At 37.0% G+C, this 71782-nt stretch overlaps 5 protein-coding genes and 1 pseudogene across 6 annotated transcripts; 2 read left to right on the forward strand and 4 right to left on the reverse strand.

The window, feature by feature from the left end:
* Positions 1-3658: 3658 nt before the first annotated feature.
* LOC132155439 (claudin-18-like) lies at positions 3659-16978 on the reverse strand. Its single transcript, XM_059564280.1, has 6 exons — positions 16759-16978; positions 13739-13903; positions 13445-13595; positions 13247-13345; positions 3869-4033; positions 3659-3773 (listed from the first exon to the last, which is right to left on the reverse strand). The coding sequence occupies exons 1-6, from the start codon at positions 16976-16978 to the stop codon at positions 3659-3661; spliced, it is 915 nt and encodes a 304-aa protein (XP_059420263.1).
* Positions 16979-20879: 3901 nt separating this feature from the next.
* Positions 20880-26410, reverse strand: LOC132155440 (transcription factor Sox-14-like; annotated as a pseudogene).
* LOC132155030 (septin-2B-like) lies at positions 25634-34261 on the forward strand. Of its 2 annotated transcripts, none has more exons than XM_059563794.1 (13): positions 25634-25777; positions 26520-26561; positions 26731-26845; positions 28262-28348; positions 28528-28651; positions 30864-30998; positions 31126-31243; positions 31328-31429; positions 31899-32044; positions 32284-32406; positions 33255-33315; positions 33394-33488; positions 33842-34261. In XM_059563794.1, the coding sequence occupies exons 2-12, from the start codon at positions 26538-26540 to the stop codon at positions 33460-33462; spliced, it is 1104 nt and encodes a 367-aa protein (XP_059419777.1). In that variant the 5' UTR covers positions 25634-25777; positions 26520-26537; the 3' UTR covers positions 33463-33488; positions 33842-34261. The 2 variants fall into 2 exon arrangements, with proteins under 2 accessions (XP_059419777.1, XP_059419778.1); XM_059563795.1 differs by lacking the exon at positions 25634-25777 and adding an exon at positions 26291-26395.
* Positions 34262-36699: 2438 nt separating this feature from the next.
* Positions 36700-45417, reverse strand: LOC132155031 (serine/threonine-protein kinase 25-like). The gene is made up of 11 exons (XM_059563796.1): positions 44964-45417; positions 44263-44493; positions 43254-43310; positions 43022-43130; positions 42741-42898; positions 42290-42475; positions 40310-40455; positions 40057-40165; positions 39857-39928; positions 37107-37243; positions 36700-36976 (listed from the first exon to the last, which is right to left on the reverse strand). The coding sequence occupies exons 1-11, from the start codon at positions 44991-44993 to the stop codon at positions 36937-36939; spliced, it is 1275 nt and encodes a 424-aa protein (XP_059419779.1). The 5' UTR covers positions 44994-45417; the 3' UTR covers positions 36700-36936.
* A 3339-nt stretch (positions 45418-48756) lies between these two features.
* Positions 48757-56502, forward strand: LOC132155032 (bcl-2-related ovarian killer protein homolog B-like). The gene is made up of 4 exons (XM_059563797.1): positions 48757-49169; positions 49565-49693; positions 55091-55254; positions 56085-56502. Exons 1-4 carry the CDS (start codon positions 48935-48937, stop codon positions 56202-56204), a joined length of 648 nt encoding a protein of 215 aa, XP_059419780.1. The 5' UTR covers positions 48757-48934; the 3' UTR covers positions 56205-56502.
* A 743-nt stretch (positions 56503-57245) lies between these two features.
* On the reverse strand, positions 57246-59963 carry thap4 (THAP domain containing 4). The gene is made up of 5 exons (XM_059562808.1): positions 59810-59963; positions 59422-59575; positions 59210-59319; positions 57934-58037; positions 57246-57753 (listed from the first exon to the last, which is right to left on the reverse strand). Exons 1-5 carry the CDS (start codon positions 59832-59834, stop codon positions 57637-57639), a joined length of 510 nt encoding a protein of 169 aa, XP_059418791.1. The 5' UTR covers positions 59835-59963; the 3' UTR covers positions 57246-57636.
* Between the last annotated feature and the right edge of the window lie 11819 nt (positions 59964-71782).

Raw genomic sequence — 71782 nt, forward strand, 5'->3', positions numbered from 1 at the left:
TGGGGAAACTAGTTCCTTAAAGGTGTTTCCCCCCAACAATACGTCAGCATCCAGCTATCAGTATCATACTAAAAATGTAAATGCGTTGTATTTATGAACTTAAATATATTATTGCTTTCTGTTCTTTAAACCGTCGAAATATAATATGTAGAGATAGATCAGTAGATATGATTTATTTTCTGTGATTAAATGAGTGTTTGATGTCTTCATAATAATCCTAGCGCCTTCAAAAGAGCACCAGTTACAAATAGTACTCCTCACAAATAATGTTTTGTTAGATAAAACTTACGTATATGTGCTATTTTTAGACTTTTAATAGTCATTTTACTATTTTTTACCACAAAGAGATTGTACCAGACATCCACCACCACGCACTCAGCTAATCATTTTATTTCAGAGAATCAATAGCCAGTGGCTAAAAGCTAAACTCGAGGGTTCACAGTACAGTAAATGACTTACTTCAGTATGGTGTAGTGCCTAATAACATCTTAATGTTCTTTATCACTGTTGTACATTTAGGATGTCAGTGGCAATCAGGAGATGTAGACTCAGAAGGAGGTGTTTCGTCAGTGGATAGATAACCTGTTTTATGACGAGACAATCATTCATAAAGTGTGAGTATGCCTTTACACGACACCTGAGCCGGGACACGCCAGACATCAAAGAATGAATATGAACATGTGGAAAAACAGGTTATTTTTATTACAGATTTTTATATGACTCTGTGTAGTAAACTATTATGTCAAAGACAGGGCCCCTGGATACTTGATGCTCCACCCTCATTACCACAAATACCTGCCACACAAGACCTCCAGGGAGAGGCAGCTCACCTTTTCTTACAAACTGAGTCCTGTTTTGATTTAGGCTAAAATTAAGGTTTTAGGTTTGAGTAATTGCAACATGTTTTAAGTTAGGTTGACAAAGCTTTTAAGATGGAGGTGTGTGTGGGTGTATATACAGTGGAGATTACAATTAGAGCACAACCTTTAATTTCAAGGTCACTGCTTAGTCCTATTTGAAGTTATCCTAACAGGAGTAGAAGGACAGTTTTTTAAGTATATTTCATACTGTAAATTAATTGTATCTTGAATCATAGTATAAATATTTAATGATATTTAGCCTATGAAAAATAACTCTGATCAAAATTAGAGAACACTTTCAGATACCTCCAAGTTATTGGTGTTAATCTGGCGCTTGGGGCTAATTTCCTTAATTATATGTCAAGCCATATTTAACTGGCGGCATTACTTAAATTTTCAATGATATTGCAAGATGACGAGCCACTCTAAGATGAATGAAACCCTGCAACATGAGGCAGCCCAGATGAATGCCAAAGGGATGACCTTTTCAGCCACTGCAAGAGAAGCTGGTAATTCAAAATATGTGAGTTCTCGAATCCTGCAGGTTTACAATGACACTAAAGGCCACCATATAATTCAAGCGAAATCGAAGAATGAACTGATGTGACATAATTTCGAACAAAATCCGGCCAAAATTAAGTTTGTTTTGTGTACAATACAATTGGTCCATTATGATTACATCACAGGAGGTGTGCGCTGAGGCTACGAATTCTTTTACGCAGAACTCTTCTATGGGTTAGTTTCGTCTGTAAAGTCCTTGGAGGTGAGATGTACAGGGGTAAAAACTGAACATAGTGGAGAGCTGCTTTAGCAAATTAAGTTTTGCTTTTGATTAAATGAGACACTGACACTTTTTTCATGCTGCTTGCTTTTAAGCTATATATTGAATAAAGTGCTAAATACACATGAAAATAAACTGTAAATCATATGTAAATTATGCTACTTTTTCACAACCGAATGGGCACAAATGCAAATTTAAAGCTCAATAGCATTTGAGGAAAATGACTTCATATAGTGTTCATTTAGGTGTCAACTACAATGCACACCTCATACATAAAAATACATTATACCTTAAAATAAATTGTAAATAATTTTTTAAAGGTAAAAACGAAGACCATGCATTACTTTGAGGCACAAATAGAAATAATTTCACCACCATCATTGCATCTAATATTCTCTCTATGATTTTCCATGTTGCCTCACGAAAATTAGCCATGGTTTTAACACGAATAGCACCAAAAATCATTGTTCTTGTAGCCATGGTAACTGTAAATTAACCACGGTTTTGTTACTTCAAATAATATTCTGAGTATGGGTCACTATACTTGGTACTTATACAATAACAATGTAATCAATATTCTGTCTTTCATCAAGTTAGTGTTTTTAAGCATTGTATGCTTAACATAGAATGTTAAAAGTATTCAGTGTAAAATATTTTTAAATAGTTTTTATTTGTAATTGATTTTTTTTTTTTTTTTTTTTTGTAAAGCAAGACAAAACAGTAAAAAACACATTTTGGCTATTTAATTTATACAATGCTGAAAAAGAATTAGCAAAATACAAGTGGCAATACAATACTTCTGGCAAGAATTTTCATTTCAGTGCATCCCTATTCCTTATATTATGTATATCTGGTTCGTGATCTTTCATCTGCTCGCCACCAGAGGTCGTCTTCTGATTACATAGACATTCACACAGAATGTTACATGTCATCCCGGACTACATTTCCCATGATTCATTTCACTGATTGGCACTCTCACCTGAGGCCACACCATAAATAGGAGGCTCCAACCACTATTCAGTGGCAAGTATTGTCTGCATTTATTACTCTCCTAGTAGCAACTTTATGGAGCCATTCCATGTTTCCAGAGATTAGTTCCAAGCAGTCCTTTTTTGTTTCCTTTTAACCTGTGTCTTGATTCTATCCTCGTTTACCTTGTCCTGTCTGATCTCTGCCTATCAAGGAATTATCGCCTGTCTTTTGGATTACCCGTTTGCCTTGCCCCCTGGATCACGTTCGCTGCCAATCGACCCCCTTCTTTTCACTGGACTACTCTTGTGTCTTGTCCATACCATACCCGTTTACTGGTGTTCAACTCTGTCTGTATTTTGACTATGTTTGTCAATAAAAGCTTGCATTTGGATCCTCACGTCTCGTTCGCCCCGTTACTATAAATATATTTTCAAAGGATTCAAAGCGTTTATTGTCATATACCCAGTGAGAAAAACAAGTTTCCCTGAGAAATGAAATTCTTACTTTGCTTTCCACAATGAATGCCAAGACAGTGCAAAACTATACGTACACACACATACATGAACTATACACACATACATACATACAGTATAAGAAACTTAATAAAAATGCTGCGAGCATAGGAATATAGACTATGAAAAAAGAAATATGGACTATTTATAGCTATATATGCCAGGATAGAGTAGGAATATAGAATGTGAAAAATAGAAATATAGACTATGTATATGATATTTATATGTGAATGTACAGTATTAACTTATGTGCAAAAAACAAAAGTGCAGTAACTTGCAAATTGAGTGCAACTACATGATAACAATAACAGCAGTAACAGTAACAGATGTGCAAATTGAGATGAGGCTACATGAGCAATATTAACAAATATACAATGGTAGTGATAACAGCAATAACATTTCAAATTTTCAATGAGATGAAACAATTTGAACCGATTGTTCTCTGATATAGATAAGTCCACTAGCTAGCTACCTGTTTAATAGTCTAATAGCTGAAGGGAAGAAGGAGTTCTTTAATCTGGAAGTCCTGCAATTTACACTCCTATACCTCCGTTCTGACGGTACGAGTGTGAACAGTCCGTGTTGGGGGTGGGTGGGGTCTTTAATGATGGATGCACCTCTTCTGTGGACTCTGCGATGGTAAATGGCCTGCAGAGAGGGCAGTGGAGTACTGATGATCTTTCTCAGCAGTCTCCACAACTCTCTGCAGACGTTTGCTGTCCCTTACAGTAGTGCTGCCATACCATGCAGCGATGGAGCTGGTCAAGACGCTCTCAACTACACAGCTATAGAAGTTGTTGAGGATCTTAGGTGACATGCCAAACTCCCTCAGCCTCCTCAGGAAGTACAGCCGCTGTTGTGCCTTCTTAACCAGCTCTTTGGTGTTGATTGTCCAGGTGAGGTCCTCACTGATGTGGATCCCCAGGTATTTAAAGCTGCTCACCCTCTCCACTTCAAGCTCTCGGATAAACAGTGGCTGGTGAGTTCTCCTCTTTTTCCCTCAAGTCCACTATCATCTCTTTTGTCTTGTCCTTGTTGAAGGTAAGATTGATGTCCTCACACCATGTCACAAGACTGGCCACCGCCCTCCTGTAGGCCGCTTCATCCCCACCAGTGATCCGTCCTATCACTGCGGTGTCATCAGTGAACTTCAGTATGATATTGTCCTTGTGTAGAGGATGGGACTGAGAAAACACTCTTGTGGGGTTCCAGTGTTTGTAATGACAGTGTCTGAGGTCCTATTACCAATCCTAACAGACTGAGGTCTGCCCGTCAGGAAGTCTAGGAGCCAGTCACAAAGTGTGGGGTGTAGTCCAAGTACATTCAGTTTTTGGGTGAGTTTGTGAGGGATGACCGTATTGAAGGCGGAATTATTATCAATAAAGAGCATCCTGATATAAGTGTCCTTATCTTCCAGGTGAAAAGGGAAATATGGAGGGCAGCAGCAATGATGTCTGAGGTGGACCTGTTGGGCCGATATGCGTACTGCAGTGGGTCCAATATGTCCAGCATACTGCTCTGAATGTGAGTCAGCACCACTCTCTCAAAACACTCCATGATGATCAGAGTGAGTGGTATATATATAAATTCCTTCCCCCATGGATTAAAATCTCAAGTTGACAGTTTAATAGATGAGATCAAAATGTACTAATAAGAAAACTTCACTTTAGAACTAGAATTAGGACAAGTAACAAAGGAGCATTGAGTTGCTTCATTAAAAGCTTATTATTGTATTACTTTATTAAAAGCTTAATCTCATATTCAGAATAAAACATTAGTTTGAATGTTCGCTGAAGAAAGCAATATCTTTGTCATAATAACCTTTAAAACATTAAGGATGATTTTTGATGACACCGCTGCTCAGTGCCTTCTGCTAATTCTTGCCTGCACGCTAGGTGGCCTTGACTAACAATGCACAATGTTATATATTTCATTTATGGAGTTAATATTTATGGACTTAAATGATTTTAGCAAATAGCTGCAGTATAACAAAGATATATATATATATATATATACACATACATACATATATACTCACCTAAAGGATTATTAGGAACACCTGTTCAATTTCTCATTAATGCAATTATCTAATCAACCAATCACATGGCAGTTGCTTCAATGCATTTCGGGGTGTGGTCCTGGTCAAGACACCCTCCTGAACTCCAAACTGAATGTCAGAATGGGAAAGAAAGGTGATTTAAACAATTTTGAGCATGGCATGGTTGTTGCTGCCAGACGGGCCGGTCTGAGTATTTCACAATCTGCTCAGTTACTGGGATTTTCACGCACAACCATTTCTAGGGTTTACAAAGAATGGTGTTAAAAGGGAAAAACATTCAGTATGCGGCAGTCCTGTGGGCGAATGCTAGAGGTCAGAGGAGAATGGGCCAACTGATTCAAGCCTTATAGAAGAGCAAATTTGACTGAAATAACCACTCGTTACAACCGAGGTATGCAGCAAAGCATTTGTAAAGCCACAACACGCACAACCTTGAGGCGGATGGGCTACAACAGCAGAAGACCCCACTGGGTACCACTCATCTCCACTACAAATAGGAAAAAGAGGCTACGATTTGCATGAGCTCACAAAAATTGGACAGTTGAAGACTGGAAAAATGTTGCCCTCTGATGAGTCTCGATTTCTGTTGAGACATTCAGATGGTAGAGTCAGAATTTGGCGTAAACAGAATGAGAACATGGATCCATCATGCCTTGTTACCACTGTGCAGGCTGGTGGTGGTGGTGTAATGGTGTGGGGGATGTTTTCTTGGCACACTTTAGGCCCCTAAGTGCCAATTGGGCATCATTTAAATGCCACGGCCTACCTGAACATGTTTCTGACCATGTCCATCCCTTTATGACCACCATGTACCCATCCTCTGATGGCTACTTCCAGCAGGATAATGCACCATGTCACAAAGCTCGAATCATTTCAAATTGGCTTCTTGAACATGACAATGAGTTCACTGTACCAAAATGGCCCCCACAGTCACCAGATCTCAACCCAATAGAGCATCTTTGGGATGTGGTGGAACGGGAGCTTCGTGCCCTGGATGTGCATCCCACAAATCTCCATCAACTGCAAGATGCTATCCTATCAATATGGGCCAACATTTCTAAAGAATGCTTTGAATCAATGCCACGTAGAATTAAGGCAGTTCTGAAGGCGAAAGGGGGTCAAACACAGAATTAGTATGGTGTTCCTAATAATCCTTTAGGTGAGTGTGTATATATATATATATATATATATATACACAAACATTTCTATAAATATATATATTTCCTAAAAAAAATGTGCAACCCAAAATCATGATGTTTATGTATATTTGTTGCAATTGGTTTATATTGCATGAATTTCTAAGAAGGGTGTTATGTTTTATTTAATTTGACATTTGTTAAGGTTACTCTCAGACATCAAAGAAATTTTTGCCTCCAAACCTATTCACAATCCCATCACAAGTGTCCAAGGGCAGACCGTGAAATTACATGAGCTGGAGGAATCTGTTTTGTGGAGCCATGAACCCTCTAGAGAAAGAGATTAGGCTGTCGACAGGGCAGGTTTTGTGGAAACAAGGCCTTTAGCTTCTGCCAGTGCTCTTCTCATAAAAGATACTCTTTACTGATCTTGATTGAGTTAACATAATTTGCTGATGTAACAAGCATTTCTTTATGCTTCAACTGGATGTTGGCAGGAGAACTATAAGTGAGTAAACAGACTGCATTCTTTTGTAAACCTAGGTTGTTCAGAGCTCTTACAAGTAGGATCCCTTGGAATGATGAATACGGTATCACAAATCAGATGATTGTCAGGTCAGGTTGCTATGACATCCACTGGTCGAAGACTGCACATGCTGCTACTAGTAGTCCCTTTATTGACTTGGGCCAAACAGAATAAACATGTGATGTTCCTTCAAAAGCAAACCATAATCTCCATTTTGGTCTCAAACCTGCAGAGTTTGAAGGTAATATAATACTGGTGCACTATTAGTTAACTGGAATATCATGACATAGAGTTAGTCCAAGTTGCCACAAATGTAACCAGCTATTGATAGTTTTCACTATCAGTGACGTCACACCCTTATAGGAACACCCACCTGGAGGGCAAAACAAAGCTTTGCTCCACTAGCCGCCAGTTATTTTTGAGCAGTTTGCATAGTAATATAGTAAAATGCAGATATTAAAAGGCGAAATTCAGGAAACATCTTATTGATTATGTATGTTTTGTACAGACAAGCAGATGAAGCCAGAATATAAAAGCAATGTGCAAAGTTTCATGTTAAATGGTTTCCCATAGAAAACCATTAGAAGGAAAACACTGAACCGTTTAACGAATTGTGTTCATATCAGCCTCATCTGCTTGCCTATGTAAACTATGCATCATTAATATAGAGAATAAAAAAGTTTTAAATATATTAAGGCACTTTAAGTGTTTTTACAACGTTTTGTCACACTGTTTAATGATTGAAATATTGCCATGGGTGATTCATATGGATTGCAAATTGCCAAAACTTGCATTTTGTTCACATACCTTTGTTTTATTCTTTTAAGAGATGATCTAAATATTTGCGGCTGTGAAACAGGAAAATTGACAGGCTTGTCCTGCAGTTCGATGGATGTTTTGCCCTCCAGGTCTTAGAGCAGGTCACGTGACTGAAAGCTATGAATTCTACCTGTTAAAAAGTAAAATCTCTGTACTGTTTAATGCCAGGAACACACTACATAATTTTAGCCCAAATTATTTACTCAAATGACCAAAATCGAGGGTAAATTAGTGCTTGTTCATTTGAGTGACTATTGTGTAATGTGCATTGTGTAGTGTTTGTTATCAAACACTCAACCTTAGAGAAGCGCTGTTTCATTGCTGATGCCTATTAGATACTAAAAATGGAAAAGTTTTGCTCAACAATGTATTTGTCCATTCTTGCGCTTGAACAGACAAATACATGTAAAACTATGTCAAAATACCCATCTTGGCAAATAGCCTCAAATACAGTCGTAACAGCTGAGAAAGAATGTATATCGTTATATTTGATCCATGCAGTGTCTCTTAAAGCGACCACACCTAATTTGCCAACTTCTGTCAATGTTCTTGAAGGGTTAGTTCCCCCAAAAATGAAAATTAGGTCATTAATGACTCACCCTCATGTCGTTCCAAACCCATAAGACCTCCGTTCATCTTCGGAACACAGTTTAAGATATTTTTGATTTAGTCCGAGAGCTTTCTGTCCCTCCATTGAAAATGTATGTACGGTATACTGTCCATGTCCAGAAAGGTAATAAAAACATCATCAAAGTAGTCCATGTGACATCAGAGGATCAGTTAGAATTTTTTAAGCATCGAAAATACATTTTGGTCCAAAAATGACAAAAATTATGACTTTATCCAGCATTGTCTTCTCTTCCGGTTCTGTTGTGTGCACGTTCACAACACTGCAGTGTAGTGATGTCCGGTTCGCGAACGAATCATTCAATTTAACCGGTTATTCTTAGTGAACCAGTTGAACCAGTTCACCAAATCGAACTGAATTGTTTGAAACGGTTCACGTCTCCAATAAGCATTAATCCACAAATTACTTAAGCTGTTAACTTTTTTAACCTGTTAGCCAGCACCCCCCATTATGGGACTCACAGCTGAAAGTGCTCTACCTAATTTATAATTGTAATAGTTTCCTACTTCAGTGTGTTACAAACATAATTTTGGTGTCTTTGGAAAGAAGACCCATTGGGCTTTACTTTTTATCAACCAGATTTGATAATGCTCAAAAATATTAAAAGTTATAGACACTGAAGTGCCTTGAATTTTTTTACCACACTTAAATATTTTTTTTATTTGATATAAAAATACATGAAATGAGTCCTGGAGGAATCTAGAAAAGTAATGAGCCACATGTCTCATGAGTTTCTATTTCAAATCTGAAAAAGATATCATGAAAAATGAGACTCCTGCAAATATTTTTATGAGACTATGTCTACACCCCCCACCCCCCAAATATACAAAAATATATTTCCCAATAGTATTGAAGGCTTCTACAAACTATTTAGTCAGTAAACATACCACTGCATAGTTTTTTTAGATTATAAAACACTAGACAGAAACTTAGACATCATATAAGTGATTTATTTGAGCACTAGAAAAATACAATAAGAATAATTGGAGTTAGGAAAATAAGAATAATAAGAAAAATAAAAAAATTTATTTAACTTTTTTTAACTTATTTATTTAACTTTGTTTGCCAATTACAGAAATTTCATGAGATTGCTAGAAATGCAGCATTAACAATGAATTATGATGCAAATAAGTGCTGATGTGCTGATGGCCACTTATACAGATGGTAATAACACAAATGTGTCAAAATAAATACTCCACAGTGATGATTGTGTACCCAGAGAGACACAGGGAGAGCGAGAGATCCAATAGCAGATGTCTTTATTCAGGGATAATCCAAATCGTGGTCAAAAAACAAGCAAAGGTCAAAACCAAAAAGACAGTCCAAAATAAACAAACAAGGGAAAGGGACAGGAAAGGAAACTCGGAAAACAAGAGGACTCGGAGGACGAGCAGACTGGGAAGAATCTCGGGGAACGAGAATGCTGGATACATGAAGGGTAAGGACTCCATACAAACAACAGGAAAAGACTGGTATTTATAGGGAGGCTAATGACAATAAAGTGACTGCATCTGGTGCAATTAACAGGAGTGCAATTACTGAGGTTCAATTCTTGTAAAGAAGGCTTCAGGGCGTCCAAGAAAGTCCAGCAAGCACCAGGATCATCTCCTAAAGAGGATTCAGCTGCGGGATCGGAGTGCCACCAGTGCAGAGCTTGCTCAGGAATGGCAGCAGGCAGGTGTGAGCGCATCTGCACACACAGTGAGGCGAAGACTTTTGGAAGATGGCCTGGTGTCAAGAAGGGAAGCAAAGAAGCCACTTCTCTCCAAAAAAAAACATCAGGGACAGATTGATCTTCTGCAGAAAGTATAGTGAATGGACTGCTGTGGACTGGGGCAAAGTCATATTCTCCGATGAAGCCCCTTTCCGATTGTTTGGGGCATCTGGAAAAAGGCTTGTCCGGAAAAGAAAAGGTGAGCGCTACCATCAGTCCTGTGTCATGCCAACAGTAAAGCATCCTGACACCATTCATGTGTGGGGTTGCTTCTCATCCAAGGGAGTGGGCTAACTCACAAATGTGCCCAAAAACACAGCCATGAATAAAGAATGGTACCAAAACACCCTCCAACAGCAACTTCTTCCAACAATCCAACAACAGTTTGGTGAAGAACAATGCATTTTCCAGCACGATGGAGCACCGTGCCATAAGGCAAAAGTGATAACTAAGTGGCTCGGGGACCAGAATGTTGAAATTTTGGGTCCATGGCCTGGAAACTCCCCAGATCTTAATCCCATTGAGAACTTGTGGTCAATCCTCAAGAGGCGGGTGAACAAACAAAAACCCATTAATTCTGACAAACTCCAAGAAGTGATTATGAAAGAATGGGTTGCTATCAGTCAGGATTTGGCCCAGAAGTTGATTGAGAGCATGCCCAGTCGAATTGCAGAGGTCCTGAAAAAGAAGGGCCAACACTGCAAATACTGGCTCTTTGCATAAATGTCATGTAATTGTCGATAAAAGCCTTTGAAATGTATGAAGTGCTTGTAATTATATTTCAGTACATCACAGAAACAACTGAAACAAAGATCTAAAAGCAGTTTAGCAGCAAACTTTTTGAAAACTAATATTTATGTAATTCTCAACACTTTTGGCCACGACTGTACACTGACTACTCCAGCTACGTCAAACAGAGGTCAGACTCCTTGACAACATGATCACAATATGACTAGATATGATAGAAATACAATGCATTTGAACTAGACTTGAAACATCCATCACACGTGATTAAATCACAAGTGGGGGATGAGACGCATTAACGATTATGCGTGTTTGTTATATCCATCTCAAAGATATCTTTTGTGACCACTTGTGATCAAATTTCAGGGTTCTCCCTCAAGATAAATATTAATAACAGATGAAAATGCTCTGATAAATCTGCTGAAACTGAATAAAATATTAAATGCTTTTGGCTCAAACATTACAGCTTAATTTTTTGGATACTATGGAAAATTATTTAACTTAACACAGTCATTTTTTTCATGGATCCAGTGTCTCCGAATGTAGTTAAGAGTCAGTGCCATAAAGTTTGCAGAATCAAGGATCTCTGCGGAAACAACTGCTGTGAGTATGAGACTCTAGATTATAGTACACTTGGCTGTCATTATCTGTGCTGCTTGAGTCATCTAGTTTCTCTTTTAGGCAAAGTCTGAGTGATGAAAAAGTCTGTAAGTCTGTCAAATTTCACCTTATACCTCAGCAATCTAAAAATGAGGAATGAGCGACTCTGTGAGACTCATGTGAAATGTTTGGGAGTATAACAAGCAGATAATGTGATCCATTATAGTCAAGTAATAATCCATTTGAATGGCTAGGATTTATTTTTGTAAGATATGCCAGCTATGTTGTGTATGTGTTGTAGTATCGATCCTGTTTCTTTTCTTTTCATTTTACTTTTACATTTTTTGTAATTTTGTAGTGTATTTTTGTCTTTTTTAATGTCTATGGGGTTCTTATAATACAATATAAATATAATATAAATGTAAGTGTATCTAAATATAAGCACGAGCTCAGTGTGCAACAAAAAAAAAGGGGCCAAGTGTTCAGGCGCACTCACATTGAAAACAATTGAAACAAATTGTATAACAAAGTGTAAAAAAAAAAACACTTTGGTGTTCAGACGGCCTTAAAACTCAGACGTATCAATGGTCAAACTATCTATAGGTTACAATGATGAGCTGGGAGACTTTTATACTAAAATTGGAGACCCAGCATTAGAACATCCTCAACCTTTGGCTTTACCTCTATGTTTTTAGAGCATCTGGTGTTTGTCACACGCGGTTCATATTAACAATAATACTTATAATAAACCAGTTTTCCTCACAAGTCATAAAACTGAAATAATCTGTTACACATAATCTTTTCAGTGGTTTTGATTCACAGTCAGCTCAAGCCACACAACGATGGCCAGATGAACAGAATCAGTGCTAATAAAGCCAGTGTTTACACTGCCCATGCAAACCCAGAGCACAGTGCTAACTGTGATCACATCTGCTCTGGTTCTCTAGATGTGACCTTTGACCTGGGTGTAAATGATTGGGGTGATTTTAATCCTAGTGAGGTATGCTGTGATTATGAACTATGCAACCCTATGACAGACCATGGACAACCTTTAAATGTTTGTTTGTTAGGCTCATTTTATATTCTTCTTTTTGGAATTTATTATATCTTTGGATGTTCAATTTTGGTCAAATCATTGAATTGTTTTGTGCATTAGGAGGTTTAGCTCCAGCCTCTCAATGTACAGCCCAAACTATACCAGTCCTCTCTTGCCACAAAGGTAAACCCCTCTTAGAAGGGGAACCTAGAAAATCAGCAATTAGTTTCTCCTCTCCATCCTCTGTAAATTGAAGTTGTTTTTGTGCTCGACCAAGCAAATCAGCTGCATCCTGTCAAGTATAACTGGTAGTTTATTAGAATTTTAAACAGCAAATTATTTACAGTGATTAGCTATTGAATCTTAAGTTCCTGTGAGACTCCCTGTGTTACAAACGTTATCTGCCCAATTTACCCATATACAAGACAAAATATCTAGACATAACAAATCATTTAACACTTTTTAACTGCAATTGTCAAAATATCTTCAGAATCTAAAAAGATTACTCCAGTTTGTCAGTGCAAGGCGTTCTTTCAGAAAATGTTTTTCTTTCATTCAATTTGTTGTTGTTCTCCTCTCATGCAAGTGACACTCTGCATCTGCTCCACTGTGCTGGACTGCGTGGTTGTAAATACATCCCTGTCTTGTTTCAGTGTTGTCCTAAAATAGAACATGCTAGTTAGCTTATAACCCATTAACCTAATATGTGTCATAGAATATCTATGTAGATAGATAGATAGATAGATAGATAGATAGATAGATAGATAGATAGATAGATAGATAGATAGATAGATAGATAGATAGATAGATAGATAGATAGATAGATAGATCTGTAAGTCTGTGTTGTAAAGAAACTTACGTTTCCATAGTTTTGAATGCGATGCATTTCAAAATTCCTCCCAAAATTAACAAAGCTCCACCTACCCAGGCTACATAGAGAGCTGGACCAAATGTGTAGCTGACCATTCAAAACAAAGATAGAGATAACAGGAGGTTATGCATTTAGCCCTTTACAGACACCGGTGAATCATATGTGAGTGAAAAATTTTCATCTTACCTGGAAGCAAATGAATTAATTCCTCCCACGCCCATGCCATTCCCACATTGTATTACTCCCTTCTCTCCTTGCTTTTGATTGTACTGGGTCATCATGAAACTGGGCACCATTTGATCAGCATACACTGATGATCCAGAAATATCAAAAATGCCTGAAAAGTACAAAGATTATGTGAACCATGTGTATTATAATGGAAATTATTGTGACAATAACAGTTTGTGTACATAATAGAAACAAATTGAAAGATAAGTGGGGTTTAGTTTAGATACTGAGTAATAATAAGCTTTTGATTACCGGCAATGATAAACAAAATCCCTGTACTTAGCATCAGTTTTGCCTTGGTTAGTAGATCCATACATCTCATATTGAGGCACTTTAGACAGAAGAATCCAATGAACACTGCAATCACACCTACTAAGATTGCTACTATCATCAGAGCTCTTATAGTCTGAAGGATTCCTGAAAAAAAAAAACGGGGAAAAGGCAGAATATTAGAAAGTTTGAGTTGATGCTTTTTGTTTAATTTCTTCCTAAACTTATTGTTATAGTGATCATCCAAAAATTTAATTCTGCCATTTACTCACTCTCATGTCATTACAAACCTGTATTATTTTCTTTCTTTTGTGGAACACAAAAAAGATATTATGAAGTGTTGGATCCCATTGATTATGTGGTAAAAACAATATAATGGAAGTAAATGGGAATTGAAATAGTTTAGTTCCATACAATGATGATGAGTAAATAATGACAGAATTTTCATTTTTGTATGAAATTTAAGTATGGACTTAAGCAGATGACAACACCTCCTCAGAGACTTGGGGGAAAAAAATATATTAAAAGTCATTGCTAATTGTCCTTCATTGTTATACTAGCAGTTCCTCAACAGTGCACAAACTGACAACAAGAACTGTTTAGTGAAAAAATTACTTTCAGCCAGGGGTGGATTTAGTGATTTGGGGGCCCAAGACCAAATATAAGAACGGGCCCTTTATATTTGCACACATTTAGAGCAGCCTTGAGGTTTCTTTTTTGTTGCGATGCTTGCTGCTGCACAATAGTGCCTCGCAGTTGTCCAGTGTTTCTACATTTTTCATATACATGTTATAATGTTTTTTTTCATGCTGTAGACCACGAAATAGCATTTAATTAATTTACAGTTTTCACAACAACAAAAAAAAAAAATATATATATAAAATTATAAACCTCACAATTTAAGCCTTTAAGCAATTGTTTAAGAAAAGAGATGAGTCAGAAGTATAAATTATGATATTAATTTAAAACAGTGTTATGTGGGAGGATTTTCGCATTGGTCTGAACAAAAGCTGCAGACTGGTTTATTGAAAATGCACATTCATTCTCTGCCAGCAGGAGGCACTTTTGGAACATCAGAAATACAGCGGTTTCCCTGGTAATGGCTGTAAACAAAGCAGTGCTGCTCATAAGCTACTTTATCAGATAAAATGAAAATGTAACCAAAACTTTTCTGAAGACAAGTCAGTACACTTGAGGCTGGGGTCTCCAACACGTCGCTCGCGAGCTACCAGTAGACAAGACATATTGACATATCAGCCATAAGGTTATTTGAATGATCCCGTTATGTATTTTAATTATCATTAAAACCATTTTGATTATCACTATTTGAAAAACTCATAATACAGTTCAGCTTTAATCAAAGTTATTAAGAGTCTCATGCAGGCGCAACATAGTTTCGTTTGGAGTGAAAAAATGACTGAAGGCAGACTACTGATGGAAATTATGTGAAAGAATATATGATTTCATTATTTGTGTGAATGCATTAGAGGAAACCGAATGTCTTCAGAAAAGTTTTGATTACATTTGTTTTCCAAACTTCCAAACTTTGTGTAAAGCTAATAAAGTTTACAGAGGTTACCGTGGAAACAGCTCTGTTCTGCAGTTCATAAGTGCCCTTTGCTATCAAATATAAATATAAATATAAATTACATTTAAATTCAATTAAAAAATGTAAATTCAATTTAAAAATTTAAATTTAAAATAAATGTAAAAATTTAAATTTATGCATTTAGCAGACGCTTTTATCCAAAGCGACTTACAGTGCATTCAGACTATCAATTTATACCTATCATGTGTTCCCTGGGAATCAAACCCCCAACTTTGCGCAATACTCTACCACTCGAGCTACAGGAACACATTTTTGTTCAATATTAGACCAGATTTTTGTTGTAAATCTTAACTAGTTAATGGAAAATAGCCTACCTTGTTATCAAAAGTGTTGAGATTTTTAGAATGCACATTAGCTTATGTAGAACTGTTTATGGAGCAGATTTAATTTAATTTATCATTCTGACTCATCCTTTTATAAAAAAATAAATAAATAAAGATTTAAAGGCTGATGCATTATAATTTTATTTAAAAAAAATGGTACATGTTATGTAATATTATATATTAAATATAAACATGTTATCAATATTTTTTGTTAGTTTAAATCTGGCCATGATTTTTTAAATGATTATTTCACTGTTTAGGCAAATAAAAAGTGCTGCTAATTTTATTTTTTAGCTTTTGACATAACACTTGGAAAAAATATTTTATTGTGTGTATCAGTACTTTTTTAATATTTCCAGCACATTTTAACAATGCCATGTGTAACATTGGTAGCTCTTACCCGCTTTCATTTTTTAAAAGTAGCTTCCGAATGAAATAAGGTTTGAGACCCTCACTTCAGAGATTCATTCATATACAAACTTGAATTAGTGAGAATGAGAAAAATATAGCCTATATTGAGGAGGAAAGTCCACTGATGAGTTACTAGCGTATGTGTGCCAAAGGCTGTCTTATTCAAAACTTTAAAATACGTTTATTTTAGTTATTTTAACTACAAATTGAAATGAAAAGGAAAAAAAAGAATGAAATGGAAACATTTTCAACTAAGAATTACATCAACCAAACAAGTAACTGCATATGCGTCCTCTTCTTGGGTTCTTGTCATAAATAAGTGGCATTTAAAACAATAAACATATAATATGCACTGTTGCACAATATTTAATTACAGCTTGAGATACATTATATTTTTATTTGCTACAAGCAAGATACACTCAGACAGTTGTCGTGGTGATAAACACTGTAAAAAGCAGCCATTCTCATGTCAGCGCTTAATGCGCATCTTGTGTATGAAAAGCATTTTAGGGGGCCTTGGGTTTTTGGGGCCCAAGGCGGTCACCTACCTTTGCCTAATTGGTAAGTCATCCTCTGCTTCTGGCTCACTTTTAGGTTCAGAAATAGACTTGGATGTAATTTTTGGGGTTTGCATTGAAAATCTTATTATGTCAACCTACTTGAGAAGCTCAGTTGGCTGTAGAGAGGTTGGCACTCAGTGAGTCCAGACTGGGACACCTCACAGTCCTCCCACAGGCCCTTATAATGCTGGATGGAAGTTGCCTTGTGCTCCTGCTGGTCTTCAGTGCACCAGACATCCATAACTGTAGCTGCAAGAACTCCAACTGTACCGATGGCACCTGATACAAAACCTGTGGTCTGCAGCGCTGTGGCACTCATTCTGCTTCTATCTTCGTTTCTTGTCTATGATCTTGTGAAGTAGGTGGTGATAAGTGTTGAGGTTTACTGTGGTTTAACAGGGTGAGACTGCTTTTTAAAGTGTTAAGGCTCACATGCACACTCATAAAGCACTGCTGTCATAGTTCCACCTACTTTCAACAGAAAAATAAAAAAAAGAGTCATCATATTAGCACCATCTGTCAGCACTAACACAAATTATTCCTGAGGTCTCTTGATGTGTAATATCTAAGAACAGTTCAGACAGGCCTTAAAATGCACACCTAATTATTAGATCAATTTAACTTAGTAAACAGTTGGTTCAAGATGAAGTCATTTCTTTACCTTTTTCTTCACCTCTGATTGTTCCTCTGCTTCATAATTCACCATTACTGATGCACGGAGAATCAGCAGATGATGAGAGAGTCTGATGAGTAATTAATGACATTGGTGAGAACAGCCAAGAAAACCTGAGACATTGTGGAATGAGCATGGATAAAAAATAACGTTTTAGAACATTTAATTGCATGTGGTGTGGAAAGGTGCATGTGATGTAAAGTACTGTACATCATCCAATAAATTATGGAAAAAAATGAACACCTTTATGATTGTGCATGATATCATGTAGTTGTACCTTGTTAGTTAATCATTTGAATATGTTCCAGGATATTAGGATATGTTATATAGTTCTATAGAGAGAAATTACATCTTATTTGAACTATATATACAAACCCGATTCAAAAAAAGTTGGGACGCTGTACAAATCGTGAATAAAAACAGTATGCAATGATGTGGTAGTTTCAAATTTCAATATTTTATTCAGAATACAACATAGATGACATATCAAATGTTTAAACTGAGAAAATTTATCATGTTAAATGTCATGCCATTAACACATCTCAAAAAAGTTGGGACAAGGCCATGTTTACCACGGTGTGGCATCCCCTCTTCTTTTTATATCCGTCTGCAAACGTCTGGAGACTGAGGAGACAAGTTGCTCAAATTTAGGAACAGGAATGTTGTCCCATTCTTGTCTAATACAGGCTTCTAGTTGCTCAACTGTCTTAGGTCTTCTCTGTCGCATCTTCCTCTTTATGATGAGCCAAATGTTTTCTATGGGTGAAAGATCTGGATTGAAGGCTGGCCATTTCAGTACCCAGATCCTTCTTCTACACAGCCATGATTTTGTAATTGATGCAGTATGTGGTCTGGTATTGTCATGTTGGAAAATGCAAGGTCTTCCCTGAAAGAGACGGTGGATGGGATGGGTCTGGATGGGAGCATATGTTGTTCTAGATCTTGGATATACCTTTCAGCATTGATGGTGCCTTTCCAGATGTGTAAGGTGCCCATGCCACACGCTTTCATGCAGCCCCATACCATCAGAGATGCAGGCTTCTGAACTGAGCGCTGATAACAACTTGGGTTGTCCTTGTCCTCTTTAGTCTGGATGACATGGCGTTTTCGTAAAAGATCTTCAAATTTTGATTTGTCTGACCAGAGAACAGTTTTCCACTTTGCCACAGTCCATTTGAAATGAGCCTTGGCCCTTCTGGATCATGTTTAGATATGGCCAGATTTTAGATTTTTGTCCTCTATAGGTCAAAAATCTTTTTTGACCGATAGAGTTTTAGCCGGCAACGGTGAATGGCACGGTGGATTGTGTTCACCGACAATGTTTTCTGGAAGTATTCCTGAGCCCATGCTGTGATCTCCATTACAGTAGCATTCCTGTATGTGATGCAGTGCCGTCTAAGGGCCCGAAGATCACGGGCATCCAGTATGGTTTTCCGGCCTTGACCCTTACGCAAAGAGATTGTTCCAGATTCTCTGAATCTTTGGATGATATTATGCACTGTAGATGATGATAACTTCAAACTCTTTGCAATTTTTCTCTGAGAAACTCCACTATTTTTCACCACAGTATTGGGGGAATTGGTGATCCTCTGCCCATCTTGACTTCTGAGAGACACTGCCACTCTGAGAGGCTCTTTTTATACCCAATCATGTTGCCAGTTGACCTAATAAGTTGCAAATTGGTCCTCCGGCTGTTCCTTATATGTATATTTAACTTTTTCGGCCTCTTATTGCTACCTGTCCCAACTTTTTTGGAATGTGTAGCTCTCATGAAATCCAAAATAAGCCAATATTTGGCATAACATTTCAAAATGTCTCACTTTCAACATTTGATGTTATCTATATTCTATTGTGAATAAAATATAAGTTTATGAGATTTGTAAATTATTCCATTCCTTTTTTACTCACAAATTGTACAGTGTCCCAACTTTTTTAGAATCGAGTTTGTATATATGGTGCCACTTGAAAGTTTTTGAACCCTTTGCAGAATCTGTGAAAATGTAATTTTAACAAAATAAGAGAGATCAAACAAAATGTATGTTCTTTTTTATTTAGTACTGTCCTGAGTAAGATATTTTACATAAAATATGTTTACACTTAGTCCATAAAAAAAAAAAAAAATTGCTGAAAATATTAAAATAACATCATTCAAAAGTTTGTGAACCCTTGGTTCTTAATACTGTGTGTGGTCACCTGGATGATCCACGATTGTCTTTTGTTATGTAATTATAAATAATTCCTTCTGGAGCATCAGTGAACGTTTGAACCTTTTTTAATTGTTGTGTTTGAGTCTCTCAATTGTCCTCAGTGTGAAAAGATGGATCTCAAAATCATACAGACAATGCTGGAAAGGGTTCAAATATGCAAAAGATGCTGGAAAACTGACGAATCTGCAGGAGCTGGAGGATTTTTCTGAAGAACAGAGCTCAGCTTAACTGTTCAGAACAAACAAGGGACTCATGAACAACCATCACAAAAAAAAAAAAAAAAAAAAAAAAAAAACACCACACAGTATTAAGAACCATGGGGTTATTTTAATAATTTCATATTTTTTTGTTTGTCTTGTGGACTAAATGTAAACATCTTTTATGTAGAATATCTTACTTAGGACATTACTTAAAAAAATAACATCCATTTTACATGATCTCTTTTATTTTGTTAAAACTACTCACATTTTGACAGATTCTGCAAAGGGTTCACAAACTTTCAAGTGGAACTGTATACACGTATGCTAGATGAATTATATAGAAATGGTTCAAATTTGTCAGATGTACTGCCTCAAATGATTTCCACCTATCCCATATTTTGTCCTTATTTTAAGTATCATATTACAATGACACATATTCACAAATTATCAGTACAGACACTTAAATTGAATTGGAAAAAAATTATTCTGGAAAAACTATAATAGGTTATTTCCAAAAAAAAAACAAAAAAAAAAAAAAAACCATTGAGCTTTCATTTAGGCCAAATTTGCAACCCTGGCACTCCCTATATTTGTTGTTTATTACATTAAACGGGCAGTGGACAGATGAATGACAAAGATATGAAATAATATGGAAAAGATTTCAGTGGCAAAAGCTCAATGGCATTGCAAACAAACTCCACTTGATGAAACCAGGGAATGCCAAAATCTGCCTTTATTATACAAAACAGAACAGACAAACATTCATTCGACAATTGACAATTTGTTCACATTTAACAAGTTAATGATACAATGTTTTTCCCCCTTAAGGATTTCAGCCACAGCTTTTAAATGCTGTCACAGGGTGTTTCATATATGAATCATAAGACTAATGTCAATCAAAGATTAAATACTCTGAACAGTAAGTAATTAATTATAGGCAATTTATTATTATTATTATTATTACAATAATACCAAATGGGCTTTTTGAAAACAAATGTGAGATCCCATACATAGAAACAAATAAATCAATTACATTATTAGGCTAATAAAAATAGTTAAATGTATTTTAATCAACATGTATAAAAGCTGCACTTGAAGTTAAACTGAGAAAAGACCAGTCGATTTCTCTTTTAGAAAAAAACAAGACTAATGACATTTTAATGACTGAGTCAGAGCGCTGTAGAGGTGATTGCAGTCTTGCTCATACCTGGAAACACTATATAGGCCACTGGAGGTGTGAGACTGGATAAAGGCCAGGGTGAACAGTTACAGGGCAGCAGGTATCCGGGGTTTACAGGTGACAAGTGAGTGTGCGCGTACTGACCCGAGCATCCCAGACTCCCGGAGGACCTGTGTCCACTCTGATAGCTAAAAGCTGGAGAAAAAGCAAATGAGTCCGGGGTTAAAGCAATTTTTTCAGGTTGAAAAGCAACTGACAGGCTCGGCTCCATAATAGGATGCTGCATGGTCACAGCTGAATGAAGTGGTCGTGGTTTGTCCAAATTTGAGAGAAACTCTCGCTCGCCGTGATGCGGTAAAGGCAACAGCGTGTGCTTCCTCAGCAGTCCTTAAGGTTTACGTCTCGGTCTGTATTTGTAGTCTGGATGCTCTCTCATGTGTTGGGCGCGTAGTCTTTTAGCCTCGTCGATGTAAGGTCTTTTTTTTCCGACTCTGAGAGCCGCTTCCACTCGGCGCCGAGTCTCTTGCTGATCTCTGAGTTGTGCATCTTTGGGTTCTCCAGTGCCATCTGTCTTCTCTGTCCTCGCGACCAGACCACGAACGCGTTCATTGGTCTCTGATGTGCTCCGTGGGCTGCTTCACCATGTTCCTCCGAATAATAATTTTAAAAAGTTGCTATAACACCTGAAAGTATATTGAAATCATCTGTGGAAAGAGAGGGTTCTTTCTCTGATGAGGTGAGGTGAGATATACAGCGGTGTTTAAAAGGCAGGATTATTATTTTTTGCCCACTGAAACTGAAGTGTGTTCGAACGACTGCTTCGTTTTGTGAGATGTTTGTTTCAAATCTCTGAGGGTTTCAAAGAAAGCACTGTGCAGTCTGCACTGAGGACACACAACCTCTTGCGCCCAATCAGCGCTTGAGCGACAGAATACAGTCACAATGTTGCCAGAAAACAGTGATTTCTGCAAAAAGGGGACTCAATAAAATCAAAATGAGTTTAAAGCTTTAAAAAAACTTTCAAACACACACACACACACACACACACACACAGCCTTGATCTTACAGTGCGAGGACTCAAGGACACTATTAAGTAGACTCTGTCCTTGGTGCTGACGGATTATTTACAGAAAAAGCTGTCATAAGCATAACATTTTCATTAATTTTATTTGTGATCAACAATTAAGCTTAAAAGTTACATGATTGCATGAGGGGAAATGTGTATTGTAGGAGCCATGGCCATTTCCTTTACAACCATTTCAAGTATTTAATGTCAAAATACTAATTTACATCCAGAAGGATACTGAATTTACAACATTTCTAATGTTTAAAATATTTTATTTTCCAAATAAAAGGTTTTCTTTCAAACTTTCTATTCATCAAAGAAGCCTGGAAAAAGCATCACAGTTTCCACAAAAACATTAAACAGTTTGCACCTACTAAAATGGATGCTTCTGTTTTTAATATTGATAATAACAAGCAATGTTTCTTGAGCAGCAAATCAGCATGGAGTGATTTGTGAAGGATCACGTGACACTGAAGATGCTGGTGCAGAAAATGAAGCTAAAATTTCAGCTTTGCCATCACAGGAATAGAATACATTAGAATACAATAAAACATACTTTAAATTGTGATAATATTTTGTGATAATACTTTTCAAAAACATTTAAAAGGAATAAAAGGATTATTTCCTGTTTGCTTTCACAGTTAATTATGTTGATACATTTGTCACACAATGCTTAGCTTTTAAGGTTATTTCCTTTTATCTGCACAGATGTTACAAATGCAAAAATGGCATCAGAATTTAGAAATAAATAAGTTTATTTATTTATTTATTTATTTTATCATAAACTGATGTATGAATGATGCACTGGATTATTTACAATGCAGAAAAGAAACAAATAACACCAAGATATTTTCTGAATTCACCCTTTGAAACTATTGTGATTTGATGTGAAGTGCATGAGAATGACTGATGTCTAAAGAAATTATGTAGCATTATATCCAAAAAGGAACATCTGCAGATGTCTGGATATTCTGGCCATGGATAAGCATGTTAGCCATGAATAATCCTTCCATGTCAAAGCTAAGATTCCTTCCTATATGTCTCGTGCCCACTGTTTGTGTGGATTGTTCAGATAAATGAGAGGAGCGTGAACTGGCCACAGGGCGGCTGGGGATTTGCTATGTCCATCATGAGATTTTATTTCCTGCACTTAGGGATTTTTGACACTGGGCGGCACTGTGAAGCTGATTGCTTTTCATTTGCCTTTTACAGGAAGATAAAATAGCTGTCGAAACAGCTAACCAATCTTTTATGGCCAGAGGATGAAAAGTAGGATGGAAAGAAGTAACCATACACCTCTAAATATAAGGCACTTATCTTTACAATGACAAATTAAATGTTTATTGCTGGCCATGCAGGTACATTTTAAAGCGCATATTTATCATCATATAGTTTGTATAGCTGTGTTCTGCATATATTTGGATGCATTCTACACTCTCAGAAAGAGACATTAAATGACAATATATTCCCATTGGGGGGTGATTAGCAATACTATAGTTGCCAACAGCACAAACTGACCAGCATAATCAAAAGTGATACTGTACCCCAGGACCCGAAATATAATTTATTGTATATATCATGTCAGAAGTATCAAATTTCAAAATTTCTAAGGAATAGATGGAACATGCAGTACTTGAGTAAAAGACACTGACAGGTACAAAAGGTTAGTGTCCAGGAGATGGAAAGGAAGAGATAGTTATTCAGTAAAATAGAATGCTCTTCTAGGAAATTGTTTACTGCATATAAGAATACAGTTTTCACAAGTTTTATTATACAGACAAATATAAACAGACCACAGAAAAAAAGCAACAACATTGCACTGTTTTCTCTGGATTTATCTAAATTATATCTACATTAGTACATTATCTATAATAATAATAATAATAATAATACATTAATAATAATGAAAATAATAATCAATAAAAGGTATATAATATTTTTAAAAAAAGGGGCAAGTAACAAAATACACTGTATTAAACTGTACTCAAATGTGAGAAAAACTATGTAGGTAAGTATGTAAAGCATGCATTTATGTGAATATAAACATTTACAGGAAAAAAATGCACACACATGTACACGTACATAAATACATATATGCACACACATACTATATACATATACACTGTTTGATATGCACCTAAAATCCTTTGACCACTCAAAATTCTTTCAAGCTATTTCTACACTATGTTTTCTCTGGATGTTGCATGAATCTGTAAATACAGACATTTAAGCATGAAATAAAACTCTGATTACTCTTGGAGCTTCTTCAGTGCAGTAAAGAGCTAGTGATACGTTTATGCGCTGCATTTTGAAAATCTGTCCAGAGCAATCCACCAGATTTCCTCTGCTCTGGGGGATAAACCTTGTGCTTATTTTAATCATATTTGAGAGAAGTCAAGCTTTGCTTTAATAGCCTTTCATGGAAATACTGGTGGTAAAAAATGTGCTGGAGGAATGAAGGAGACAGCACAAATCTTGAGTGCAACAATTTATCCCTAGCCACTCTGTCACCCCTGTGAAATTAATACTAGAGATAAAGCCCCAGATCACAGCAGCCAGTTAGAGACATTTGCAATAAGGCATTTCAACGAAAAGCACTAAATGCAAGTTAAAGACTTCAGATGTACCACAGAAAATTAAATGGAGCTTTTACATGAGAGATGCCCTGTAAGCATTGCAATATTTACTCAGTGTAAGTTGATGAGGGATGTACAGAATGCAGAGATGCAGTTTTTGGTGTCACATATCAGTGTCATTTGTCATTACAGTTCATATTTAATCCACAAGGTCTCTTTATTTTCAATACCTCTAAAAGAATCTTTGTTGCTGATATATTATGTTACTTGCTTTGAAACGTATGACCTTGTTTTATTTAGATATATATATATATATATATAGACTAAATTTAGAGAATGTTTTTGGATGCAATTTTTTATTGTCTTACAAGGTATTTTTGTTTGTGCGTGAGACAGAAAGAGAGTAATGTCTGATAATCTTCATCATTTATCATATTCTACTCATAACAAGAAAAGGTATTCGTCATGTATTATTAGTAGGGGTTGATAATATTTAATTTATATGTTTAAAAAAATCCAAGCATTTTCAGTAACTTCCTGTGACGTTTAACACCTTTGTTTTTCTGTAAAATTCGTAATGATCAACTGTCCACCGTTTATCACCACAAGAGGTCACTGCCAATCATACATTTTATAGGTGTGAAATTATGAACAGAAACGCATATAATCTGAGGTGTTTTAAATCATTGACGATACATTTCTTATTTGCTGTTGTTGAGTCCAGTCATGGTGATTTGTCCTCTTGAAATCCAATATTGCATCCAGGGGATCTACTGAATCAAATGTAGTGTGGCTGAACCAGTTGTTTTAAAACTTGTTATACAATTAGAACAAAATTTAGAGCTGAAATCTTAAAATATAACACAAAATACTACACATATTATTTTTCTATTTTTATCTCCATGTAATGAAATCTGAAAAGAAAGGAATCAAGTAGATACATAGAAAAAAAATAATACGCCGATTTTAATTTTATGTTTTGATAAGTGAAGTGTTGAGCATAATTTGAAGTCCGTAAGCAACATTTATAATTATCTTCGATATGGAGCCGCGTCGGGACTTTTATTTTGAATCAACGAGACTTTTTCACGTTTACTTCACAGTCACTTGTGCTTTGCTGTCGGAGTTACTGCGAGTTCCGGAATCTCAGGAATTTGGGCTGTTCGTCTCCTCAAGCTCCTGCGGTAGCGAACTGAAGATTTTCTGCGACTGAAAGGTAGACCAAATCCATTTACTCAAGTTATTTCTGTGCTTCAGATCACAGGTCAGGTTTTATCTGATGCGTGACTTCTGCGTGTCAATCGCGCGTCACTTCTGAATGAGCTCCGTTAACAGAGGTGTGTCACTACAGAGAAATCAGTCCTACAGCAACATCATTTACAGTACAGTTCCTCGCTTAATTTCATATTAATAAAATGTGTACATGATAAAAATGCCAATGGAGTTATAAGATTTCATTAATTTCCATCATTTTTAGGTCTATATATCATGCTTTTAAAATGAGGGAAAATAATCCTGTTATTTAAGGGGTAAAATATCTTATAGGTTATTGTAATTTATTATAAAAAAAATTCTTATTGTGATTCTCAAAGTCATCTCGGAGCCCCTGGTAGAAAATCTCTGCTCTAATTAAATTTGAACTGCATTCAACAAAAACACGGGGATATAAATAACAGCTTTATTTGAATTAAGATGAGTAAACATCTATATCTAGTGCTCTTAGATTAAAATGGCTGGTGCAGGTTTGTGGTGAGACTGATGCTCGCAGACAGGAACTGACTTCCTGTTCCTGTAAGAGCTGTGAAAACTGTTTATCGACAGCTTTCTCGTGCATGTAAGTCTTACTCATTTTGCGACATCACGATGATCAATTTTGTAAGAAAGTTAACGCCTGTAGTTGTTTTTAAATGTGAAGTGGTAATATCTATACTGTAAACAAGCCTGTTTTATTTTTGCAGGTTTGGTTCGAGCTCAAAATGTCTCAAGCTGATAAAATGAAGGTAAGGAAATTAGTTTTAGTTTTATGTAGAGGTCGATGTGCAAGGAAACTGGGCATGTTCAGAAAATGTTCTAAGCTCTGAATGTTATTGCTTTTAAGAGAATCAAGTTTTTATAGATAGACTTATTATAGACTTATTAAATGTTCATGTTCTGTTTTCTTGTGGTCAGCAAGGACAGTTTACAAACCCAGAGACTCCTGGGTATGTGGGATTTGCGAATTTGCCAAATCAGGTACACCGGAAATCAGTGAAAAAGGGCTTCGAGTTCACTCTCATGGTGGTGGGTAAGTAATGTGGATGTGATGTTTTGAATGTGCCTCATAAACTTAAAAATATTGCCAATAAACACTACTCACACACTTGAACAACTCCGCAGTTTGTCAACCAAAACACAGTGGCTCTCATTCACTGACCACATGTATGTACAATCTGTGCATGAAAACTTTCACAAACAAATCATGATTCTCTAATAACTTTTGTTGTAATATTTATTCTGAATTTAGAGATAACGTAGGAACAACTGAAATCACAAATGTGCAAAAAATCACAAACTTTACTACTGTTATTTCATTTTAATTATATTTTATCATAGATAAAAATAAATAAAAGGGTGTTTATAGTTCAAGCTGCTGGTTTCCTTTGCATAAAAATGTACAGCTGTCTAATCTTATTAAAGTTGACATTAAGTGAAAAACTCCTTGTTTTCTAAATGTAATTGATCTTATTATGATCAATTAATCCAGTTCACGTTTATCTCCCTCCATGTTTGTGTGAATCACCCACATCTGAAAATCCATTTAACAACCGATGCAAAGAACCAAGTCCCTGACATTTTTTCTTTTTTAATAATCTGTTACTCTCAGATGTATGTCACAGTACAGAAGAAAATATCTGTCGCTGCTTTTGTTTCATCGCAATTTTAACATTAGGATCAGGTTAAGAACAAACGCATTTAAATATGAACAATCTGTGCGATTATTAGTGAATTTCCAATGTTCCCTTGCTATATATAATTAATACACCTTATTTTTTTTCCCATGCAATTCATATTATAACCCAGAGAAACTGTTCAGGTCTGTCTTTTTTTCTGCAGTATTAACATAAAATGTGCAGCATAACTCTTGAACATATGGAGAAATAACACATCTTAGAAACATCATAGATGATCCATATTTGGAGGGAAAGCACATTGTAGTAGTAGAAAAAATCTTGTGGTTATTTTATAGTGAAATTGACTGTGGGAACAAGTTTGGCTGAACCACAGTAATGATGAATCCTAGTTTGTTTTTGTTTTAAGGCAGCTAGGACTCTCCCCTCAGCCTTGTGTGTTTGTGTGTGTGTGTGTGTGTGTGTGTGTGTACAGCTGTTGACACACACATGAGATCTACTGTGGGGAGGGTGACCGGGAGCTGACCACTCAGCAGAGCCCATTGTACAGTCATCCCATCATCTTAAAATAAATCACAGAGGAATCCAGAACCTCCGACCACGAGCCCTTTCACTGCTGGAAGGCAGCTTTACTGAGACGTAGAAACAAAACACTGACTAGAGAAACAGATAATTGCACAAAACGCTTACGTCCGTGATGTTTGCTTTGACATCACACTGTTTATTCTTGGCAAAGGGAAATGCAGTCAAGGTGTTTTTGGAGTTGATCTGATGAATTAGTGTTTCCTCATTAGCACCTCTGCTGTTTTCAGGCGAGTCGGGTTTGGGGAAGTCCACGCTGATCAACAGTTTGTTCCTCACTGATCTCTACCCAGAGAGGGTCATCCCTGGTGCTGCAGGTGAGAGTTTCAAAACTGAGGACGTTACATCAAGCGTCAGATACCGAAGCGTAATCTGATCGGAAAGTGTAAACAATGGCCTGGTGAACATCAGTGGCCTGATGTTTTGCACAGAAGGACTGATATCGGCCTTTTGAGTCTCCCCTGATATATCTTTTACATGTGCTCTTGTCATACAGAGAAGATTGAGCGCACTGTTCAGATCGAGGCCTCAACTGTGGAGATCGAGGAGCGTGGAGTGAAGCTGCGTCTCACTGTGGTCGACACGCCTGGATACGGTGATGCCATCAACAGCCAGGACTGGTGAGGGTTGCTTTGATGGTCATTAGAAATATTCAGAGTAGTGTATTCTGAGATGGATTTAATCATATATATCTTCATTTGTGTTCTTCTAAATAAAGTTATACAAATCTGTGATGGCATGAGGGTGAATAAATTAGATTTTTTTTGAAGGAGGGGGGGGTGAACTGTACCTTTAAGAGAGCTTTGGTTGTGGGTTTTTGGTTTCGTTTTTTCCAAGAGACATTTCATGGTGTAATTGGAGATATGAAGAACAGAGAGTGCAGTGGAGGAATGAAGGAAGCAGGTTTCTTATTTCTTTTTGTTAGCTCTGGGAATGCTGCTCTGCTAGTGGAAGTGGTGAGACCGGAAACATGTGTGACCTCTTCCTGACTGCTCCCTGACTCACTTGAGCACAAAAACAGCAAAGAGAAGATATTGAAGTGCTTGTATCTGAAAAAGGAAATGTATGCTGTCAAGTAACTTTTATACAAGTGAAACTTGATATTCTAATTTCTTGGTTTTGTATCAAAGTCATATATTTTAATCTAGATTAAAATGGCTCATTTGAATTCTGCCGAAGGCATTCAGAATATGTGTGCTACCCAAATAAAATAATGACTAAAAGTAAGTCTTTGAGAACGGGTTTCTCAATCCAGGTGGTTCATTAGACCAGGGGCTCATCTCTTGTTTTTTTACATACCCATGTTAACGAAGTCCAGCGTTCACACGGTTGTGGTCCGTCAGTGCGTTCCAGGAGCGATGCATCTGCAGCAGTGCAGCGATCGTTTACGTACTGAGTAGCAGACTGCAAACGTGTCCTGTGTGAAAGCACAATAAGTATGAGTCCGTGCTGCTTCAGCACCACATACGAAACGCACACAGACTGCATAAGCACTGCAGATGGAGTATGTGTGAAACAGGCGTGCATCTTGTTGAGGTTTCCATTGGGAAGCTTCTTAAAAAAAATTTTTCTGAAGCAAACCCGGCGGCTTCAGCTGCATCCATGTTAGCACGTCACGTTTGATGTGGTAATTTCACAGTAGGCATAAACACAGGTTTAAAGACTCGTTCTCGCCCCCTACAGATTTGGCTAGGTATACATCCGCGCTAAAATATCGAGGTGAAAGTCATCATAGCTCGCCTAGTATAGACCCAGCTCCTAACCCAATTTTGAGGATAGATTAACGGGGATATTTGTTTTATTGCCCGATAAGAGTCTCACATTAACGCAGCACGTTAACGCCGATAACGGCCCACCACTAGTTAAAACCATTTCAGCTTTTTTTTACCGGAAGGCCTGGTGCATTTTCCATGCTGTGCTGCCTTTACACTGCTGTTGTAGAGTGCAACAGTGCTCTCCCACTCTTTCAGCATCCTTGGTTTTGAATATTTTTCTAGAAATGCACTGATCGATCGGCCAGGGATCGGAATCTACCGATTTTCCTCATGATCGGCCCGGATCGGTGACAGGCCGATCAGTCTTACTTCTGTCCGATTTCGAGCCGATCCGTTTTGTTACCAGTGGCACCGGCACTAATCTATATTAGTAGAGCGCACAGGCCACTCTCGGTCTCAAACAGCTTGTGAGCTACAAATACCTTAATGAGTATGCAGTTAAACACAGTCAGTTTTGGAACGTTAAATAGTTGAGAGAGAGACTCATGTTGTGTAACAGTATTTTGTGTCCATGGATAAACTCTTAAACGGACCGCAGTCCGGTATTCCTGCTGCTGTCTGTCATGTTAAGAAAATCACTTTCTGCTCTTGACTGTATACGTTTTATAACGTTTATGGTAAGCATTCATTTTTATTAAATTTTTACAATGAAGACTACAGAAATTACCTTTGATAAAAATTTACATTTGATTACTTTAATCAAATGTTTTGTGTTTTTTTTATGAAAATAAAACTTTGCGTTGAAGAAAAGTAGATTTTTGTTTGAACATGCTGTCAATTATAGTTCTAACAAAAAACACTAATAAAAAAAACGGAAATTGGAATCGGCCAAGAAAATTGCAATCAGTGCATCTCTATTTGCATTTCTTTTTTCCATTAAAAAAAATAATAATCTCAGTTTAAGAAACAGAAATGTAAGTTATTTTGCAAAATACATTTTCAGATTTGTTATAGTTGGCAGTTATGGGGCAATTAAAATGTCTCAGTTGTTTATAAACTCTATGCAGTTGTTTAATCGTGTCCTGTTTTTTTTTTTTTTTTTTTTTTTTAATAACAGTTTTAACACCATTATCTCCTACATTGATGACCAGTTTGAGCACTACCTGCATGATGAGAGTGGACTCAACCGCAGGCACATTGTGGACAACCGTGTGCACTGCTGCTTCTACTTCATTTCCCCTCTGGGTCACGGGTGAGCGCTTACATTTCACTCAACTAAGACATGTTTTATAACACCTTCCACTGTCGTAGGTGTGAGTTTAAGTGTTCACACCGTTCTGTTCTGGATTTAAAAGACTGATTTTCCCATTATTTTATAGGATGAAGCCTCTAGATGTCCAATTCATGAAGGCCATTCACAACAAAGTGAATGTCGTTCCTGTTATTGCTAAAGCAGATACGCTGACACTGAGGGAGAGAGAGAGACTCAAGCGCAGAGTAAGCCATTCAGGTTTCTTTCCAAAGATGGACTGATCACATGTTTGGTTTGTTGGCTATATGTGTCTTTTTGTGGGATACTAGATTCTGGATGAAATCGATGAGCATGGCATCAAGATCTATCACCTCCCTGATGCCGAGTCTGATGAGGATGAAGATTTCAAAGAGCAGACCCGGATTCTCAAGGTGTGTGTGTGTGTGTGTGTTGTTGTTGTTTTTTTGTTCCTCATATAATATAAAGAGACAGGTCACCCTAAGGAAGAATATCACAATTTATTCACCTTCATGTCATCAACCCATGTGTTTCAAACTCTCCCCGAAAAATATAGGGTCAGTTTTTTCTTATTTTAATTCTTATTTAATTATTGATCAAATTAGAGTTTAAAATATATAAAAGCTGTTATTTTAATTTGTCATGATATTTCACAGTATTGCAGTTTTTACCTTACATGTGATCAAATAAGTGTAGCCCTGGTGAACATTTAGTGAGAATTATTCACACTGGTTTTGGGAATTGTAGTTTGGACCAGGGTGAGAAATGGCAGAATTGTAGTTTCTGTGATCACTTGATGCTCACTGTTTCCTGCTCTTCAGGAGACTGCATCCAAGCTAAGCCGCATTCTTTTAAAAGTTCCTTTTCATCTTTGTGTTGTAGGCCAGCATACCGTTTGCCGTGGTGGGATCCAACCAGCAGATTGAGGCTAAGGGGAAGAAAGTGAGGGGGCGTCTGTACCCATGGGGTGTGGTGGAGGTAGAAAACCCAGAACACAATGACTTCCTCAAACTTCGCACTATGCTAATGTAAGTCATTTTAAGTTCTCTGTTCTTTAATGTTTGAAAATTCTTGATTTTACACACATAAAAAAACGAGGCTGTGAAGGAAATTGGAGTTGATTATTTAGTCTTCAAAACACCCCCCACCACCCCCACCTCGCAGTAAAATGAATTAAATGGAGTGTATTTCTGTCCCTCTCCGCCTTATTTCCATTCTAAGATTCACTGCCATTATTGTCTGTTGATGGTTATTGTCATCCATCCAGCACCCACATGCAGGACCTGCAAGAAGTCACTCAGGACCTTCACTACGAGAACTTCCGCTCCGAGCGCCTCAAACGGGGCGGCAGGTTGTCCTCCCATGGTTACATTCTGCCTCTGTTGCCTGCGTACGTACTGCTCTGCTTGCCTTTCTCCACCTCCCCCTCAACCTCCATGAAAAAAATCAGAGCTTTGTGAGTGTAGCCGCAGATTATTTGAATAGCCCAAACCTGCCAACACTAAGCGGATGTATTGAAATAGCACATTTTTTACATAGTCGCTTCTCATTTTTGTTCAGTACAAATATAAATAGTCATTTGATAGCAGAAACGAAAGGAAAAGAGCAGCATTGCTTTGTCTGGTTTTAGCCTAATCAGTTGATGAAGTGTGTTCCATAAACTGTAGAGCTTGACTCAGTCTCATGGATCTGCAGCGAGCTGTCGGAGGATAGGAGGAGGAGGTACTGCTGGGAGCTCGGTCACAGCTCCACCTGTCCTTCAGCCTGACGCTAGCACCGGCTCTACTCTTCTCACTGCACATAGACTCTATTTCACTCTCACGCATGCAAATACTTCAATACAAAGCCCTCTGTAACTTTCGGTTCTGCTTATCACACGCTTGTGCTAATAACTTGGATTCGTCTTTCTTGTCTTGCCTAAACTCTGCAATGCAAAACACTCTTCTGGTGGTTTACTAATACAGTTCTTGTCCTGTCATTTGTTAAATCACAGTTTTGAGAAATTATATTTATTATATTTTGGTCTATAATATAATATATAATATAATTTTTAATATAATTTTTTAATATTTATTATATTAAAGCTCCAATGACATTTCATTTAAATTCTTAAATTAATTTAAAGTTTAAATTCTTTTTTTTTAAACTACTGACCGTTTTCTTTGGACAATAGGAGAAACTAATTGTGAAGCCTCAGTATAGATGTGTGTCTCTTTACACTTGGTTTGTGTCACGCAGGAAAGGTCCGGAGCCAGAGGAAATGGACAAGGATGTAATCTTACAGGAGAAGGACGCTGAGGTAGGATCTCTCAAAGCAAACACAAGCTAAACGCTAATAAGACGAATGTGTGTGTGACTCTGTTTGTGTGTGTCTCAGCTGAGACGGATGCAGGAGATGATCGCTAAGATGCAGGCGCAGATGCAGAAACACGGAGATGGAGATTGAGATGGCCCACACCTGTGAGAAACCCGGTAAGAGTAAATTCCAAACACTGAAACCCCAGAACAACACAACCAGTCACAGTATGATAACTCGTAACTATAAGCAGTTCTGCGATCTGAGCTGCTCTTCAGCATTTGATGTTTTATTCGATATTGTAGTTTTTGTAGTGTGATCGACAGGGACAATGATATGCCAATAAAGTTTTATATTTTAGTTCAACTTATCTTGTTTTTATTTTCTGCCCCCAAAAATTGAAGTAGTGTTAAATTGATAAAGCAAAACTGCCCCAGATATTTTAAATATGGGGGCGCAAATTGGCCATTTATTTTTGTTAATTAAATATTCAGTTGGAGGGCGGTTTTTTTGTTTGTGTTTCTGACAGACGCAGACCTGTCATTCGAGCTTGACCCAGTCAGACACGGAACGAGAGGAAGTGTTGCTAAAAGTGGAGAAAGAGGAGTGACTGGTCCTTAGCTCACCTTGCTTGCCATTTTCTTAGTTTCTTTCACTCTTGTATGATTAAATGTGTTTTGTCAATTTTTTTAAAAGCAGTATTAAGTGTTGTTTTTTTTTTTTTTTTTTTATGCTGTTCCTGATATTCATTTTTTTTTCAGTTCCAGTAACCAAAAATTAAGAGCAACCATTAGTAATTTAGAAAACCAAATCTGTTACGAAAGCCAAATGCTGCTGAGAAGGAATCTTCTACTGTAGAGCACCTTTATTAGTAGTGACCACTCAAATTCATTTCTGTCCCATCTAGCTTAAATAACACTGTGAAAATACAAGCAGCTGTTGAATTTGAGTGTGTTTTTTTTCATACTGTTTCTAAGTGTTGCCAGAGAGATTGCGGTCATCCTGTACAGGACTTTTCTGAAGCACTTCTCTCTTCCCTGTATGAAGTCTTGAAATATCAGTGCTGTTCAGTTGAATGGTCCCCAAACTGATGCAAACATTATACTGTGACCCATGATTCATTCCCTGTGCCAATTGAAGAATACATTTTTCTCTAATGTTGAAGCTAATTTTGCTGATTTTTATTTGTACCCGAGTGCATACTGTCATGTTTGTACTATCAGACATTATTATGAGTGCAATGTGAAATTTACTGAGTGGAGTGACATTCGGAAACATCAAAATATGCTGTTGTGCCCTTTGACCTTGATGCATGCCAAATTTGTACCTCCTTTGGGATCTATGGTTAAAATAGTTTATCTTATTCTGGTGGTTGAATCAAATGTCCATATTTTAAGTGAAAAATTCAATATGGGTTTCTATATGTTACACAAAAGCAAACAGAACTTTTAAACAGTTGAATTTGCTTTCCATATTTGGTCAGGAAATCTGCAGTTGGGAACGTTCCAGCTTTAATGTTTCACTTGAGAACTTTCTATTAAATCATCATTGTCTATTATCTTTTAATAAAATTTTGTATTGAAACATTTTTAGGGTTTTCCCTTTTTTGGGGGGTGGGGAGCGGGGGTATTCACTTCTTAATTTGCTGTTGATTACAACAGGAAGGATTTGTTAAATCGGTGGTGGCTTTTTTTACTTATCAGTTCTCTCGATGGCTGTTAGAGGTCATTAATTATAACATTATAAAGAAATCAACATAATTATAATTATTATTCCCAGATATTTTAAAGTAACATCGTTCTGCCCAATTAATGAGGTTTTATAACTAAAGAGAACAGTTTCATTGACATTGTTAAAGAGTGTCGATGTGGGAGGCTCGGTGTGTGTGTGTGTGTGTGTGTGTGTGTGTGTGTGTATATATATATAATTTTTAAAGCCATAGTTCACCCAGAAATGTAAATTCTGTCATCATTTACTCACCCTTCACTTGTTTCAAACCTGTAAGAGATTTTTTCATACTATGGATGAACACAGTAACAGTAGATAATACTTTTAGAGGAGCTTCTCACATTCTGAAGAGGCAGCACAGGAGTTCTGGATCGGTCATCATTACTACAAGAGAAAACCGATGCCAATAGCAAGACAGTGAAGTAACAAACTACACAATTCTGACACCAAGTGGTACAGAAGAGCACAACACCAAACTCTGCTCCTGATAGGTTAATAAAGGCCTTAAGTTACCCCCATAGGTTACCCCTGATAGGATCTTGCAATTAGTCAAGGCCTTGATTGAGCATGATGATTACGGAGTAATTTTATGATTTATATAATTATTATGATTCATATTATTTATCTCTCACAAGCAGTTTGAGTTATTATACAGTATTATAATGTATACAGATCATGTAATATAAATAACTATAGTATCAATAGATAGCACTATTTAAAAAAAAATCTGACCTTACATGTTCGAGTCTCGATCACTATATATTTTCAAATGTATAAACTAAGTTAACAAGTTTCACTTGTGACTGCACAGATAGAGCAAGATTATTTATTTTATTTGTGCTCCTTCATGTTACGTTTAAATGTCACATTCTTCAATCTCTCAACTTTAGCAAAACCTTTAACCTTTAGTTTTGAATCTCGCTGGATCTCTCGCGAGAAGTAAATCAAACTTGCTTTGTGTTGCAAGGCTCATGATTGGCTGTTCGCCAGTGATGTCACACATTCATGTGCACGCGCTCCACAAACTCAGGATCAAAGCCTGAGTTGACAAAGAAAGTTGATGAACAGCATCATGATACCAACAAAGCCGGATTGGAGAGGTTTGGTTTTGTCAACTCAAAACTAATCCTGTAACTCTGAATTTGTTCAGCTACCATCATGGTACAGTCCCCTGAGCATAAATAAATCTTTGAGCATTTTTGTTTTACGGTCTGATAAGCGGAACCAATAATAATATTACATTATTCATGTATATGTTTTTTCCGGTAAGGATAACTAATTTAACCACAACAATATAACAGGCTTGTAGTATTGGATTCGTTTATAAAAATAAAATAAGGATGTTGTAAAATTATTCATAAATAACTGTTTATGCTGCTGGTCACCTGAGGACAAGGATTATGATGAACCATTTTGCATTATGATGAACCTTTTGCTAATTTTATTAGTTTTTTTTTTTATACTTCAATAAATAATTGGTAACACTTTATTTTACAGTGTCCTTGTTTAACATTACATGTACCTACTATAGCAACTTGTTGTTCTGAGTACTTCAATGTACTAGTCTATTACTCTATAACAAGGACACCCTAAAATGAAGATCTAATAAAGAAATCCAAAGTTACCACAGTTCACACCAATAATCACACGAACACCATGTTTCCATAAACACTTTATAATATGATTTTGATCTAACAGGTAAACACAGTTCGCTCACTGACATGGCTTTTTCTCTTAAATACTGTCCATTCTATAAAGAAAACTGTAAAAATATTTAAGCAGAACTAATTAAAAGATCTCCGGGCGTAAGAGAGGATGAGCGATGAGCCTGATGGGGCGATGATGATGATGATGATGGTTTAGTGCAGGAGGAGCAGCAGCAGCAGAGGCGTGTCTTCACCGTGATGATGGCATGGTATTGCCATTCAGAGCAAACCTAATAAAAAAAAAAAATATATATATATATATTATATATTTTTTACTTAAATATTACATTCAAATGCAATTTTTACTTGTATAGTGTTATATTTTCTTCTATAAATACTTTTTTTTAAAGATGCGCTCACCTGCACACTCTCTCCATCATGTGTGTGACCAGCAGGTCAGAGATGCCAGGACAGGACTCTTCCGCCAGGTTGAAGGCATTCTCCAGCTCCTCTATGGCACCCATTCCCCCTCCACATGCCCTCCTCTTCTCCTTCAGCTGGAGAGCAGACAGACTTACATTTAACTCCACAATCTAGAGCTTTCCACAGTTTATTACACTTTACTGCTGCCTACTTTGTGGGAAGTCGTGGCCTAATGGTTAAAGAGTCGGACTCCCAATCGAAAGGTTGTGAGTTCGAGTCCCGGGTCGGCAGGAATTGTGGGTGGGGGGAGTGCATGTACAGTTCTCTCTCCACCTTCAATACCATGACTTAGGTGCCCTTGAGCAAGGCATCGAACCCCCAACTGCTCCCCGGGCGCTGCAGCATAAATGGCTGCCCACTGCTCCGGGTGTGTGCTCACAGTGTGTGTGTGTTCACTGCTCTGCAGTGTTGGGAAGGTTACTTTGGAAATGTAATAGGTTACAGATTACAAGTTACCCTGTTTAAAATGTAATAGTAGTGTAACTTTTTCAATTACTTTATTAAAGTAATGTAACTAATTACTTTTGAGTACTTTTTGATTACTTTTCTAAATTTGTGAAATTTAAAGAATAATAAATAAAAGCATATACATCAACTTAAATACATTTATCTAATAAGCATGTGACGTATTCTGTGTAATAAACTCCTGAAACATTGGTGTTTTTGTGAAACTGCTGTCTCTTTGTATATGATGATAGTTTTCTCAAAATAAGTAAAATGCACATGAAGTGACACAAAGCAGTTCTAGAAATTATGTTTATGTGCTCGTGTACTCCTATACTGAGGCAGCAGAGGTTGAAAACAGTGCGAGCTTCAGTAGGCCTATATATGTGTAGTAAATGAAACCATGTCTTTGCCATTAATTTACAGGAGGGGCGGACTGGGAAAAAAATTCAGACTGGAAAATTCAAACTCATACAAACAAATTCATGGACAATACTATTTTTTGTATGGACCTGACATAAAAAAGGTTTAAATCTTTAATTTGGGGACATGCAAAATAATTATAAGTTCTCTCCTGAACTGTACCTTCACTTCCATTTTTCTCTTCAGTCTCTTTATTTTGCCCTGTTATCCATCTCTCTCGTGACTTTAATACTCAAGATTGAACAAAACTATACTTTACAATACAATACTCTACAATACTACAATATCTTTATAGAAAAATCCTAATACTGTACACGAGTCATGTTTTTCCCTTACAAAAAATTACCATGCTTTTATTAGCCTATATAAAAGTAAAATAACCTTGTTTTTTTTTTTTTTTTTTGCAAATGGATTTGTATTTATTTTTAAATAAATACATTTGTAAAATAATTTTACATTTTTGGTGATCACAGTTAAACAATAGTAACCATTTTCTCTGGATTTATAGTTAAATATTAAAATGTTAATTTTCGTAAGGGTTGTGTTGTTGTCTGTCGTAGCTCCCCCTAAACCAATAAAAAAAAAATCGGATTTTTTTCAGATAAATTCCTACTGTAACATTACAACAGATAATAATGATGTCCTTTATATAGTTTTTTGAGTGATGACGGATGAGCAACGTGCTGCTGCTTGATTAAATTAAAAAAAAACAAAGACAAAAAAGCATCTTTACAGATGAAACTGACCTAAAACCCTGAACAGGAGTTCTGCTTCTCTGCTCCAGCGCGCGTCCATAGTCTCTCTCTCTCTCTCCCTCTCCCTCTCTCTCTCTCTCTCTCTCTTTCTCTCTCTCTATCTCGCATTGATTATTCTGAGTCTGATCCAAACCGTTTGGCGGAGGCGCGGAGAGCGCGCGAGTCATGACTAACACTTCATGACTTATTAGAGATTTAATTATCAAATGGCGGATTCACAAATGATCGCTTTAGTACATTCGGCAGGCAATTATACAATAATGATATTAAATAGTGGGGCAAAATCGGCTGCCAGGCCACCGGGAATTGTCCCGGTTCTCCCGGTGTCCAGTCCGCGCCTGATTTCCACAGACACGCAGAATGTGCAAGTCATATATTGCATTTCTGGGGCTTTATATTCACAGACACTAGTCCATGTCATGTTTTGATTCAAGTGTAGCTACTTTTGATTTAGTCATCCAAAATGTGGCATATTCTGTCCGCGTTAGGCATTCCGTTTTTATGACTGGATTCTACGAACCAGACTGTATTTCCGCATCCCGGAAATTATTAGGGCGCTATGTCTCAGAATAGTCAGTGCAATTTGGGAAAGAAATCAGTTAAATCTGTATGTGGATGTGTGTAAATATTCAAATGTAATCCTCTTTGTAATCGTAAAAAAATTCATAAGTAACTGTAATTTAATTACTCATTTTTTCTTAGTAACTGTAACTAATTACAGTTACTATAATTTTGTAATTAAATTACGTAACGCCGTTACATGTAACTAGTTACTCCCCAACACTGCTGCTCTGTGTGTGTGCACTTTGGATGGGTTAAATGCAGAGCACAAATTCTGAGTATGGGTCACCATACTTGGCTGAATGTCACTTCACTACACTATTTTCACACCTTATCTGCTGCTGCCGTGAGAAAAAGTGATAGTGTTAGAGTTAAAGTGAGAGCACTACATCTGGCCCTGATAAATCCAGTCAGAGTTTGATTATATATATATATATATATATATATATATATATATATATATATATATATATATATATAGGTGAGAGTTTTGTTTGTTTTTACCTCTCTGAAGATGGGAGAGACCAGCGCTGACAGACATTGTGACTTGGGCTGCCTCTTTACCGTCTCAGCTGCCTGTAAAACAAATCCAAAGCAAAACTTTACCTTTTTTGTAGGGGTATCTAAAAAAAAACGGGTAACAAAAACGTTTTTATGGCTTTTGTTTTAGTTAACAATAACCCTGTGGATGTTTGAATAGTGACCTCTGAGTCTGTGTTTGTGTAGCCCTTCTGGAGCTTGTTCATAGAGCTGGGCCGGACTGTGGGGAACGTCCACATGGGACACTGGTCTCTGTCATCACCATCTCCATCCCTGTTTGAGTACAAGGAAGAAATGGAGAACATTATTCTTTTCAAGGCTATAAGTCATCAATATAAATCACCCTGATCAATTCACCAGACAGTACAATCAAGTAATAAGAAATGACCCATATATCATATTGGATTTGTGACGTACATATCAGAATCATCAGAGCTAGACTCGTCTCCGTGGCCTTCAGACTTCCAGCGGCCGTATCGGTCAATCAGCTCCGTTAGATAGGACGTTTTCTTGGTGTAGCGCATGATGAATTTGTGCTTCAGTAACTCCTTGGCGGTGGGCCGCTGCACAAAACCCGGACATTGAAAATGTATGAAAATGAATATTTAAAAATGTAATTTATTCATGTGATGGCAAAGCTGAATTTTCAGCATCATTACTCCAGACCTTAGTGTCACATGATCCTTCAAAAATCATTCTAATATGCTGATTTGCTGCTTAAGAAAACAGTTGTGTTGCTTAATATTTTTGTGGAAACAGTGATAGACTACCATTCAAAAATCGGAGGCAAGTTTGTTATTTTAAATATATACAATGCATTAAATTGATCTTAAGTGACAGTAAAGACATTTATTGTACAATACACACACACACACACACACACACACACTGACCTAAAGGATTATTAGGAACACCTGTTCAATTCCTCATTAATGCAATTATCTAATCAACCAATCACATGGCAGTTGCTTCAGTGCATTTAGGGGTGTGATCCTGGTCAAGACACCCTCCTGAACTCCAAACTGAATGTCAGAATGGGAAAGAAAGGTGATTTAAACAATTTAGAGCATGGCATGGTTGTTGGTGCCAGACGGGCCGGTCTGAGTATTTCACAATCTGCTCAGTTACTGGGATTTTCACGCACAACCATTTCTAGGGTTTACAAAGAATGGTGTGAAAAAGGAAAAACATCCAGTATGCGGCAGTCCTGTGGGTGAATGCTAGAGGTCAGAGGAGAATGGGCCAACTGATTCAAGCTGATAGAAGAGCAATTTGACTGAAATAACCACTCGTTACAACCGAGGTATGCAGCAAAGCATTTGTGAAGCCACAACACGCACAACCTTGAGGCGGATGGGCTACAACAGCAGAAGATCCCACCGGATACCACTCGTCTCCACTACAAATAGGAAAAAGAGGCTACGATTTGCATGAGCTCACCAAAATTGGACAGTTGAAGACTGGAAAAATGTTGCCTGGTCTGATGAGTCTCAATTTCTATTGAGACATTCAGATGGTAGAGTCAGAATTTGGCGTAAACAGAATGAGAACATGAATCCATCATGCCTTGTTACCACTGTGCAGGCTGGTGGTGGCGGTGTAATGGTGTGGGGGATGTTTTCTTGGCACACTTTAGGCCCCTAAGTGCCAATTGGGCATCGTTTAAATGCCACGGCCTACCTGAGCATTGTTTCTGACCATGTCCATCCTTTTATGACCACCATGTACCCATCCTCTGATGGCTACTTCCAGCAGGATAATGCACCATGTCACAAAGCTCGAATCATTTCAAATTGGTTTCTTGAACATGACAATGAGTTCACTGTACAAAAATGGCCCCCACAGTCACCAGATCTCAACCCAATAGAGCATCTTTGGGATGTGGTGGAATGGGAGCTTCGTGCCCTGGATGTGCATCCCACAAATCTCCATCAACTGCAAGATGCTATCCTATCAATATGGGCCAACATTTCTAAAGAATGCTTTCAGCACCTTGTTGAATCAATGCCACGTAGAATTAAGGCAGTTCTGAAGGCGAAAGGGGGTCAAACACAGAATTAGTATGGTGTTCCTAATAATCCTTCAGGTGAGTGTATATGAACACCCAACATTGATATTAAAAACAATTATTACTAATGGAGCACCAATAAAAATAAAATAAATAAATAATAAAAACCAAGCACCAAACCAGCATAATAGAACGACAGAAAATAGTTATTTTAAATTGTAATATTTCACATTACTGTTTTTATTGTATTTCACCAAATAAATGCATCCTTAAAGAGCATAAGACTTTTAAACATTTAAAAATATCTTCATTTTTCCAAAACCTTCGACTGTTGTGGATATTGGAGTTAACCTGAAACATTATAACCAGTGGCAGAGCCAAATACTCACAAAGCGAGGGTCTTTATTGAGGCATGCCTCCACAAACTCTTTGAAGGGTTTGCTGTAGGAGCCCTCCAGCGTCGGGGGAGTGTTCTTGGGAATGAGAAACAGCACTCGCATCGGATGCAGTTCAGAGTTCGGGGGTTCCCCCTTCGCCAGTTCTATAGCTGTTATTCCCAAGGACCAAATGTCTGCCTGCAGCCAAAAAAAAGCAAGCCTAAAAAGTCTCATTTCATATTTCAACTAGAAATATATATATATAGGATTAGATGCTACTATGCTAAAATGTAAACCAGTTTCCATGCCTACCAAAAAAAAAAAAAAATTTAATTGGGAACCGTTTTACCGCCCCAGGCTTTCTGTCAGAGTGCTGAATGTGTGTTTTCACAGCTCTTGCACATTAATATTCAGACTGTTCTTTTGCATGTTGAGAAAATGCTGTTCATCTGGATTCCCGCACCTTAAAATCATACGCCGACTGTTTGATGACCTCTGGAGCCATCCAGAAAGGAGTTCCCACAAAAGTGTTTCTCTTGATCTGGGTGTCTGTGAGCTGTCCCGCCACCCCGAAGTCTGCCAGCTTCACGTCTCCCTGCTCAGACAGCAGCACGTTGGCAGCTGCCACAAGATACGGACATGAATCATTAGCACGGAACTCAGATTTCACTGAACACAGATGATTAAATATGAAGCCATCCCTAGCTGGCCCAAATGAGTAGGCAGACGTGTAGGTTATCACACCTTTGATATCACGGTGAATCTTCCTCTCCGAATGCAAGTATTCCAGTCCCTTCAGAATCTCCCTCAGTATAGTGGCAATGTACGTTTCCTCTAGTGGTCCTGGTTTCAGCTGAGATGAGTGGAGGAACGTAGGAGACACATTTAATTTCTAAAGCTGAAAGCTCTTTAAGAATTTATGAATGCACACATTAAAATATTTCCATAACCGATGAGCCACTGCTGTTCAACTTACAAGATCTAAAGCAGAGCCGCCTCCTAAATACTCCATGATGATCCACAGCTTCGTTCCCTGTAGACAATGGCAAAAATAACACAAGTACCATTTCTTTAAATGGTCACTTGACATTTATGTATTTAGCATTCATATTTCAATAGGACTCCAGTAGATATTTTATCATGTGGCATGAAATAAACGTTCTTTATTGGCATCTCTGCTTCTATGCAGAACCTTATTCATCCATTTAAACTTTCAAATGCAAAAAAAAAAAGTTATTTATAGTGGAAAAGGGTTCTTTAGATCATCAAAACATTCTTCAGACTATGCAAAATTATCTTTTAAGAACTTTTGATTAAAAGGTTCTTTGGGGAACCAGAAATCATTATATGGTATTGCTACAAAACCCCAATATTTATGTTAAAGAGTGAGGTAGCAGACTTTAGTTTCTGAAAGAAATCATAAGAGATCTGGTATTTTTCATATATGTAAACAAAAAAAAACAGTATATTTAATGAGAGAAAATATGATTTTTATCCATAAGAAATTGATTGGACAGTGGATGCTACTAACCAACTGATTTGCTGAAGGCTAGAATTGCTGTTTGGCTAGTAAGTATAGCCTTGTTAACCTTGTTGTTGTCAGATTTTAAATAATGTTAACAAATGGCCAAATCACTTTTTAGGTTTCTATAAACTGCAGGGAGTTCTAGTTCTCTGGTAGCATTCCTGTTTATATCTCTAGCCCTTGTTTAACTAGTGTTGAACATTCTGGACATATGCAATTTAATCTCTTGCATTGCTTAAGAGACGACAATGGATTAAGTTGCTTCAGAAGAAGAAAAATGTATCACATTTTGATTAAAGATAAAAAAAATTTTCTTTGGAATAATTAATTGATAAATCATTTCATCATGCATTAAAAAGTGGCTTCATGTTGACTTTAAAAATTGTTGTATTGATGTTTAAAAACTCTTACTATTGTTTGTCTGTACACGTCTGAGATCCCAAACAATGGGAGAGTGTACCTTCAGGTATGAGCCATAGTATTTGGTGACATAGGGGCTGTCACACTGGCTGAGCACCGTGATCTCCTGCTGAATGTCCTCGATCTCATCTTCCGCCTCCTCCAGGTCGATGATCTTGATGGCCACCACCTCTTTAGTGCGATTGTTGATGCCCTTGTAGACCTCACCAAAAGACCCCTTCCCAATGCGCTCCTGTTTCGTGAAATACTCCTCAGGATCAAGCCGGGAATTCTGTTGGAGAGAGATGAAATGTCATCATGAAATGTAGATGAAAGTCAATAATCATTTACTATGGACCCTTATAGATTGCATCACATCCGTTGGGATGCTCTACTAGATATGTTTGGGAATCATATAAACTATTTACACACACACAGATATATATATATATATATATATATATATATATATATATATATATATATATATATATATATATATATATATATATAATGACTGATGCAATTGAAATGAAACGGTTTTGACATGAAATGTAACAACAACAAAAAAACAGACGTTCATTTCTAATGATCTACATTGAAACGGATTACTCAGGCACAATATAAGACAGCCCTCAATGATTCTAAATTGAAAAACGTCATGATATGCCACGCTTAATAAACATTATTGTGATATGACTGATTATGAGATTAAAGCCCTGGATGCAGAAGAGTCTCGGCTGGACTGCGGAATGGATTCACCTGGTTCTGCATGTCGCGGAGGTGCGCCATCCTGACGGCAGCTCGGTGTGGATGAGAGCAGATGTAGCCCTTTCCGCCAAAGGAGGGGTGCTGGAAAACTCTTCAACGGGCTGCTCTTCCTCCTCCGATCCCCTGCTTAGCTAGCTAGCTTTTACACACAAAAACACCTCTGCATGTCCTGTTCGTCTGCCGTGTTTTCGGCCTCCGATCCCCTGATGGCGGACCCCGCAGCCTGGCGAGAATCACAGTTAGGTGTCGTGTGACTCCATGTATGAAAGCATCTGCGTACGAGCTAATCGCTTTCCGAGTGTAACTGCTTTATATTGATCCGCTCACGTTCAGGCGGCTCTTCATTTATTGCTTGCGGTAGAACAAAATAATAGGAACAACAGCGCATGCGCAGCTTCTGACTTAAGGAACTGGGGATTGTGGGAGTTGTAGTTATACTGGCAGAAGGGAGCAGGATTACAACGGACATGAAATAGGAATTCACCGTATCAGTTTTCTAATGCATTATTGTGAACAGTTCATCCGTGTATGCGTTTCTTTTTTTGACCTCGTAATGTTTAATCAAATGACAATGTTAATTGGACTTTCTAGTGAAAACGACAGACTTCTCCAATCATTTGATTTGCTTAAACCCTGCCCTTGTAATAAAGCTCCTTTGCTCTGTTTGCCTCCACTTTTGAGATGCAACACCCCCATCTCAAAATCCATTCTACATCCAAAACAAGAACAAATTCCCTCCCTTCATTTCCAATTTTTTCGATAACCTGTTAAAAACTTGGATGTAGCCTACAATAGCCTACATTTCATCACAACTATTTCCTAATAGTTCATGTGACAGACACAACTACCATGGTGAACCTGGTAACAGTCATGAAGTAAGTTTCAAACCAAATATAGGCTATGGCATTTCAGATGCAGCTTAAGTCATGGGGGCAAAAATATCACCGCCTTACCCAATTGGCCTACCTTTGTAGCTGGTGATGTAAGGGGTCAGCATAAGGTCAGCATTTAATGGAAGTATTTTCTTTCCTACTGTGATGTATATCTGAGTGAAACAGCTCCTCAAATGAGGAGAAGTATTGTGTGGAACTTGAGTTTGTCCATCCAGAATGGATCATTGTTGTATGCTAACTGTAGTGATTTCATGTTGAGTGGCAGGTTGCTGGAGGGGAGGGGTTATTTTTCAGCACACATAATCAGAGAAGAGATGACGTCCAGGAGGATGTTTCTGATTAAAGATTATGAGGGTTTCTCAGTTGGAAGCGGGCACATTAATGCAGCATATCTCGGCTGCCACATCAAGCACTGTTGAAGGATGTCTCAATTTGAAGGATCTTTAGTGGGCAGTCTTCAGAGGTGTAAAGTATTTGATTAAATGTAATTGAGTATCTTTTGTCATACTCCCAAGTTTTACAGAGTATCAAAGATATTAGGAACTTTTATTCTCTACTGTACATTTTTTAATAAGTAGGCTATCTGTGCTCTTTACTTCAATACATTTGCAATGAGTGTTGCAGTTACACATTACATTTTGCATGGCACCTAGCTTTTTCTGCAGCAGTTTATTTCTGCTACAAAAGAAGTGATATCACCAATTAAGGCACACTAAAAGTACTATATCTTGTGCCTTATAAGCATTTGTGAATCATGTGTTTTACATAGTATACACAGTATACAGTTGAAGAAGGCTTTGACATTTTTATTTTACTTATTATTTAATTTAGTCATACTGAAGATACCTTTTTGAATGATAGTTTAGTTTAGAAGATAGATAGTTTTAGTTTAGAAGATAACATGATTGCTCTCCCCACAAATCAACTGTTTTCTTAGTTTTTCACTACTGTCTCTTTGACTAATGCATCTTTAAGCTTATATAAGTAAAATACTTAAGTGCTGTTAACAGATACTCTAAAGACTTTTTCTCTAGACTTTTTCTCTAGTTTTACTTAACAAATAAAAAATAAATTGAATTGCAAGTAAACTCTCATACTTTTAAACTCTTTTATTTGATTGCCACTGAGACCAAAATATGACCAGCAGAAAAGACATAATGCCCATACTCACACTGAGGTGTTCATGAGTCAAACGGTTGTGTTGTTGGAGGATTAGTTTGCTAAACACAGACAGACAGGGGCGAAAATCTCATCTAAATGTTGGGGGGGACAATAAACATAACATTTCTCACGAGCAAGTTTTGAAGGGGACACCAATAAAACAGGCAGGATTGTACTTAAGGATATGTGTACAGAGAGGAAAGCCTTACTATTGCATGGAGACCGTTCCATTATCCTTCTTCTCAAAGTTTCTTTCTGGTTCAATGAAAAAGCTGACTAAATTGACCAAAACATTCTGCAAAACATTTTATTTTTTTGCAATGTTTTTGAAGTTGTTTACAAAATCAAGCCACCAAAATACAATGGAATTTGAACTTCAACTTTTATTTATTTGTATAGCACATTTAATAGCAATGTTGTTGCTTCACAGTTATAATTAAAACATGCATATATAAAAACATTTGCCATGCCTAGCAAAATGAAGGCATACACACTCTTAGACATAGGCTACATCCTCACACAACTGTATAGTGAGATCGGTATAGAAGTAAAAGAGAGGGGAGAAAACAAAAAATAATTATTTATTACGTCAATGACTGATTTGTTCAAAAAGTGGATTCATTCAGTTAGGAAACACCTCCTCATTGTGTTTCTCAAAATCAGTGCTGTTACTGCTGTAGATTAGTTTTCAACTTTTTTCGTTGGTGAAATAGAGCTAAAACAGGCAATATGGTGCCTAAAATGCACTTAATATTAACTTATTGTTTATTCAATTTTTATACAAATCTAAATCACATTTGTTATGCTAATATCTGGAGAACAACTGCACTCTTATTGTGATGTTATATTAGATTGACTATATTAAATGAAGTAAACCGACTAAATCATAGTGAACGCGGGAAAATCTAAATGCGCACCCGCGCTAATCTAATCTAACGTACAAGACTGTGTGTATGTCGGTGGTGAGGTGAGGTGAAAATGGGAGCAGGCAGTGGACCAAAGCAATTTGAGGCAAAGCAGGGAGAACTCAAGATGTTTAAAACTTTTTTTGTTGTTGTTGCTCCGTTTGCATTTGTATTGTTTTACTACTTACACAATTAGTTTAACTATATATGATTATATTATTTACAATACACATATTTCACTTATATTTTATGGGGGGACAACCCTCAGATAGGGGGGGGGTCCGGACCCCCCCGACCCCCCCGCGATTTCCGCCTATGCAGACAGATAATAACTTACCTGGTCAACCACGAATGAACTTCGTAACGTGAAATCAACATTTTACGTGGAGCCTTCACACACCTACAGGTCTGTAAGACAAAAGCCTAATATTTTAACATGAGTGTGATTTTAAAGAAATTAATATTAATGTTCCACGCTATGGCCTGTGATTTCTATAAATAACCTAGGATTTGACAGAGTTGATTAGCATTCATTTAATGTGATATGACTATATTAAAAGCATTGTAAGTCTTGCCAGGGTGCCATAGACTGTTTATATTTGGACTAAGCAGTTCACTTGGTTGATTAGTTGTTACCTAAGCATTCTGTACTAACATTAGCGAGAAAAACCGCTCCATGTGTCTGATTCAGGGCACAGGCGAACAGCGACCTAAAACAGCAGGATGGAAATAGGACAGAAAGTCCATTTCAACATTGTATGTTCTCATGAGAAACAGAAGAAAAATGACGAATCATAAAATCGAGCAGCGTAAATCTAGTGTGGGGGCTGTTCCGTTTCTATGATTGGCTATTTAGGTCTCGGCGAACCTGTTTCACATTTAATTTATCTGGGCTTTCCTCGTAGAAAACGAGCTTCGTAATGTTAGTGGAGTTTGTGGGGTGTTTTATGCAGGCAGCTTCAACCAGTGAAGTTGCAGAGTTTTTTGCTCGTGTCAGACAAACATGCGGGACATGAATGTGTTTGAGCGCTCCTCCGTGTTCGCCGAGGAGATGATGATGGAGGTGTTTGATCGGACTCCCACGGAGAAAGAGCTCGTCTCCCAGTCCAAAGAACTTTGTAGAGACTTCGTTCACTCCAGAATAATAAGGGAAGGACTAAGGTGGTCAAAAGTCGAGTCTGATCCACCCGAGCCACACGGGGCTCTTGTAGATGTATCTGTGGTGCTGCTAAAACTGGGTAAGAATTAGAAAACACAGGAGTGAGTGTGAATTGATGTTCTTAACAGATGTGACTCTATTTCAGTATTTGTCATCCAGATAAATCACGACTAGCTATTTCATAACATAACTCCAAGTCAAAAGTCAGCATTCAGATGTTCTTTCTTTCTTTCTTTCTGCATGTAAAAAAACATTCATGTATCTGTCTTTTGAATTGTTGTTCATAATGTTATACTGTGGTTTATAGTTAAATGTGTATTAATGCTATAACCACATATTATGAAGGCTATTTGAGGGGACAAATGTTGATTTATTGAAACCCATTTTGGTTGTGCACGGTTCTGAATATTGGAAGGTTGGGGGAACACATGCCTCTCACTGTCTTGTGAGTGTATATTTAAATTTGTTTTGCAGGTGATGAACTGGAGTGTACGCGTCCGTATGTGTACCGTAATATTGCAAAGCAGCTGAACATCAGTGTAGCGATGGAGGCGGTGGTGTCACATGCGTTTCTCTCTGTAGCAACAGAGATCCTCATCATGGGTAAGTGTCCTGGAAGACAATATAAAAGGTGTTTCTTAGGCAGTGTTTGTGGGCATGACCTCACTGTCCCTGCATTGAAGTATTTAAAAAAATGTATGAAACTTTTTCTTTTGAGTATTTTATTATTTTCTCTAGGTATCTTGTTCGTGTTGTTGTTACTTCTAATTTAGTTCCTAATTGGCTATTTTGAGACAAAAAAAAGAAAGAAAAAAGAAAAGGAAAAAAGCTCTGCACATGAGGACATCACTACTATAAATGGAGTGAATTGGGAGATGTGGAATTTGTTCCAAATGTAAATGAACGATGTTAGCCTGACAAGGGTTTGAGGTAAAAAAAAAATAAATAAATTAAATTACAGTAACATTGGAAGAGCTGTTGACTTTAACCTATTATTGGATTTCAGTGGTGTGTTTGAGGGGGCACTGATCATCAGTTAATGACAAGTTCTTCGGTGGTCTTTTTACGGAACATGGAAAAAACCCTAAAAAGGACATACCCACATTCTTTCCTTTCTACATATTTGGTCACATTTTTATCTTGGTTCTGCTTCTATTGATGTACATGGTGGTTGTAATGGAGTCCTAAACTATGGCCTTCTGATCTTCTCACAACAATCTATCTTTTGTAGTAAGTTATAGATCTGTGAGTAGTTATCCCAAATGATTGCTGAAGATGATGGAAACATAAGCAGTTGTCAGTACATGACTCTTGAAGCATGGCAGTGATATGGCAGATTTAAAGGTGTTCGTCTTCATGTTACATCATCATCACAGCTGTGGATCTATATCTAACTTTTGTTATTTATAAATTTATATATATATATATACTGTATATACACCCATATTTCTTAAATGTATGTAAATATATTTGTATATCTACAAATAGACACCTTCAACATTTTACACATCAGTTTATTTGCTATAGTTTAGAAAATGGTGATAAAATGACAACTGTAGAACAGAACAAATTCTGTGTTAAATTCAAGTTCTCTGTCGAGAAGGGTATTCCTGCACAATCGGAGGCAGTGGTTTTAGGACCCCGCCTATAGGACCCTAGTTTTTTTCTGACAGCGCCACCTACCGAAATCTGGATCACCGAAAACACTCATTTGAGATGGACAACCAGACTGTGAGTACCGATATTAAATGAACTTTTATACGTTTAATCGAAGCAAAGTTTACATAGCCAAAGTGAGAGCTGCTAACTATTTATTAATAACAAATTCCCATGAATTTAGAATTCGTATTCTAGATGTATTAATTACTACGACATTCATAATTTGTGGCCATGATTTTATAAATCCTTATTGAGTTTTATAATAAGTAAATCTAGCCAGAACATTAATTTAGCTTAAAAGATGAGCATGAAAGCATGCTGATGTTAAATGTGTAAGATTTACCTGGCGCTTACTGTATTGGTATGAAAACTTAATCTTTGCTTAATGCTTAATCATTGTTTTACCTTATTAGTTAAGTATAAAATACCTTTCATAATTCAACTGCCTGGTTGCACTACAAATTAGCCTGTCGTTTTGGCATTGTTTTGCAATCATGAATGAGTCATTCGGCAGTTTTAAAAGTCTAACAAATTAACAATTTAGCCTAATCTGCAGGCTTACGACACACACAGTTAGTTTCTGTGATGTTCTGCATGGCCAATATGAATTTTATGGATTTGGTTAGGATCATTGTAGGACATATGATGAAAAAAAATGCACTAGGGTTATTTTAATTGAGATGACCTAAAATATTCTATATATAATAGGCTCTCTCTTTTTCAAGATGCATATAACAATCCAATATTCAATAGTGGTATTATAGTATATTTACATGAATGTCTTTCATAGGCCATCATAAATGCCCTGGCTGTCCTCCCGAATATCTCCTTACAGGAGGCTGAGCAGGTCTTCCTTTCAGGTCTGGGTTATCATTGCAGGTCAGAGTATATTATTAATTATTTTTGAGCAATGCCCTGTGCACCCTTTTGTTACTGATATTTATGTTAACACAACAGTGATTGTTCTCTGATAACTATTTCCGTGAAGTGGAAGAATTTAACAGACAAATTGCCAAACAATTGAGGAAAGAAGGGAGAGCATTCAATTTGTGGGTATTGCTATTATATATATATATATATATATATATATATATATATATATATTTACATATTTGGAGTTTGGAATTAGATGTCAGTAACATGAATTCTATTTGACATTCTCTCTCTATAACTCCAACATTTCAATTCAATTCAAGTTTATTTGTATAGCGCCTTTTACAATACAAATCATTACAAAGCAACTTTACAGAAAATTATGTTTGTTCAATATTTAGTAGTAGCTTATCAGTGGTGACTGTCAGTTTGTGTGCATATTTTTCAGAAAAAATAATACAAGATGTAGTCAGCCAGACGATGAAAAATATTAACAGCAATTTTTATATGATGCAGTCACACTTGTAGCAATATTTGTTAGTTCTGTTTGTTGATTCAGGGTTAGCATCATCTGGGGTCGTCTGAGGCTCAGCATCATCTCTTCTCAGGTGTTCTGGATCCAGACTGGAGCTTGTGTAAATCCTAGTTACCAAAACATAGAAACAATAGAGACATTATTAGCATTGCTGCTGTTCCAACAAAGTAAAATTAATTAGTTTAACCAAAGCTATAGAATAAGAATGTGCATTTGATCAGATGCAACTGCAGTCATAATTTAAGAGCTGCATTATTCGAATGCTTGGCAAAAGAGATGCGTTTTTAATCTAGATTAAAAAAGAGAGAGTGTGTCTGAACCCCGAACATTATCAGGAAGGCTATTCCAGAGTTTGGGAGCCGAATGTGAAAAAGCTCAAAAACATTTAATAATTGTTAAATCAGAGATATATATTTCAGTTGAACATGTTAAATGTTTCTTATTTAATTCTCACTCACACTCTCTCTCACTCACTCACTCACTCACTCACACTCTCTTTTTCTTTCTCTCTCTCACACTCTGTCTCTCTCTCTCTCTCTTTCTCTCAAGAGTTGAAGCCTATAGCCATGTGCAGCAACTGATGGAAAAGGGAGTCTTTTTGGTGCTTTTGTTCTTGCACAAATTATGTGTATATATATATAAATGTATATTTGTATGTAAGTGTGTGTGTATGTGTGTGTATATATATATATATATATATATGTCAATAAATTCATTCTTTAATCATTCTCAAGTTTTGTCATGCCTCTCTAAAACCATTACAATATCTGGCTATATCATTTAGTGACTGCATATTCTGATTCCACTTTATCAGTTGTTTAAAGATTGATATACATTTGTAATTTGTTTTGTGTAAATTGCATAAATTTAACCTCTGATGTATTTTGAATAAACTCATTTTATAAAATATAATAAAAATACTCCTGAGATTAAATGTCTTTCAAACTATGTATGTACAGTCGTGGCCAAAAGTTTTGAGAATTACATAAATATTAGTTTTCAAAAAGTTTGCTGCTAAACTGCTTTTAGATCTTTGTTTCAGTTGTTTCTGTGATGTACTGAAATATAATTACAAGCACTTCATACGTTTCAAAGGCTTTTATCGACAATTACATGACATTTATGCAAAGAGTCAGTATTTGCAGAGTTGTCCCTTCTTTTTCAGGACCTCTGCAATTCGACTGGGCATGCTCTCAATCAACTTCTGGGCCAAATCCTGACTGATAGCAACCCATTCTTTCATAATCACTTCTTGGAGTTTGTCAGAATTAGTGGGTTTTTGTTTGTCCATCCGCCTCTTGAGGATTGACCACAAGTTCTCAATGGGATTAAGATCTGGGGAGTTTCCAGGCCATGGACCCAAAATTTCAACATTCTGGTCCCCGAGCCACTTAGTTATCACTTTTGCCTTATGGCACGGTGCTCCATCGTGCTGGAAAATGCATTGTTCTTCACCAAACTGTTGTTGGATTGTTGGAAGAAGTTGCTGTTGGAGGGTGTTTTGGTACCATTCTTTATTCATGGCTGTGTTTTTGGGCAGAATTGTGAGTGAGCCCACTCCCTTGGATGAGAAGCAACCCCACACATGAATGGTGTCAGGATGCTTTACTGTTGGCATGACACAGGACTGATGGTAGCGCTCGCCTTTTCTTCTCCGGACAAGCCTTTTTCCAGATTTCCCAAACAATCGGAAAGGGGCTTCATCGGAGAATATGACTTTGCCCCAGTCCTCAGCAGTCCATTCACTATACTTTCTGCAGAAGATCAATCTGTCCCTGATGTCTTTTTTGGAGAGAAGTGGCTTCTTTGCTGCCCTTCTTGACACCCGGCCATCTTCCAAAAGTCTTCGCCTCACTGTGGGTGCAGATGCGCTCACACCTGCCTGCTGCCATTCCTGAGCAAGCTCTGCACTGGTGGCACTCCGATCCCGCAGCTGAATCCTCTTTAGGAGACGATCATGGCGCTTGCTGGACTTTCTTGGACGCCCTGAAGCCTTCTTTACAAGAATTGAACCTCTTTCCTTGAAGTTCTTGATGATCCTATAAATTGTTGATTTAGGTGCAATCTTAGTAGCCACAATATCCTTGCCTGTGAAGCCATTTTTATGCAACGCAATGATGGCTGCATGCGTTTCTTTGCAGGTCACCATGGTTAACAATGGAAGAACAATGATTTCAAGCATCACCCTCGTTTTAACATGTCAAGTCTGCCATTCTAACCCAATCAGCCTGACATAATGATCTCCAGCCTTGTGCTCGTCAACATTCTCACCTGAGTTAACAAAACGATTACTGAAATGATCTCAGCAGGTCATTTAATGACAGCAATGAAATGCAGTGGAAAGGTTTTTTTGGTATTAAGTTAATTTTCATGGCAAAGAAGGACTATGCAATTCATCTGATCACTCTTCATAACATTCTGGAGTATATGCAAATTGCTATTATAAAAACTTAAGCAGCAACTTTTCCAATTTCCAATATTTATGTAATTCTCAAAACTTTTGGCCACGACTGTATATAAAATAAACAGTACACACACATATCACAAACTTATTTTGGATGTGAAATCGATTTGACAGCACTGCTTTATTTAAAATAACTATATTATTTTGTAGTTTTACTATTGAGGTAAGAAATTTAAATGACCTTTGAAGAAACAACTGATTGAAAGAGCATAAAGAATATGATTTGTTTGTTATGGTTTTGTTTTTTGTTTTTTTTGTGGGGAAAAGGTTCGAATTGTTTGAGATACATTTGCATTTATTTAGAATAAAACATGCGAAAATCTAGGACTTACAACCTCACAGAATTTACATTATAACCTGTTTTTAATTTTATTTTTGTTCGTTTCATGTCTAAAAAGCTTGTACACTGCAAAAGTGCTTGAGGTGTAAAATGGTGTGTTCTGCTCATGGAATTGCTTTTACTTTCAAGGGATCACATGGGGCAAGGTGGTGGCCATCTATGCTGTAGCAGCTGGGCTGGCAGTGGACTGTGTGCGTCAGGGCCATCCAGTCATGGTGCACACTATAGTGGACAGTCTGGGTGAGTTTGTGCGAAGGAACCTGGTCCCATGGCTCAAAAAGAGAGGAGGATGGGTAAGTGTTCATTCTACAGTATGTACTGCCTTCATGAATCAAGACTGGTCCTGACATATGAGGAAATAAAGTATTGTTACTGAAGCGAGACAGGGGTAGCTGGAGCCTGGAGCAGTGGGTGCTGCAAGAGGCATTCTGAAAGGTGAATCAGTACAACAGAAATATCTCTAACCAAGCCTTAACCCTACCCCCACACCCTGACAGAAAGCTGTGTCAACCAATCACGAGGACCTTTCGGCACGCGGCGCCCATTCCTCCAGCCTGCAGTTATCCCTACTTGCCTGTAGCCATGCTATAGAAGTGATTTAATTATTTTCTTTGAGCTACTATAATGTCATACTATACATTTAAGAGCTTCTTATATGCACATTACTGTTTAAAAGTTTGGGGTCAAGTAGATTTTTTTATTATTTTTATTAAATTTCTGTTTCAAATAAATGCTGTTCTTGGTTTGTATCTAGGTTTCTGCAAAAATATTAAACAGCAGAACTGTTTTCAATGTTGACAATAATAAGAAATATTTCTTGAGCAGCAAATTAGAATAATTTCTGAAGGATCATGTGACACTGAAGACTGGAGTAATGATGCTGAAAATTCAGTTTGCATCATAGGAGTAAATTACAGTTTAAAATACATTTCAAAACAGCTATTTTAAATTGTAATTATATTTCACAATTTTATACATTTTTTTTCTGTATTTTCTGATCAAATAAATGCAGCCCTGGTGAGCAGGAGAGACTTCTTTTTTTAAAAATATTATTGAACCCATACTTTTAAATGGTAGTGTATGTGATGGTATGTCAAATGTTTTTATTTTCATGTCTTTCCAGGGGGACATTTTAAAATGTGTGGTGGACATGGACCCTAGAGCTCGTGCCCACTGGTTATCAACAGCTGTGTTCACATGGAGGCAATTCCTAAAGACCATGTACATCTACCTGATGAAGTAGCCTTGTGCAGGAAATCATCTAGTTGACTGAGAACTGAATCCCAGAACTATTTGAATGGTCCATTGAGAGCAAATAGCCCCTTAAAAAGGTCATAGCACTTCACCCAGGTTCAACTGTCTTAATTTTCTTTTACCCGTTATGATTTCTTTAAAATATACCATGTATAGAGTGTAACAAATACTATGACCTGACAGGAGGAGAGGGCACTGTGAGGGAATATGTGCTATATTCGTTGCTGGAGTTACATAATATTTGTCTTCCTTAGTTTAAAATGGAGCTCCTTTTGTGATTTCATACTGAATGTCTGTGGTGATGAGAGAAACATTTTAATGTTTGTCTATCTTCAGTTATTTATTTATACAAAATTGCTGAAAATGATGTTTGGAGTGTCGCTTCGTACTTTCAGTTTGTACAGTTTTTGTGGTGTGTGTGAAACACTGTTGTCACCATCTTAAAATAAAGATTTTAATGTGTGAACTGAGAGAGAAGTTGGACATTTTTAAACCGAAAGGGATCCAGTGGTCAAGGAAAACCTGGAAATATTACGGAAATAATTAAAATAATCAGAAATCATGAAAAATATAAATTCCTGTAGTGAATATACACTACCGTTGAAAATTTTGGGTCGGTAAGATTTAAATTTCTACTAATGTTTTTGAAGTCGCTTATGCTAACCAGAAAAGGCATTTATTTGATCCAAAATATTGTAAAAACTGTAATGTTGAAATATTTGTACAATTTAATATAACGGTTTTCTATTTTAATACATTATAGTTTAACGTAACTTATTCCTGTGATGGTAAGGCTTAATCTTCCGCATCGTCACTCAAGTCTTCAGTGTCACTCAATCATTCAAATATGCTGAAGAATTCAAAGAATTCTTTGATTCAAAAATAAAGTTTCAAAAAACAAAAGCTGAACTCTAGTGTAGATTTGACTTTATTAACCTAAAATAATAAAAATAATATCCCTAAAATAATATCCATTATTTTAAGTGCAATCTCTATTAAACAATTTTTAGTTTAAGAATGTTTTTGTTAAAAAAAATATTTTCCTTGATTACTGGAAAGCAATGACCGTTAATTTATCTAAAGGTAGAGAACATTGTTTCTTTTACTGAATTAATACATCCCCCATGAAATACCAAATAATTTTAACTGGAGAGAAAATGTATACAGAGTGTGCCATGAACAAACTTTAAACAATTTAAATCTGAAACTAGATTTTCATACATAATACAAAAGGACCCCTTTATATACTGTAACAATATTTGCAGAGCTTGTTTTGTTGGGAAGATGAGTCGGAACACATCTATTATTTTAGATAACATTCTTCCTAACAGATATATTAGCATCAGCTGCAGGTTGCTATATATAAACCATCAATATTTTGTGTCAGACACAAACACATCTTCCTCCCACATGACAGCTAGTTAATCAGTCCTGCGGTAAGTGATGTGCAAATGCTGCGTCAGAGGCTGTCCTTCCAGTGCCATAAAGACCGTCTGTTCCAGCCTTCCCCCCGGCTTCAGCTGGATGTGCCTGGAGATCTGATCAAAAATATCAATTATTAGTGGAACATGTATTCTAATAATTATGCCAATTCAATACAATTCAAGCCATATTTTCATCGTTTTCACTGCTGAATATATTTTCTTTATAAACTGCATAAGAGCTAATTGTTCCATTAATTTGACACGGTGCAAGTCAAACAGTTTGTGTTATGAGACCTGTTGAACGTAAGGCTGCTTGGCAAAAGATGTTCTAGCCAGGGAAGTACTGTGCAGAGTCAGCTGCTGTCCAGTGAGCTCCCCCTCCTCAATCTCCACAAGACCTGGAAGAGGTAGAAACAGATGATTAAAAAAACATACATGGTACTTTAGACAGTGCTAGGTAGATTAATTTAATTTTTGTAGTTTTCTGATGATTACAAATGACATTACAATATTTGTAGTTAGTAATATAATCTATTAGATTACACATTTTAAGTACACTGTAAAGATTATTGTAATCTTAACAGTAAAAGACTGTAAAAATGCTACAGTAAAAACCTGTTGATTGGTTATCAGTAAGTTTCCATACTATATACGGTGAATAACTGTAATTACATTTAATAGTAAAATACTGTTAAAATTACAGTTTTGGGAAGTGAAAAAAAGTTGTTGTTGAAATACAGTGAAAAACTGTAAATTGACACTCTCAGAATTCCCTGCATGACACTTCACATTTTATGTTTTTTCATTGAAATATCTGTTTCTTCTTATTTTTTTCTTACCAGTTGTGTACAATAGGGCTTTATCTTTCATCTAAAGTTGTTAAATTAATGTTTATTGCATTATTTCAGTATCGTGTGTTACCATGATGGTGGTTAGTGTTTGTGTGAATGACACGGTGCACCTTCTATGTACAGTATATATATATCCCTTCTCAGCTTGTGGAAGAGCTGTTGGTGATGAGCTTTGATTTATCATGTTACTTTCTCATCACTACCAGTTTTTGGTGGTTATTAGTGCATTACAATGGTTCAAAACAGATACCCTATTAGTACTTCTATATGTTGGTTTATTAACATTAGAACATTAAATAAACTAATGAAATACTGTATTTTATTGTGAATTTAAGTTAAGTCTGTAAAACCTAAAATGTTGCTACCATATTTTTAACGGTGAAGTTCAGGCAACCACAGCAGCTGATGGCCCTGACAGTGTAATGTATTCTGACTATTTTGTTCCATATTCATATCAGAATTGTATATATATATATATATATATATGTATATATATAAAACTTGTGTACGTGTATAGCATGTAACCATTAACAGAGAATTCATTAATTGTGAATAGTGTAGCAGCATTGTGTAAATACATAATTTAATCACTAAAAATTATCATATTTAAAAAAAAAAAAAAAGTTAATCCAATTACAAGTGCTAACTTTTTGGAATCTGATTACATAATTCTGATTACTACCCACTGCTGAATATACGTTTTTTAATAAATCAAATACCTGAGTTCTGTGCGATGATGAAGGCCACCTTGTTGGTACCTGGCTGAAGCCTGATGAATCCACACTCCCTGTGAAGTGGCTTTTTGCTCTCAGCATGGAAAGCATTAAACCTGAAATAAGTAAATAAATCATTTCTGACTGTCTGCGTGTGGGCCAGAACACTTTACAAACTTATTAAAAGAAAAATGCCTCTGGGTTGTTTTGTTACTTACATAAAATTGATCACGGGCTGTCCTACATGTGAAAAATGAAGAGTCTCTGTGTAACGAAAAGGTGTGATGGAGGGGAAGGATCCCTCTCCCGGCTCATCGGACTGCCAGGTGCCCAGGAGCCAGTCCAGCGGCAGCACTGCGGGGTTCAGCTCCGCTGCGGAAACACGTACGCCAGATTAACTGAGGTCGAAGCACGCTTGTCCGTGATATAAAATACGTTCACAATCACATTCTCATGCACCTGCTGTTTATTTAATGCTTGTTTTTTAATGGTAATACATTTGACGTTTGACCTACAAACGACAGCTCGGTAATAATAGGCTAAACCATTAGAAATACGACAAATTAGGTGTCTATACATTTAAATGGAATCATCATGTTGTCCTACCAGAGTGATTGAATGGGCACGACATTCCGCTTGAATATTTTCAAATAACCACGAATTTTAGCAATATAAATGACACTTAATGTATTTCACGTTGCGGTTGAACTCTTTGACATCACAATAGTGAGTATCTACTTCCTGATTTGACGATAGGAATTCTGGGAGATGTAGTGATTAGGCGCTCTAATTATACACTTGACGCGGACAGAGACTTTGACGCGGATCAAGATGAAGAACGTAGATTGAGAACACAATCTTCCGCTACACATTTAACTATTATCTCATTGAAATATATATAAAATGTATATTTGGGTATTATATAAAGTTAGAACAGAAAGTTAAAACGAAATGTAAAACAGGCTCATCTGCAAATAGCTGAAATGGTAAATAATAATGACTCAATGAATGAAAACCGCAAACATAAATAGAACTAGCCTACTCATGACTTAAGTTTTTTTTTTTTTGGCCAACCCAGAAGGCTATAGTCACTTCGTCTTCTTCTTTTGGTTTTATGGTGGGTTGCGAACCAACTTAAAGGTGCATACAGCCATCTACATATACTTTGATGGAGTGTGAAGAGAACAAACTAAGCCCTATTATATCCTATTATATAACCCACTATTCTTAAAAGGCTACTCCACCCCACAATTAAAATTTTGGCATAAATCACTCCAAACCTAAAAAAAGCTTTATTCGTTTTCAGAACACAATTTAAAATATTTTGGACAAAAACGGGGAGGCAAGTAAATTACACTGTCAAGGTCCAGAAAAGTATGAAAGACATCATCAGAATAGCTTTTTAAAATAGTGTTGTTCATATCGATATTGGAATTACATCGTATCGCCCGAAATTAAGAAATATATCGTGATATAAATGTTGGCCATATTGTCCAGTCCTATGTCTTCATTAAGAAATATTAAAGAAAATGTCCCTTTCATACCAAAGGCAATAAATATTATTATTTATATTCTGAATAATATTCTCTATGCACAAGGCTTAGTGAATAACTTTCTTAATAATTTGCACATTCTTTGATGTCTTTAGGTCACATGGGTTTGGAATTTGATGGATTTAGAGTATTGCATACATTTAGATTTCTAACATTATAAAACAAATATATATAACTAACTTAGGCTATGCACCACGGTTGATTGCAAAACGTGGTGCTCCAACATATGTTTGGGTAAAACGGTTTAAAATTAGTTAACTTTTAAAAATGTTACAACAATCCCACCAAAACAAATATAGAAACTATACATTTCCATATGCATGCTTACCTCTCAATCATCAACGTATCATACACACTGAAGAGATCGCGTTCAGCGTTCTTCATCTATTGGTTCATCTATTGAATCGCGTGCGTACATCGCAATCTGGGGTTTCTCAATTATATTTAACAAAGAGGGACCCTCAAACTGGGAGGAAAAGAATAATAATAATAAATAAATAAAAAGATTTGATATGACTTTTGGTAACACCATTGCTTTGAATATAGTAGGGAAATACAAACGCCACACTATTTTAAAACCCTATATTTTTTTCACGTTTAATGCCAAGTTAACGCAGTGTATCATTATATAATTTTACATACATTTTTACAAAAATAAAAATAAATAAACATTTCTCTCAATACTTAGGCCTGCATTCTTACTCGCGTGCCAAGCGCACGAAGCCGGTCTGTGGCCACCGCGCACACAGCCTGACTCCCCTTTGAGTTACACCACTAGCAGTGCGTTTTCCTGGTAAAGTAACGTTACTTTTTACCAAACCGATTTAGTTAAATGACTTTTTAATAGTATGGGCCGACAACAAAAGCAAATGACTTTCAAAACTATGAAGATGTTAATTATAATAAGTAATTATAATAACAAACAATCTGAGGGAACAGTTCGTTTTTCTGAGTGTTGTATCTAACCTTAACGTTACTAAAATAAATAGCAGGCGTTTTCACTCATGAAACCATATAATTGTATAAAAGAATTTACTGTCTTCTCCGGTAAATGTATCACATCTCACACAGACAGCGAATTTCCGTCTTTTTATTATAGTCCACTCATCAGCGCTGTTAAACACCGTTCAATGTCGTTATCAGTGTGACATCATTGCCAATGGAGCCAATCAGGTCCGTCTGAGAGTCACTCTTTCGAATAGTTATCTGTCATGTTAACGTTACTTAAAAAGAGGCCAAATATACAATTATAATAAATAATATCTTCATTGTTCATATTTGTATGGAATGAAGTGCATTATTACAGGTTTGACTGCGAGCGCGAGCCCTTTCTCTGTCACACGAGAGACAAGAGTACTGTGGCCGAGACAGCTGAACACGCTGCAACTTAAAGGATCACTTCACCCATTTGCATTTAGCTTTGTATTGTTAGAAACCCAGTCATATATTATAATGATCATGGATTTTTCCTTTGTTTTTCCCTGAGATGGGAGAAATAAGGATTTAAGTGTTTTACTTCCTGCTTATTATGACGTAAAAATCGTCATTTTGCGTCATAATAAGCAGGAAGTCAAAATTCATTGAAAAGTGTAGAGACTACAGACACTAGCTTATTATTATTCCAGGGGATGGGACCCACTCACCCTACAGGCCTATTACAGATCAGTGGGTGGGACTAAACTTACAGAAACGAAAATGAAAATCCGCCATCTTGTTTGGAAGCTATGTAGCTAAGCTAACAAGCACTTATGGAGTCAGATTTGTGCGAGAATGGCTGGAGGAACAACTCATGATACGGAAGAAGAGGATTTTCAAAGTCTGTTGCTCGAAACAGATGTTCGTGGCTATCTATACGAGCCACAATATAGCGCAGAGCAGCTGAGGCTGATGGAGGAACAGGAGGTGGCGGCTGCAGCCGAGGCCGGAGACCTGCCTGTCGCGTCCGAGGAGCCCGGGCGTGCTCGAGCTGGTGCGGACTGGTGGTGCCTGTGCTTTCATTGTGCGCCTATGGACACAGAGCTCGAGTCCGTCTGCTGAAAGAATTTGAAAGATGCCAATTTCTCCTCGAAGAAATGTCTGAGGCAGACAAGGACACGGATGTTTGCGTTGTGAACCATCCTAGTTTCGCCCCGCATATGGACAGAGGCGTCCTGGAGACATACTTCAGAATTCCGAAGGTAAACTGGAAACGCCAGCCGAAGCCTGCAGGGACAAATGGACGTCTAACTGTAAAATAAGTGTTTCAATTTAATTTATTATTCATTTCGTGAAATGTACACAATTTCTTCAAGCATTATTATCACGAAATGATTCCCAGTTAATAAGTTACGTAACGTCAACTGTAAACTGTTTGTGCAGTACCTTTTTTAATGCACAAAAAGCTTACTGTGGCATTGTTTACTACTGTGGCACGTAAATACCATACATCGCTAACTGTGTCCTCAATGTCTTGTAGACAATATCGCCTAACAGCCTAACAGCGGTGTTCTGGATTAGTGGGAGTGGCTTGTGGAGCTGTGCAAATGTGTTGCATTGTGGGAGTTGTGGTTTTACATACAAATGAGCCCTAAAGTTACTTTCTGTAATAACTCGGTCAAAAAGGCACCAAATTCGAAAAGTTTTAATAGATTTTGACTACATATATGAACCACTTTCAATGAAGATCAATGTTCCCATGGGTGAAATGCTCCTTTAAGAAAACAAATGCAAATTGAAAAAACATCAGCAAGTGAAGAAAACATCTTCATCAGTTTGACAACACAAGTGCTGCAAATCATCACAACACATGCATATAACGAAACGCGCTGCAAATCATCACAACACATGTATATAACGAAACGCGCTACAAATCATCACAACACATGCATATAGCGAAACGCTGCAAATCCTTCACAACACATGCATACAACAAAACGTGCTGCAAATACTTCACAACCATAGACTGTAAAAAAATACAAAACACATATAAATTAAGAAACGCTGCAAATCCTCACAGCACATACGCATTAAGAAACAATTAATGAAGCATTGCAAATTTATTTTCATTAACCTTGAAAATATATTTAGTTGAGAATATTAAAGTTAGCCATCTTAAGTAGCGTTTAACATTTAATCATGTAATTATTCAGCTTCTAGGCTAACAATATCCAAAAGATAAAGGAATCACGGTGTTTAAAAAAAACACCATGAAAAAAACACCTTCCAGTTCACCAACAACTCCACTGACCAGTAGCCACTGCACGATAAACAAATCCAAGCCGGGTCCAACACTTTTTGAGGTCTCCTTGAAACATTTCCATTGTGGTCAGTGCTATTTGCAGTGTGTTTGTTAGTTGCATGTGTTGTGAGGATTTTCAGCGCATTTCGTTAATGCATGTGTTGTGAGGATTTGCAGCATTTCGCTATATGCATGTGTTGTGATGATTTTAGCGCATTTCGTTAATGCATGTGTTGTGATGATTTGCAACACTTGTGTTGTCAAACTGATGAAGATGTTTTCTTCATTTGCTGATGTTTTTTCAATTTGCATGTGTTTTCTTAAGTTGCAGCGTGTTGAGCTGTCTCGGCCACCGTACCAAGAGACTCATAAGCCTCGATACCTGTATAGACTAACGTTACACTCATCTTGTAACAACCATAATGATAATAATTATTATTAATTCTTAATAATAATAATTATGTTGTTGTTGTTGTGATTATCAAGAATGAAAATGCATCTTGTTTTTTTTAGTGGGCTGTAAGGTCTCATCATAGTTCTTCATGTTTCTTCTCATCTTGCATTTTCAGATGATATTATACTTATTCATCAGAGCTTTTATACACTTTTGTGAATTTATAGACTACCATGAAAATAATTATTATCTTCCCTCTTTTTTCAGTGTCGACTGCGATTATTGTAAGTGAAAATAGTGGCAGTCAACCGACATCTCTGATTTGACAGATTCATCATAACATACAGTACTAATTAATCAATAATCACTAATGAAACTAAAAAACATTACATACATTACAGACATATCTCACTCATATTTGTTCTTCTTTTTCTCTCTTTTGCTGCTTGTGTCTACAGCAGCTATATACACCACAAAGGCTCTTTTAAGAGCCACATCTCGAGAGCGTCTTTGGCTTTGTAAGTATATATTTTGAATGACCACTCAGTATTTGGGTTTAGATCAATTAAAACAACATAATGCGGCATGTCAGTAATGTCTTAATGAAGACATTAAAGGGATAATTCTTGAATAAATAAATATATAAATACTAGCGTCCTGCATCTCTGATTTGCCATTTTCATCATAACATACTAATTGAATTCTTGATATCATGAATTTGCATTTTTAATAGTATCAAATTAATTATTTATATCAACAAAGTTGATTTCAGAAATTGCCCATGTAACTATTAAAAATAGAATTACTAATTTCTTAAATAATATTTCAACTAAGAAGGGCTATGACTTAATGAATATTAATGAGATCTGCTTTTCCCATAACCTTCTTTTTAGAGTCAGTGAAGGCGAAAGATTGAGGAAGAACATCCATGCACAGAAACAGCTCCTTTAATTATTTGATTAGTCAATGAAACATAAAAATTAAGTTATGGCTAGATTTAAATAAAAATATTTGTTAATTGTTTTAAAAAAGTAATTGGCCATCAAGTCCTCTGCATAATAATAAAAAAAACATCTATAACATCTTGGTAGTGGAAACAAAAATCCCTGAAACTTAAAAAAAAAAAATAATAATAATAATGATAATAATAATGATAATAATCCTTAAGAAAAGAATTGGGCCCTGCGTACATAGGCCCTACAAGACTAAACAATTTTGTATATACATTATCTCACAGAAGTGAGTACGGCCCTCACATTTTTTTTTATATTTTATTTTATCTTTTCATGTGACGACACTGAAGAAATGACACTTTGCTACAATGTGAAGTAGTGTACAGCTTGTATAACATTGTAAATTTGCTGTCCCCTTAAAATAACTCAACACACAGCCATCAATGTCTAAACCGCTGACCACAAAGGTGAGTACACCCCTAAGTGAAAATATCCAAATTGGGCCCAATTAGAGGTTTTCTCTCCCAGGTGTCATGTGACTTGTTAAGCCTGATTTATACTTCTGCTAAATCATTATTTAAAACTACACAAGGAGATAACAATGGAACAGAAGACGGCATTCTTTCAATCTCCACAAGGACTTGTACCACGGCAGATCAACACTGTTTGTGTCCGAGCAACTACTGATCTATAATGCTTTGTAGTATAATAAATGATAAGACACTTGTTTTTTCCTTTGTTTTATATAAGAAGGTGTAACATTACAATATATTAAAGTGCACATAAACACACATAAAAACTCAAGTACATAAGGAAGGAAGAGTTCTTGCAGACCAATCACAGTGCTTGCAGTCTGCGTAGAATTGACACGCTGTTAGATTTTTCGCTGTGATTTTGCCAAGTATGACATGTTCCTGGATCAACAACATTATTATTAAAAATATAGATTTAACCCAATCCCTACCCCTAAACCTAACCCTACCCATAATTTAGTCCTAAAATCAGTGGGAAATTATAGCTGGTTAACAAGAGTGTAAAAGCACCTAACCCTGATTTTAATCCTAAAACAGATATTTCCTGAAAAGTTAAATCTGAATTCTGTTTGGTTGATTGGAATGTTGTTCCAGGATCAACAAGGATGTTGTAAAAGATTATTTAGTATTATTTTGGGCCCATCTTAAAAAATATCCTTCAAAAATTGTTCTAATGACACTCTCATCTCACTCTCATGTTTCATGACATTAAATTTTGGGCAGATCAAAAATATATTTTTACATTCAGTGTTGACATTTTAGTTCTAATCCTCATCCAACAATCATCAGTTGGTTAGAATTAGAGGTATCTGCCCTTAAAAAAAACACCCTCTGACACCCTCACCCTTAAATTTAGTCACAACAAAGTAACTAGTTGAATTAAATGGATAAACTTGATCTAAAATACACACATTTATGAAGCTTTTGTATGATATTTCCAGGCACAAAATGACAAAACTGACATTACCTGTTATGTCACCTTTATTTTTTATTTATATAGCGCTTTAAACAAAATACATTGCGTCAAAGCAACTGAACAACATTCATTAGGAAAACAGTGTCAATAATGCAAAAATGATAGTTAAAGTCAGTTCATCATTGGATTCAGTTATGTCGTCTCTGTTCAGTTAAATAGTGTCTGTGCATTTATTTGCAATCAAGTCAACGATATCGCTGTAGATGAAGTGTCCCCAACTAAGCAAGCCAGAGGCGACTGCGGCAAGGAACCGAAACTCCATCGGTGACAGAATGGAGAAAAAAAAAAACCTTGGGAGAAACCAGGCTCAGTTGGGGGGCCAGTTCTCCTCCTCCTTATATTGCTTCCCTAATTACACAAAGTTCTCTACAGTCAACCACACTCACTCAACGATGATATCCACAGTCCACACTCCTTGTCAAAAACAAGGTATGTGTATTTATTGTGACAGAATTATTAGACATTACGCCAGTGGTTCTGAATTCCAATCTTGGGGACCCATAACTCCACACATTCTGGATGTCTCTCTCATCTAACATGCTCTGTTCAGTTTAAGGAGTATGATACTGTATCTATTATATGAGTTGCATCACATTTAAAAGACAATCAAAATGTGCAATGCAAGGGTCTTCCAATACTGGAGTTGAGAACCACTGCATTTGGCTTATCAGGTTAGTGAATTGCATGTGTGTGTGTGTGTGTGTTAATATCTCAGTACCATGGATAGCAAAAAACAATCTTACTGGATATTGCGAAGAAAAGCCAAGACTAAGGTGGACAAACAACTTCAGTCGATGGAAGCATTATCACCATCATCATGGAGGGAGGATTATGGAGACATTGACAGTGACACAAGTACAAATACACAACATAATGTTCTTTTTAGCAACATCATATGACCCCTTTAAATGCCCAAGAGAAAGATATACTATACATAACATTATACAATACTATACTATAACACTATAGCAACTGGAACATTGAGGTGTGAATCTGAATCTGGCAGTAAGTTTTGGGAGTTCATTTTAAGTTAATCTCTTACCCTGAAAGGTCCGTTTTGCTCATTAGCCGCATTTCCACTGTCGGGCCAGAGCGAGCCATGGCTTAAAAGGGGCCGGGCGGGGCGGGTCTCAAAGCCTCGGGCCAGAAGCACTGAGGCCAGAATAGCGCAGCGTTTCCACAGTCAGGGTCACAGTCATTTTACATCGCTTATAAATATTTCTGCCTTGTTTAGTGATTGTAATCCACATCGGATCAAGTTATTTCAAACATTCGCTGCTGACTAAGAATGAGTTCTGAGCTCAACTTATTTTAAAAAGTCTTTAATGCTGGTGTTTTACCTGTTATCTTTCTTAAAGGGTTAGTTCGCCCAATTTGCAAAATTATGTCATTAATAACTTACCCTCATGTTGTTCCAAACCCGTAAGACCTCCGTTTATTTTTGGAACACAGTTTAAGATATTTTAGATTTAGTCCGAGATCTCTCAGTCCCTCCATTGAAGCTGTGTGTACGGTATACTGTCCATGTCCAGAAAGGTAAGAAAAACATCTTCAAAGTAGTCCATGTGACATCATAGGGTCAGTTAGAATTTTTTGAAGCATCGAAAATACATTTTGGTCCAAAAATAGCAAAAACTACGACTTTATTCAGCATTGTCTTCTCTTCCATGTCTGTTGTGAGAGAGATCAAAACAAAGCAGTTTGTCATATCTGGTTCGCGAACGAATCATTCGATGTAACCGGATCTTTTTGAACCAGTTCACCAAATTGAACTGAATCGTTTTAAACGGTTCGTGTCTCCAATACGCATTAATCCACAAATGACTTAAGCTGTTAACTTTTTTAATGTGGCTGACACTCCCTCTGAGTTAAAACAAACCAATATCCCGGAGTAATTCATGTACTCAAACAGTACACTGACTGAACTGCTGTGAAGAGAGAACTGAAGATGAACACCGAGCCGAGCCAGATAACGAACAACAGACTGACTCGTTCTCGAGTCAAGAACCATTTCTGTCAGACGCGTCCAATTAGAGAACCGAGGAGCTGATGATACTGTGCATGTGTGATTCAGCGTGAAACAAACCGACACAAAGAGCGTCTGAACCGAACTGATTCTTTTGGTGATTGATTCTGAACCGATTCTGTGCTAATGTTATGAGGCCAGGTAAACCGAAGGCTTGCAATCATCTCCAATGACGCCATTACATCGAGCGCAAAAAAGAACCGGTGAACCATTTTCTTCAACCGGTTTATTGAATCGAACTGTCAGAAAGAACTACTGGTGATCCGAAAACCGATGCAACCGGTTCTAGACTCGTGAACGAGTCATTATCTGGCTCGGCTCGGTGTTCATCTTCAGTTCTCTCTTCAGAGCAGTACAGTCAGTGTACTGTTTGAGTAAATGAATTACTCCGGGATATTGGTTTGTTTTATGAAAAATTTAATGTTCACGTTCATTACTTTGGGGGTCCCAACTGGCTCTTTAAACTGCAGGAGCTGGGACAAATTAAGGATAAGAGGAAAGACGACGCAGAAAGGGAAGTATGACTACTTGGTTTTAGTTTTGATGAATGGGACAGGGGAGAAGGGATGGGGAGGGAAGTTTTCATTTGAATTTGTATATTTTGTGTTCTGTGTTATGTGTGTATTCATGTTACATTTGGCTATTTCTGAACAGAAGATCCCACTCGCCGTTTGTTGCTTACTCCTTGAGACTGACCTGACAATTTTACCACGGAGTGCTGATCTATGGCTAGTGTAACCAGGGGGAGTGCCGCTGGTGGACGAGCTGTGAGGATTACCTCACTAAACACTGGTGGGCTTAACGCTGCAATCAAACGCACAAAAGTTATGACACATATCAAAAACTTAAATGCGGACATAATGTTTCTACAGGAGACGCATTTCTGCAACTCTGACCATAGAAAATTAAATAAACCTTGGATTGACCAAATGTTTCACTCACAATTTAATGTAAAATCAAGAGGCACGGCTATATTAATCCGGAAAAATGTTAATTTCACCTCAGATAAAATAATGTTAGATTCAAACGGTCGCTATGTTATTGTTACTGGTACATTATATGAAAAGCAGGTAATCCTGGTATCCGTATACGCTCCTAATTGGGACGACTATAATTTTGTTAGTTCATTGTTTGCTACCATTCCAAATTTAGATTCTCACCTTCTGATAATAGGAGGAGACATGAACTGTGTGATAGATGCAAAATTGGACAGATCTAGTCTGAGATCATCCTCGGTCATGAAAATGTCCCAGGCTTTTTCCACGTTTATGAGTCAATATGGATTGGTGGACCCATGGCGATATTTACATCCCTCTGTAAGACAATATTCTTTTTTCTCTCACGCACATCGCTCATTCTCACGCATAGACTATTTTGTGATAGATAAAAAGCTTATTCCAGTGATCGTCTCCACCCAGTATCTACCCATAACAGTGTCGGATCATGCCACAGTGGTCTTGGACCTTCACTTTAGCATGAAGCCGAAGGGATTCAGACACTGGAGGCTAAACCCTCTCTCGCTGGCAGATGACAACTTTTGCAAACATATTTCTGAATCGATCACTTTCTTCTGTGAAACTAATAAGAGTGATGAAACCTCCCCATCCATATTATGGGAAACTCTCAAAGCCTACATAAGGGGTAAAATTATCTCTTTCACGTCACATACAAATAAATTGCGCAGAGCTCGGCAGAAGGAGCTGGAGGAAGCTATTGCAAATCTAGATAACTTACTATCCTCCGCAAATTCACCGGATTTATATAAAGAAAGAATAAGACTCCAAACTGAACTTGATCTCCTTCTCACTTCTGAAGCTGAACAGCTTCTCCTTCGCTCTCGGGGGTTAGTGTACGAACATGGTGACAAAGCTGGACGCCTTTTAGCTCATCAGCTGAAGGCAAAAGCAGCATCAAATCAAATTACTCAGATAATTGATGAGTCAGGCTCAATAACTGCTAACCCGGACAGAATAAATGACACTTTTAAATCATTTTTTCCCCAACTATACACATCGGAGTCCCTCACAGATGAAAACCAACTAAATAACTTTTTTGGAAAATTGGACTTACCCAAAGTGTCACCCGAGGACAATCTGAGACTAGACGCCGCTCTTACTCTCTCAGAAATTAAAGAAGCAATACACTCAATGAACAGTGGCAAATCCCCAGGCCCCGATGGATACCCGGTCGAATTCTATAAAAAATTCTCTGATCAGTTAGCTCCTCTATTACTTGAAATGTTTAACTACTCATTTAATCGAGGCACTCTGCCGCCCACTCTTATGCAGTCTTCCATCTCTTTAATTTATAAGGGGGGTAAGGACCCACTTAGGTGTGCTTCTTATCGACCAATATCACTTCTCCCGGTAGATGTTAAAATACTCGCAAAAATTATTAAAAAATAAATTAAAACTATACCCTTCAAAATTGCCAACACAGGATTTAAATACCTTGGCATTACAATTACACAATCCTTGCGAACAATGCGAAGCATAATCTTACTTCATTAACAACGACGGTCAAGTCCGATTTACAAAGATGGAATTACCTTCCGTTGTCCTTAGCCGGTAGGATACAAATCATAAAAATGAATGTATTACCAAGATACTTGTATGTTTTTCAATGCCTCCCCATCTTCCTCCCCAAGTCCTATTTCACAGCTATAAACAATATTATCTCATCATTCATTTGGGCTGGTAAACGGCTAAGGGCAAGCCGTACACTGCTTTGTAGGCATAGATCGGCTGGGGGACTGGGTCTACCCAATCTTATTGGCTACTACTGGGCAGCCAATGTGCATAAGATAATATTTTGGTTTACTTCCCCTCAATCTAGTTGGTGCCAGAGTGAATCGGCCTCCTGCTCCTCGTCGCTGCTAGCTTTAACATGTAATACCTTGCCCTTTTCCCCAACAAGCTTTACTTCTA

The sequence above is a fragment of the Carassius carassius genome, chromosome 12 (assembly GCF_963082965.1).
Source record: "Carassius carassius chromosome 12, fCarCar2.1, whole genome shotgun sequence".
Lineage (NCBI taxonomy): Eukaryota > Metazoa > Chordata > Actinopteri > Cypriniformes > Cyprinidae > Carassius > Carassius carassius.

Excerpts from the sequence above, each read along its gene's own strand:
- LOC132155439 (XM_059564280.1), bottom strand. The coding sequence starts at position 16,978 with ATGAGTGCCACAGCGCTGCAGACCACAGGTTTTGTATCAGGTGCCATC. Across the intron at positions 13,596-13,738 it reads GATTTTGTTTATCATTGCCG|GCATTTTTGATATTTCTGGA; the intron begins GTAATCAAAAGC and ends TGTACTTTTCAG. Across the intron at positions 4,034-13,246 it reads GCATTCAAAACTATGGAAAC|TGAGGACCTCACCTGGACAA; the intron begins GTAAGTTTCTTT and ends GATCCACATCAG.
- LOC132155032 (XM_059563797.1), top strand. The coding sequence starts at position 48,935 with ATGCGGGACATGAATGTGTTTGAGCGCTCCTCCGTGTTCGCCGAGGAG. Across the intron at positions 49,170-49,564 it reads TGTGGTGCTGCTAAAACTGG|GTGATGAACTGGAGTGTACG; the intron begins GTAAGAATTAGA and ends TTTGTTTTGCAG. Across the intron at positions 55,255-56,084 it reads TCAAAAAGAGAGGAGGATGG|GGGGACATTTTAAAATGTGT; the intron begins GTAAGTGTTCAT and ends ATGTCTTTCCAG.
- LOC132155031 (XM_059563796.1), bottom strand. The coding sequence starts at position 44,993 with ATGGCGCACCTCCGCGACATGCAGAACCAG. Across the intron at positions 43,311-44,262 it reads ACTATGGCTCATACCTGAAG|GGAACGAAGCTGTGGATCAT; the intron begins GTACACTCTCCC and ends CATTGTCTACAG. Across the intron at positions 39,929-40,056 it reads ACACAAACACAGACTCAGAG|GCAGCTGAGACGGTAAAGAG; the intron begins GTCACTATTCAA and ends TTTGTTTTACAG.
- thap4 (XM_059562808.1), bottom strand. The coding sequence starts at position 59,834 with ATGTCGTGCCCATTCAATCACTCTG. Across the intron at positions 59,576-59,809 it reads GTGCCCATTCAATCACTCTG|CGGAGCTGAACCCCGCAGTG; the intron begins GTAGGACAACAT and ends GTGTTTCCGCAG. Across the intron at positions 57,754-57,933 it reads AGCAGCCTTACGTTCAACAG|ATCTCCAGGCACATCCAGCT; the intron begins GTCTCATAACAC and ends ATTTTTGATCAG.
- LOC132155030 (XM_059563794.1), top strand. The coding sequence starts at position 26,538 with ATGTCTCAAGCTGATAAAATGAAG. Across the intron at positions 26,562-26,730 it reads CTCAAGCTGATAAAATGAAG|CAAGGACAGTTTACAAACCC; the intron begins GTAAGGAAATTA and ends TCTTGTGGTCAG. Across the intron at positions 31,244-31,327 it reads GAGAGAGACTCAAGCGCAGA|ATTCTGGATGAAATCGATGA; the intron begins GTAAGCCATTCA and ends GTGGGATACTAG.